This window comes from Meles meles, chromosome 8 (genome assembly GCF_922984935.1).
Source record: "Meles meles chromosome 8, mMelMel3.1 paternal haplotype, whole genome shotgun sequence".
NCBI lineage: Eukaryota > Metazoa > Chordata > Mammalia > Carnivora > Mustelidae > Meles > Meles meles.
This window is the reverse complement of record NC_060073.1, coordinates 35,225,221-35,297,309: the sequence shown is the minus strand read 5'-3', so window position 1 is coordinate 35,297,309 and position 72,089 is coordinate 35,225,221.

Genomic DNA, 72,089 nt, shown 5'->3' with positions numbered 1-72,089 from the left:
TCTATGTCTGTTTTTTTTTCCCCAAGATCATATGGTTTTGGTTACTATGGCTTTGTAATATAGTTTGAAATTGGGAAGTCTGATGCCTCTAGTTTTGTTCTTCTTTCTCAAGATTGTTTTGGCTATTTGGAATCTCCTATAGTTCCATACCAATTTTAGGATTGTTTTTTCTATTTCTGTAAAAAGTGTCAGTAGAATTTTGATAGATGACTATAATTGACAACAATGTATTATATAATTGAAGTTTGCTAACAGAGCAGAGCTTAAATCTTCCTACCAAATATGTATTCATACATATATGAAGAGTTAGCTGTGTAACATGGATGTGTTAATTATCTAGATAGGATGAATCTTTTCATGGTATGTATGTCTATCATCATGATGTTCCCTTCAAACATCTTCACTTCTATTTGTCAACTAATACTGAGATGAAAAGTATTCACAAGTTGGGAATTTCTATTATAACTTGACTTCTTAGCTGTCAGTGTAAATTTAGGACAATTCACTTACTACTTCTTTTCATTAGCTTCTTGATATACCCACTTGTAGTTAATATCCTTTACTTTGATGATTAAATAAGATAACATATATAACAAAGCACTGTCTGTATGAAAACTGATACCATTTATTAAATACCTTTCCCATACCAGGCATCTTATGACACTCTTCTGTCCTGTAAAAAAAAAAAAATCCTACACTCCTTTTGTCTCATTTCCTTAAGAGTCTGATAGAGACAAGAACACATATGATAATTTATTGTCGAGAAAGTATATATGTGAAATTATCTGTCTTAAGTCATATATTTGTATTTGAAAGGGGACCTACAAGTCTTTCTTAATGGATACCTATTGAACAGAATTGAGTTGACATATTCAGGTCACAGTACATTACCATCAATTGTTGTAAGGCATTATTTATTATTATTTATTATTTTTCTTTATTGTTTGTTATTCTTATATGAGTCACTCAACATCCACTTACTTTCCCTATTCCTCATAGATACCCATCTCAATCCAATGGGTGTATTGTATTTCCTTCCAATTGATCTTCCATATGTTTATTTGGATATATGTCCTTGAAAAACATCTTTTGTTGTTTCATTAATAATATTTTTAAAACACAAACATTGTGGTGTATTATAGATTTAATTTCTGATTATTTCTTTTATTTATTTCTTTTTTAATTTATTTATTTTCAGCGTAACAGTATTCATTGTTTTTGCACCACACCCAGTGCTCCATGCAATACGTGCCCTCCCTATTACCCACCACCTGGTTCCCCAACCTCCCACCCCCGCCCCTTCAAAACCCTCTGGTTGTTTTTCAGAGTCCATAGTCTTTCATGGTTCATCTCCCCTTCCAATTTCCCTCAGCTCCCTTCTCCTCTCCATCTCCCCATGTCCTCCATGTTCTTTGTTATGCTCCACAAATAAGTGAAACCATATGATACTTGACTCTCTCTGCTTGACTTATTTCGCTCAGCATAATCTCTTCCAGTCCCATCCATGTTGCTACAAAAGTTGGGTATTCATCCTTTCTGGTGGAGGCATAATACTCCATTATTTCTTTTTAAAATTTGAAACTAGTACTTAAATATATCTATTTTTGTTGATATAGTGAAATATATAACAGGTTTCTTCTACTATCTCCTACTATTTATACCACTTTGCTTTTGCAAAAAAACAAAAACAAAAACAAAAACTTATATTGGTACATGTTTTCACTAAATGAAAGAAATCTGAAGAGGATTTTGCCCTTATGAGATGATAATTGCTTCTTTGCTTTATGATATTTTGGCTTGCAAAAGATTTCATAGGAACATTCTACTTTCAGATAGTGGGAGAAACCTGCATCAGTTCTGAAGACTACATGAAGCAATATCCCACTTTATTCATTCATTCCCCTTCTTGGTAGACACACAGACAAAGTCAAACTCTTTGACTGTTATAAATAGTGCAGCAATGAATATACACTATAGTAGACTATGGCTGTTCATCAATATTAATTGACCTTCTTATGGAGGATTATTCTTCTCTACAATTTTGAGTTTAGACTTAGTTATATATGTTACAGTGATTGATGAATTGTGAGCAGAAGTGACACATGCCACTTCCAGTTGGAAACATGTGCAGCATGTGCTTTGCCTTTATCTCTATGACTGGCAATGTTCCAGATAATTCTAGCTCTGTCAGCCTGGGTTCTAGAGTCAGAGTGATTACTATCATCAGAGCCATCATGCCACAGAGTATACAAACAGCACAAATGAAAAATAAACTTCGCTGTTATAATCCAAAATTTGGGAAATGTTTTGTTACTGCAACAAACCTATTCTATTCTGGGGGCGCCTGGGTGGCTCAGTTGGTTAAAGCCTCTGCCTTCGGCTCAGGTCATGATCCCAGGGTCCTGGGATCGAGCCCCGCATCAGGCTCTCTGTTCTGTGGGGAGCCTGCTTCTTCCTCTCTCTCTGTCTGCCTCTCTGCCTAGTTGTGATTTCTCTCTGTCAAATAAATAAAATATTAAAAAAAAAAAAAACAAAACAAACAAACAAAAAAAACCTATTCTATTCTGACTGAAATAGAGACGGATGTCATGATTAGATGAGATGATAAAAGTGTTTCTCTTGAGGGAATGTTGAGGGTATTTTTGTAGAATGGAGAATGAACCCAATATTTACAACCACAGAGCTGAACTCTTATGGTCATTAGGACTGTTCAAAATATCAGTTTTATTAGTCTAAATATAGGGTAGAATTATATTGTTATGTCTGTTCATGGACTTGGTGTAAAATTTTATCTGGCCTATATACTCAGAAGCTGAATTGCTAAATTATAACCTACGTAGCTTTTCATAGTGGACATACCCTACAGCAAAGTGAGAATCCTTCTCATTTGTGACGTTCTCAGAAACACTTTACATATCCATCTTTCTAACTTGTACCAGTCTTTTGGTTAAGAAGTGGTATATCATTACTGCTTTCAAGATTCTTCTAAGTGCTGGTAAGATTGAGTGCCTATTCAGTTAATCCTTTATTACCATGTTCTATGAACTCTATAGATTCAATTTTTGACCATTTAAGCATTGTCTCTCTTGTGGTTTTCATGCTGATTTTCTGGAGTTCTTTGTATTTTTTGGATGTTAATCTCTTGTCAGATTTTGATATTGCAAATATCTTCTCTCAGTCTGTCACCCATCTGTTAACTTTGAAAATGATGTTCATTAAACAGAAATCTTTAATTTTTATGTAATTTCATCAGTTTTTCTGCTGATTGCCTGTAATTTGTAGTCTTTTTAAAGAAATCCTTCCTTAATCCTACAGCAACAAAAATAATCTCCTACTTCAACTTCTATAATTTTATAATTTTGCCTTTGTCATTTAGGTATTTAATTGATTTGGAGTTTAATTTTTATGTAATGTTTGAAGTGGAAAATATGACTTATTTTTTCTTGACACCATTTTCTAAATAATTCATATTTTCTCCGCAGATCTTTGATGCCATCTCTATCATATAGTAGATTCTTTTAGTAAGGGATCTGTGTCTAGGTTTTCTATCACATGCCATTGTTCTAATTTGTTAATTCTCTACCAGGACCACACTGTGATTACTATGACTTACCAATTATTCATTTATTCATGGATGTTTATTCTTCATTAAAAATTTTAGAATAAATCTGTTGCATTTCTCAGTGTTATTCAGATTGGAACTACATTAAATTTACTTATCACTTGGGGGACTTAACATGTTTACAGTGCTATTATCTCCACAAATGAAATTTATTTCTCTATATATTCAAGTTTTTGGAGGGGGGAAGCAAGAGAAGTCATTTAAAAAATTTAAATATTTTTCTCCACAGAAGACTTGAGTGCTTTTATTAGTTTAATTCCTAGAGATGTTTGTTTTTTTTTTTTATTATTATTTGGTGCTTATTACTGACAAAGATGGATGTTACTGATTTGGAGGAATTGATTTTGTATCTGGCTACTTTGGTCAAATCTTATTAGTTCTAATGGTTTGCCTTTTGATTTTATTGGCTTTTCTGTACATATATTATTTGTTAAGTCTTTAAAAATGGTATCATCTTTGTATCCTCCTTTCTAATTCCTGTCCTACTCCACCCCTGCTATTTAATTCTGTTAGTCAAGACCTCTAGTACCATGTTAAACAACTGAAATGATAGTACATACTCTTCTTCTCCCAGCCTCAAAAGATATAAATTTAAAATTTTACAATATGATTGATGTTTGGTCTAGTTTGGCAGACTATTATTATTATCATTATTTTTTTTACCAAGTTAGCAGTTTTTTTTCCTATTTCTTGTTTTCTAGGAGGTTTTTTTTTAATTAAAATAAAATGCATTACTTTTATCAAATGTTTTCTGTATCTATTAAAGTGACCATAAGAATTATCTTCTTAAGTGCATAGTAAATTACATTCCTTGTTGATATTTAACCATATAGTAAATTAAATACTTGGTTGATATTTAGCCATCCAAGAATTTCTGAAATGAATGCTGCTTGCCTTATTTTTTTATTTTGAACTATGCTGTTGAATTTAGTTAGCTAATCCAGATTTCATATTCATATTTATAAATAAGGTTGACCCAAATTTTCTATTTATTATAACTTACTCTGGTTTAAATATAGAGGTTATACTATAGCCTTTCAAAATGAGTTGGATAACTTTTATTACTTTTATGTTTTCTGCAATAACTTAAGTTCGGTAGTTTATCTGTTTCTTTAAAGTTTGCTTAACTCACCCACACAACTCTCTTGGTCTAAAATGTTTTGGGGGGGATTGCGGAAGAAGAAGTTTTAAAAATTATTGTTATCATAATTTCTTTAATGAGTTTGGTATATTCAAGAGTTCTGTTTCTTCATATGCCTATTTTGACATTTTGTATCTTTTCCAGGACATTTAGTAATTTCATTTATATTTTTAAATGTAATTCAGTATGGTTGTTCAGTTGTTCATAGTGTTTTACATAATTTAAAAAATCTCTGTCATTTTTTATAGTTAGTTCTTTTTAAAAATTTATTTATTTTCATCTTTGCTCCCACAAATTTATCAGGTTTTTTTTTTTTTCTGTTTTATTATTCTTTTAAAGAACCCATTCTTGGTTTAGTTAACAATATCTTTTTCCTCCTTTTATTCTTAATTTCATTGATTTCTAACTTCCTTTTATCTCTTTGGGTTTACTCTTTTGCAATTTTTTTTCCCTAGCTCTTGTGTTGAATATTTGGATCATTTGTCTTTAATAAAAACTGGTTTACTGAACAGTCTGATTTCTGCAGGATATAAACATGAAGAAGTTTTATTGTTATTTTCTCTATTGCTTCCTTCAAACATTCTCCACTGTGTCCCCTTTCCTATCCTTCAATAACATCTATGGCAGCTCCCATTGTTTCTTGGTCACTTTCACATATAAAAAAGTCCAGTCTTTAGTTTAGAGTAGTTTAAAAATTCAGTTTCACTTTCATCTAGTGTTCACCTTCTTGGTAACCTTTCAGGCCACAGCCTGGGTGCAGAGGAGTATCAGTTGCTTTTTCACTTCTCCCTCTTTACTATTTTTAGTTTCTTTGGTATTGGCATAGGGAGGGAAAGATTAGAGAAAAAGAAACCAAAACAAAAGCTTTTCACTTATTTTTTAAAGGATTTTATTCATTCAGTTGGGCACTTGGGTTGGCTCAGTTGGTTAAGAGTCTGCCTCCCAAGGTCCTGAGATCAAGCCCCATATAGGGCTCCCTGCTCAGTGAGGAGTCTGCTTCTCCCTTTCCCCCTTCTCCCCTGCTCCTGAGCTCTCTTTCATACACATTCTGTCTCTAAATGAATGAATAAAAATTAAAAAAAAGATTTTATTCATTCACTGAGAGAAAGCAAGCAAGTAGGGGGGAGGAGCAGAAGGAGACAGAGAGAATCTCCAACGGACTTCGCACTGAGCACAGAGCCCCAGATGGAGTTCCATCCCTCAACTTCCAGATGGTGACTTGAACTAAAATTAGGAATTTGTTGTTCAACCAACTTAGCCACCTAGGTACCTCAGAAGTTTTTAGTTATATGATGTTGTTTTAACATTCTACTGGCTGGTGGTTTCTTATAGGAAGTAAGGGCCTTAAATGTTGGCTCTCTCATGAGATATCTCTATATAATCTTTCAGAAGCTCTGCAAGATTTTTCCCAATGCGCTGGGTCCTGGTTGGGGATACTTGGTCTGCTATGGAATGTTTTGACACTTTCCATCTTACCTCTCAGAAATACGCCTTATAACATCTTGCTGGACAATACCTTACTTTGGTTAGTAGCCCTTTTGAGCTCAGAAAAGGGCTCAGCTACTTTCCATAGTGTCCAAACTTTCCATAGTGTCCAGTAGTTTATGGGACCCTTATACATGTTCATTTGAAAGTGTTCTTCATTGTGGCTCCCTCTCAATATCATGGACTGCCCGCCCACTCTCCCCTTTTTAAAGATGTTATTTATTTATTTTAGGAGAGGGAGAATGAGAGAGAGCATGAGTAGGGCAGAAGGAGAGGGAGAAGCAGACTCCCCACTGAGCAGGGAGCCCTACATTGGTCTTGATTTCAGGACCCTGGGATCATGACCCAAGCCAAAGGCAGATACTTAACCAACTGAGCCACCCAGTCATCCCATGAACTGTTTTTGTTTGTTTGTTTGTTTCCTTTCTGTCATATTTCTTCTTTCTTTTTTTTTCCATTTTATTTATTTTTTCAGCATAACAGTATTCATTCTTTTTGCACAACACCCAGTGCTCCATGCAAAACGTGCCCTCCCCATTACCCACCACCTGTTCCCCCAACCTCCCACCCCTGACCCTTCAAAACCCTCAGGTTGTTTTTCAGAGTCCATAGTCTCTTATGGTTCGCCTCCCCTCCCCAATGTCCATTAAAATATTTAAAGTTATCTATTTTCCTCTAGGTGCTGCTTTAGCTACATTCCACAAATATTGACATGTTATACTTTTATTGCCATTCTGTCCAAATTGTTTTAAATTTCCTTCATGATTTCTTTCTTTCTTTCTTTCTTTCTTTCTTTCTTTCTTTCTTTCTTTTAGAAGGAGAGAGAGCATTATGCAAGTGGGGGCAGAGGGAGGGGTGGAGGGAGAAGGAGAGAGAGAGAATTCCAAGCAGACTCCATGCCCAGCATGAAGCCCCACACTGGGTGGCTTGATCCTGCGACCCTGAGACCATGACCTGACTCAAAACCCTGAATAAGACACTTAAACAAATTGAGCCACCCAAGCACCCCATTCATGATTTCTTCTTTATCAAACAGTATGTTAGTAGTGTTTAGCTGTTATAAATATTTTAAAGTAAATTTTTTTTTTTTTTTTAAGATTTTATTTATTTATTTGACAGAGAGAGAGATCACAAGTAGGCAGAGAGGCAGGCAGAGAGAGAGGAGGAAGCAGGCTCCCTGCAGAGCAGAGAGCCCGATGCGGGGCTCGATCCCAGAACCCTGAGATCATGACCTGAGCCGAAGGCAGCGGCTTAATCCACTGAGCCACCCAGGCGCCCTTAAAGTAAATTTTTAATTAATTTTCAATTTCATCATATTTTAGTAATTCACAGGAATACAATCTGTGTGATGTTGTGTCTAGATATCATAACATAAGTGACTGATATATATATATATATATATATATATATATATATATATATATATATATATAATCTGTCTGTCAGGCACCACAGGAGGGCACAGGGGAAGATCTGGCTCAGGGAATATTTGTATATGGTGCTGACTCTATGCCTATAACAAAAGGGCATAATAAACCAGAAAGCTATAATTCAAACTTTCTCCACATGGAAGGATGGGAAATCTGAAACTGATAGGGAAAGCAAGGCTAGAGGATATGGAAAGAAAGCTTCATTGCCAACTCCTCTCACCATATTAATCTTTACTTTTCATGGGGGCAGATATTGGGTATATTCAATGTTCAAGGCACTACAGTAGGTCTTTGGGAGATTCTGATTGACTCTGTAATCGGGGCCTGTGGCAGAAACTGGCTAGATGTTCACTAACAAACTTCTACTTCTTTCTGTTCACACTACTAACTTACCTTCTTAGCTCACCTGTACTTTGGTGAAGATATACAACCACTGGTCATGAATGGAAAGTGAGAAGTGATGTGTCACCCCTAGAATAAGGCTGTCAAGAGTATAGTTTCTCTATGCTCTCTCCTCTTTCTTCCAGTGAGATTCAGAGGATCAAGTAGAAGATTCCAAGGCCCCAAGAGATGATACTGCCACCAGAGGGAAGGAACAGCTTGAATCCAAATGACTGAGAAGAGCAGAGTCTCCTTACCCACCTCCCTTCTTCTGCCCTATCCCTACCAAGTTACACTGGATTGTGGTATATCACACACACACATACACACACACACACACACACACCCCTTCATTTTGTTAAGCCACTGAGATTATAGGATTATTTAGCACAACAGCTATCGTTTACCCTGCCTAATACAAGAAACTTATGGACTGTTAGAAAAAATAAGACAAACATGGAAAACTGCAGTAGAAATTGGAAACTTAAATGTACCATGTGAGAGATGAAGAAGAGTTTCAGCTCCTTTGGGATAATCAAAGAAGATTATATTGGAGGAGATGATAGCTGAGCCGGGTTTTAAAAATTTAGATAGGGTATACATAATTAGAAATGGGAGAAGCAGAAGAGTGAGCAATTATTTCAGAGATGGAAGTAAAAGAATAAAAGAATATTTTGAGGTTTGAATAAGTCATGTATCCCATGTAAGTCTGAGTGGAGAGAAAAGGGGAGGAAGGTGGAAAGAGTTGTAAAGGTAGAATTCTGAATTCTAATCAAAACAGTCAGAATTTTATTCTGTAGGGGTTTCTTTGTCTGTTCTTAGAATAGAGAAGAAAGAGAAAATAGTTTGAAAGGATGCTTAAGATGATTGATTTGGATATTGAGCTCAATAATGTACCAGTGTTACAATAAAACCCTAACCATAGCAATGTGTAATGATAGAGTAGAAGTAACAGGGAAAAGGTTGTACAGATGAGGTTGGAGAAGTGGTAGAAGCCAGACCATGGTCCTATATTCAGGAAGGCAGATTTTCTTCTAAGTTCTATGTGACGGCATCAGGAGTTTTCCTGCAGAAGGATGTTATGATTTGATTTGTACGTTTAAATGAGCATGACTGCTGTGTGGGGAATGGACAATAATGGGTAAAAGTGGAAGCAGGGCACCAATTAGGAGGTGATGGCTGAAGTGCAGCAAGTCTTTCCAAAACATTCGGAATCCTAGTTTTAGTATATTCACTTAGGGAGAGTAATACATTAGCAGGTCAAGGCACGCAGTTAAAAAGGAAATATATTTTCATAATTCCTCAGAGTAGAAGTAAAGAAACAGAAAACTGAACAAATAAATGAATATATAAATAATCACAACAGTAATAGCAGAAAAATTAACCTTAATAGTCTTTTCTAGTCACAGAATATCTCAGAAAAGCTGACTCGGATCACCCTGTTTAACCCAACCACCACTTGCCCCACATTATTTTTCTTTATAGCATATATTTCCATCTAAGATTCAATAATCTACTTTTTGGATTCATTTATTGTTAGTCCCTCAAACCCTTTCAACATAAGAAAGCAGGGGACTAATTTTTTTTTTCCCACCATTTTTTTCTCCTGTATCTAAGGTTGTGCTTGGGAGAGAGAAGATAGCATTTGTTAAATGAATGAATGGATGGATGGATGAATAACAACTGCCCATTCACACTAATGCATTTTCCTGGACAAAATATGCTGTTATGTTGAAAATCTTGAAGGCTTAGGAAAGCTAAGGAGCCACATGTGAGAGTCATTCTTAAATAAAGGAACCCAGCATAGAATAATAGTGGGGAAAGCATGAGATTTTGAATCACAAAGGAGTGTACTCAGAGCCTGGTTTATTCTGTTTCTAGTTTTCAAATCCTGGGTGTGTGAATCATCTCTCTGAATCTTATTCCTCATCTATAAAATGGTATAGTTACTCTTACCATAATCTAATGTATGTAAAGCACAGTACCTGGCTAATACCTCTAATCCCAATTTTTAAAAATCTTTAATTCAGTAAATGTTTAAGGTTTTCTAGAATTCTTTTCTAGAATTCACATTTCATATCCTGAAAATTTGGCTGAGATTAACTTCTACATCTGCCTTTGTTTCCTCCATGCCCCACCCAATTAAAATAAATAATTGCATCCTTTTCCCCTTTGCTTTTCTTGAATCTTGCTTCCTACTACTACACCACACTGAGCCAGTGAAAACTTGTTTAACTGCACAGCGTTGCCTAGCAATGTCATGCTTCTCTCATGGTCTGACTCTGGGATACGGTAACTGGACTCCTGCTACTAATTCTTCCATCTTCATATCGCCGTATATCCAGTCTTTTAATAACTATTAGAAGGGACATTTTGCTTTTATTAGCTGAAGGTCTTCTTACAGAAGAGTCGCCATTGTTATTCATCCTGATAGAATTAAGCCGAACTGTTTCTCTTTTCTCCAAATCATTCAGGTTCTGTGTTTAAAAGGTCAATTACATTTATTTCAAATTGGTAAGACAAACATTTCCTGTGCATCCTGAAAATAAAATGGCCCAATAAACAGTTCCTTGAGAACTTTTAATTTTTTAATTTTAAATATGTATACGGCACTGATAAGTTTCCTGCCCAACCTTAGGACTGTGTTGAAAGTGGTATTGAGCATACACTGGTGTCTGAAATGGAATCCATACCCCAGGAATCTGACACCAGGAATGGTGTAGGTGAGGTGACCTGGCTCTGTTATTGTATCCTTCAGCACTAAATGACCATCTCGGCCACACTATGAGTTTGCAAGTATTAAACAGAAAAAGTAACACCCACTCACAGTGCTACATCGTGGAACAGTGGAGGTGAGCCAGATGTAATAAGTATAATTGAAAAGAGAAGTCATTTCAAATCACTAATCTGTAGATGACAAGGCAATCTTAAAGCACCAAGCAATGGTCCACATGTTTTTAGAATCCTTAGGGCAAGAATATTCAAATGTTATAAAAGAATTTAGAGTTTCCTACTGTGTAGAAATAAGATGGCTATCTTTCCAGCAGCTTTAGCAATGGCCTCAGAGGTCTGTTACATACAGTGTGAGGAATCAGACCTAGTCCTGCCCAATGACATACATTTAAACACTACATTATATTGCATGGGTTATAAACTCAGATGTCTACTGGGCTAGTCAGGTAGTTGGGTAAAATGGGAGAGACTGTGCCTGTTTAGAAGGCCAGTCACTACTTAGTGCTAAAAGTATACAGCCTGCAGGAATGCGGGTCCAGTGATGTCAGATCACCTGATTGCTTTAGGAGAGTCTGATTATCTGAATTTTACAGTGAAATGCCTTGATTGTTTACATGTTGACAGTTTAGTAAAAACAATGCAGTCAAACATGTCTTTGATACAGATGCAGCAAAGGGTCCAGCAGTCTATGACTTCTGTGCAGTCTCTGCTATTTGTGGACATAGGGCTGGATCCAGTACCCATTATTCATAGGGTCCCACAGGCTCTTTAGGGAAAGCACAAGGATGTTCTGGGTGAGGAACTACAGGTCAAAGTTCATCTAACAAAACTAACTCTCAAATGAAGAAAATACAAATACTTCCTTTTTGTAGCTACTCCTATCTCACAGGAAGACACGAAGCAGTTCCCAGAGAAGAGAATTAGAAAGAGGAAGGAGGAAGAAGTGGCCAGGGATAGGGGAGGGAGTAAAAAAGATGTGTCGGCGGTAGCCTCTGGTTGGGTTCCACTCTCTTGTTCTGCCAGGAAGGATGACCCACTGCTTATCACAAAGCAAAGTTAAATTCTGTAGTGGCCTTATCAGCCTGGAAATCTACAACTCCTTTAAATTTACCCTATGGCCTTGGGCTTCAAGTTTTGGAAACTTGTTACCACTCTAAAGGGAAAACATAACCTAATGTCAGCGATATTCATTTCTCTTTTCTCTGTCTCCGCTGAAATCTGGTCCCTGTTTGGCTATTGCATTCCCCAATTTCCTCTGAGAGAAGGAGACAGGGAGGCTTTTGCTATAAGCAGGGAGGTCCTGGGAGGTGTTGCATTTGGTAGAAGAGATACATCCCTGAACTGGAATCCATTGTTGGAATACTTTCTGTTCCATAAATGGAGTCAAAATCTGAGCCTAGCTAAGTCATTTTTTTTTTTCTGGTGAAGGCAGTGAAAAATGTATCCTTGAAGCAGTCTCCCTGAGTATCCCATTCTTTTAGCCTTGAGGTACTGTCAGGCCCAGGAATCCATCTTGGGTTTTATTCTTACTTTCAAATGATGTTTGATGAATGTTTACGAAGTAAAAAGGTATAATCCTTCCCAAGGTATTTATAATTTCAAAGGTTTAAAAATGAGAGTAACTGGCTTCAGAACCCAAAGAATGAAGCTACAATTCCTGGAACCGGGATTTATTTAGTAGAGACAGGAGCAGGCATCCCTGGAGATGATCCAGGCAGTATGGAAAAGCCACAGTAGTAAAAAGTCATCTGGGAACAACCATTCCACATCAGCAAGCTCAAACCCACTGTCTGGATCAAGAATGGAGACTGTGGACTAAGAAACAAACTGAGGGTTTTGAAGGGGAGGGTGGTGGGGAGTTAGGAGGTTAACTGAGCCTGTTGGTGGGTATTAAGAAGGGCACATATTATAAATAAAAAGGGGGAAAAAAAAAAAAAGAAGGGCACATATTGCATGGAGCACTGGGTGTGGTGCATAAACAATGAATCTTGGAACACTGAAAAAAAAATATCATTGTATGACCATAGGGGCACTTATGTGGCCCAGTTGGCTGAGCATCCAACTCTTGATTTGGCTCAGGTCATGATCTCATGTCCTGGGATCAAGCCCCCCATTGAGCCCTGTACTGAACCCAATGCTCAGCAGGGAGAATACTTGAGGATTTCTCTCTCCCTCTCCCTCTGTCCCTGCCCCCCACTTGTGTGCATGCTCTCTTTCTCCCTCAAATAAATAAATCTTAAAAAAAGAGAATATCATTTTATGATATTTAGGGCTGGATGATGTTTTAAGGGTAGGAAGGTGTGCTATACAGGGCACAAGAACCAGCTCAAGGCTGATGTGAGGCTAAACCTCTGAACTGTTTAAGTTGCCTGGACCATTGCAAACTGCAGGTGTGGTAGGCAGAATCATGACTCCCTGAGATAACCATGCCCTAACACACCAGACCTGTGACTGTGTTAACTTGCATAGCAAAAGGCACTCTGATCTTGAGACAGGGAGATTATCTTAGATTCTCCAGTCAGACCCAATGTAATCTCATGGGTCCTTATGAGAAGAAAACAAGAGTATCAGAGAGATTAGAAGGTGCTATATTGCTGGCCTTGAGGATGAAGGTAAGCGTCATTAGCTGATCAATTTAGGCAACCTTAAGACACAGAAAATGGTAAGAACACCCATTGTCTCCTACAGCATCCAGAAAAAGGGTAGCCTTGCCAAAAATTTGACTTTAGCCCATTGGGACATATTTTGGACTGCTGACCTGGAGAACTTAAGATAATACTTTTGTGTTGTTTTAAACCACTGCATTTAAGATAATTTATTACAGTAGCAATAGGAAACTAACGCAATGGGCAAACATGTTTTGTTTTAAAAAAAATTAAAAAAATTTGCCCACTTAAAAAATCCCATTTTATATGAAATATCTGTATTTCTGATATCTTCAAAAACAAACTGGAAGCTTTGGCAAAGCTGGTCTTGTGTTTGTTCTGGAAGAGTCTGTTGGAGCTGCATTGTGCTGCAGCCTTCCCATGAGCATAGATTCTCAGGTTGACCACAGTTTCCACTACCCCTACTATCATAGTTATTGTAATATCTTTCCATTTTTTTATGCCATGTGTCCCTCTGGGCATCTGAATTTAAGCTCCTTGCCCAGGTTATTGTAGGTCATTTTCTCTGACAAGCATCAAGATCGACTTTAGAGGTGGGAGTTAGGCTGAATTTGCAAGTTGGTATGAAGTAAGCCCAGTTATCTATGTTGAAGAAATGGAGGAGATAGGACCCTAAATGATCAGAATGTGGTCTGTACTGGGAAACAGGAATCTTGCTTAGCTTCTTTTTTTTTTTTTAAAGATTTTATTCATTTATTTGGCAGAGAGAGATCACAAGTAGGCAGAGAGGCAGGCAGAGAGAGAGAGAGAGGGAGAAGCAGGCTCCCTGCTGAGCAGAGAGCCCGATGTGGGACTCGATCCCAGGACCCTGAGATCATGACCTGAGCCGAAGGCAGCAGCTTAACCCACTGAGCCACCCAGGCGCCCCTCTTGCTTAATTTCTTAAAAAAACCTCTTGTTGGGCAGGCACCCTCCTTTTCAGGTGCACCTTGTCAGTAGTTCATCAAGCTTAGCGAGCTGATATCACAGAGCCAGTCTGGCCTGTTGAAGAATCCCACACAACCCAGTCTCTGTGGGGTTTTGCTCATGATTGTCCACTGAAAGAAGTAGAGGACACAATCCTGGATGTCAGCAGCTGTGATGACGGGTATGTGGAGACTTTGTGGTGATGGACACAGGTGCAGTGAGGAGTGGATGCCAGCGGTCAGAGTCGCTCTTGTTGTGGAATGCAGAGCACATCACATTACCAGAGGGCCATGCTTACTATAGATGAGTAACTTGGTATAGAACTAACAGCCTTAAATGGCATTGTTTTCCTATTACTCAGCATGGTAATATGTTGTGAGCATTTGCTCTGCTCTGCCTAGCATAATGGTGTCATGGTGAGTTTCCCAGGATTTTATTGGCACTGATGTGAAATAGCTGTTTTTTTTTTCTTTCTCTCCAACACTATAATTTTCCATGTTCTGATCCTGCAATCATAGCACCATTTGGGTTAACTCAATTGCTTTGTCGCTTTGGTAAAGACAGCCCACACATAATGGCAATTTAAAAAATCATACAATTTTAATAATTGAGTGACTAAGACCCAAAGTGTCTGATACAGGAAGCTCATAATATTTTGTAATACAATTTTGAAAAGATAATAGAGGATAGAGAAATGAGTCTGACAAGGAAATGACAACACTTTCTTAAAGCACTGCTATTAAGTGGGCATGACAAGCCCAGCTGGTTACCTACAACATTTAGCAGAGTGAGCCTCTTCTGAGTTGCTGCCAGGGGCAACTTGTGTGCAGTGAGGGTAGTATGGTGATGAGTTCATTTTCTTTTCTCTTTCCTGCTCTGCTGCCTTTTCTCCCAAGAATCATTTTAGTACTCCTCCCAAAAGACCTGGTGGACTAAGGGACACTAGAACCTGTTTCCATTTTAAGCTTTCTCTTTAATTTTTCCTGCTTCACGCAGAGATTTTCAAGTTGTTTTATTTTTCCCCCAAAGCCCTAGAATTCTTTCTTTAAGAGAAACATTTCGGGGCACCTGGGTGGCTCAGTGGGTTAAATCCTCTGCCTTCGGCTCAGGTCATGATCCCAGGGTCCTGGGATCAAGCCCCGCATCTGGCTCTCTGCTCAGCAGGGAGCCTGCTTCCTCCTCTCTCTCTGCCTGCCTCTCTGCCTACTTGAGATCTCTGTCTGTCAAATAAATAAATAAAAATCTTAAAAAAAATAAAAGAGAAACATTTCGTGGAATTTGAATATGTGATACATATACAAGCAGTACACTCTTGTAAAAGCAGTACACTCTTGATTGAAGAGTTGGGGAGACAGGATGAGTGAGACCTTCCAATCCAGGCTCTCCCTTTACTCCATCATTCACAGGGACGCAGAGAAAAATGTTTGAAATGCATTGGGTTGGAGCTTGCTAAGAACTCCTGAAGATGCTTTGAAATGGTATTTCCAAGGTTTGCTTCAAGTCAAGGCTAATTTCTAATTCAACTGCATGGGTCAATTGATGGGATCTGTGACCAAAGGAGCAAGACTCACACAAAGCGAAGGTCAAGCAAAGCTTTATTTTGCGCCAGCACCGAGAATCAAACTGACCGACCGGCCAGGCCATCTCTTACGGAGAGAGCGACCCCACCCAACTTCACAGACTAGCTTTTATAGAGCAAAGACCATGTGGTTGAGCCTGGCCTATGAGATTGTCTTCACCTGGCCTGACTCGTCCTTGCATTCTGGGTTCTGTTATCTCCACCTGACCCGACCCGTCCTTTTATTTGGGCTCTGTTATCTCCACCTGACCTGACCTGTTCTTGTATTTGGGCTCTGTTATCAGGGACTGGTCGACCACATTTTACTGGTTTCCCAGACTTGCTTTTAAGTAAGTTCCTCGGGGGGGGGGGGGGGGGGGGGGTGCAGTTTAAGTTTTACTGCACAAACAACAAAATGGCTGTTAAACCAAGATGGAGTCGCTCTGGCTAAGTAGGCCCCTACATCAATAATCTGTGATTTGAACACGTGTCTATGAATTAGGCTGGGGGGGGCTTATTCAGATTAAGAAAACATTTATTTTTTTAACACTTATTTACTTATTTATCTTATTTATTTATCAAGGTTTTGTTTGTTTGATAAACTTGAAGGAAGGGTTAGAACTTGAAGGTTCCCCCTGTGGTCTGTAACCATTGTAACATATAAAGCAATTCCCTTCAGACTTGGAAGAAGTGCTGGTGAAAAGTCCAGTGTCCTGGGCACTTGGTTTTCCCTCTAATATTGCTTTCTCATCCCTCGAGGTTTATATGAAACAGTTTTTACTCTTGTTGGATCATGCAGAGATTCTGGAAGGTTAATTTTTAGCTATCCTTCCACAGAGCAGCACACATTTCAGGTGCTTCTTTCTTAAGTAACCAGAAAGTGTAAAATGGTACCCGGGTCATATGCCTTCAGTCTCAGCTCTGCTGCTCTCCCATGGAGCCACAGGAGCTCTGAGAGGCCAATTGAATTTCTAATGACACATGTTATTCTTTTTTGGTTTCTCATATGTCAGATTAAAATATAACTAAGCTGTTGAAGGAGATTCAAAAAGCCCCAGGCAAGAGTCTTGACTTTGATAAAGAAGCTGTTAACACACAGAGACAAATTGAAGTCCATCCCAGGTCATTGGTCATCAGGTAGATAGTGCAGATTTATCTGATGTCAGAACCAAATTTCAGTTTGCCTAACATTTCTGCTGTATTCACAGGATGCTGTAGCACTGTATAGAGAGCTTAGATGAAGTCTCCTTGGAAGTGAGAGCTCACTGTAAAATTAAAGAAAACAGCCTATGTTTTATTCTTGATCCAAGGATCAAACTCAGAAAGTAACCTTAAGGCAATTTCAGCCCTTCAGGGGCTCAGTTGTTCACCAGGGAAAATCACTTCAGCTGTGTAGGTTGCTTTAGAGAAAAATGGTGTTAATAGAGGATTGCCTTTCTTACTTCAATGCTGTGGATAGTGAGTGGCCAATTTACTCAGATCTAAGCTTAGACAGGTGGTTTTGGATGCCCAGCCCCACTCAAAGTCATAAAAAGTAGATCAGAGAAGATCTCTTTAGAAAATGTTCCTAGCTAAATTGTTTAGTTATTATTACCAGACATTTAGGCACACAGTAGAGAGGAGAAATTTCCTATTCTGCAAGCCTAAGTCTATCTCTCTCTCTTTTCATTTGCCCTCTAATTCCCTTTTTAAACTGACTGTGTCAGGGATGCCTGGGTGGCTCCGTCAGTTAAGCATCTGCCTTTGGTTCAGGTCATGATCCCAGGGTCCTGGGATTAAGTCCCACATTGGGCTCCTTGCTCAGTGGGGAGCCTGCTTCTGCCTCTGCCTGCTGTTCTCCCTGATTGTGCTTGCTCTCTCTCTCTGACAAATTCATTAAAAAACAAACAAACAAACAAAAAAACCCCTGTGTCACATCAGCCTGCAAATATTCCTAAACCATTGTCTTTTTTTGAACCTCTGAAATAATGCTCCATATTGGCTCTCTTTATGTACTTAAATGGTTACTTTCTTATAGAGATTGGAGTCAACTTTAGAATATTCCTCTATTTAGAATATTATGTCCCATTTCTAACCTTCTATAATAGAATTCCCAAGGACTGCTGTCTCTCTTTAGAAGAGAATTCTACTTCCATGCTTCAGTGATAGCAGACTTGACTTGTAAATTGATTTGTCTGATGAAATGTGAATGAAGGTTCCTTAAGTCACTTCTCTGTAGCAGCTTTATGAACCATTCCATGGTTCTGTCAATTATTATTTTTTTAACTTATTTTTTAAATTTATTTTTTCAGTGTTCCAAGATTTATTGCTTATGTGCCACACCCAGTGCTCCATGCAATACGTGCCCTTCTTAATACCCACCACCAGGCTCACCCATCCCCCCACCCCTCACCCCTCTGAAATCCTCAGTTTGTTTCTCAAAGTCCAAAGTTTCTCATGGTTTGTCTCTCCCTCCAGTTTCTCCCCAATTCACTTTTCCTTTCCTTCTCCTAATGTTCTCCAAGTTATTCCTTATGCTCCACAAGTAAGTGAAACCATATAATAATTTACTTTCTCTGCTTGATTATTTCACTCAGCATAATCTCCTCCAGACCCACCCATGTTGATACAAAATTGGGTATTCATCCCTTCTGATGGAGGCATAATACTCCATTGTATATATGTACCACATCTTCTTTATCCATTCGTCTGTTGAAGGGCATCTTGACTCTTTTCACAGTTTGGCAATTGTGGACATTGCTGCTATGAACATTGGGGTGCATATGGCCCTTCTTTTCACTACATATGTATCTTTGTGGTAAATACCCAGTAGTGCAATTGCAGGTCATAGCGTAACTCTATTTTTAATTTTTTGAGGAATCTCCACACTATTATCCAAAGTGGCTACACCAACTTGCATTCCCATCAACAGTATAAGAGGGTTCCCCATTCTCTACATCCTCTCCAACATTTGTTGTTTCCTGTCTTGTAATCTTTGCCATTCTGACTGGTGTAAGGTAGTATCTCAATTATTCTTTTTTCTCTGTCTTCAGACAGATAAGTTCAAATAGGACATGTTCTATCAAACTAGTTGCAGAATTAAAAAAAAAAAGAATATCTAGCTAAGCCACAATGGACTTGTAATACAAGAAGAAAAAGAAATTGTAGTTGAGATTTTGGGATTGTTTGATATCACAGGATATCCTAATATAATCTGACTAATGTACTTGTTCATCTTTCAAAGCCTGATTCAGTGTTATCTCTTCCATGAAACCTCTTATCTGTAATATGACAACCATGGATTTGAATCTTAGATTTACTATTTTATAAGTAATAACACTGAGAAAGTCATTTAATCTTTCTGAAGTTTAGAAAGATTCCCTACATTTTACCTGGAAAATAAGGAAAATGCCAATATCTCGAGGATTGTCACAAGGCTTAAGATAATTTATGTGAAGTTCTTAGCATTCAGTAATTTTTAACTATTATTTATCTTTAATTTTCCATGTATCATTCTTACTGACTGGGTACACTGCCTTGCATTTTGGAAATGCTTGATAACTGTTGAGTAAATAACTGAATAAAGAGATGTCTATTTATGTCTATATTCTTTTGCTTTCTCCTTAAGAGTTGAGAGTAGAAATACTGGAAGGTTACCCTGTAATCTGCTGTGGACCAGACCAGACAGCTGAACTGGAAAAGAGCATAGTTTGTTTTTTTTTTTTAATTTTTTTTTTAAAGATTTTATTTTATTTATTTGACAGACAGAGATCACAAGCAGGCAGAGAAGCAGGCAGAGAGAGAGAGAGGAGGAAGCAGGCTCCCCGCTAAGCAGAGAGCCCGACGCGGGGCTCGATCCCAGGACCCCGGGATCATGACCTGAGCCGAAGGCAGAGGCTTTAACCCACTGAGCCACCCAGGCGCCCCAAAGAGCATAGTTTTAATTTGCAAGTCACCATGAATTATTGAAGATTCAGAGAAGAAGTTAGAAAAGGTTTCCTCCTCTCTGTTGGAAGAATTTACTTGAGATTCTCTTCTAGGTTGTATGAGGCATAAACCTATACACTTAAAAAAAAAACATACACTTTTGCTTAGTTGACTTCTGCCACTCTTTGTCAGATAATTCTATATGTATGAGCTAAACAATAGTTAGAAGTCATATTCTTATTATTATCATATAAAAAGATAGTTGTAAAATAATAAAATGTAAGGATGGATTTTATTGCTCCTTAAATTCTTTTATAAAATGTGCTCATTTTATATACAGAACATTCACACTGCTTTTATACTTATCCTTTAGGGTAATTTCCTTTTTATATTCAGAATTAATCCTTTTTAAAAATGGCTCCCCAATGTCTTCTATTTGTAATAGTTGCTCACTCATCTGTGCATTTGTATGCCTTTCTGTAATTCTGGTTTCTAAGCACAGGGAATTTTTGTCTCCAATGATACCAACTGTAGGGCAGATAATACAAATCAACTTTTTAGTGATTATCTCCTCAGTACTATCACTGTAGACAACACAGTTTAGGAGATAGAAAGAATATGAAAGAGATTTGTAATTAAGAATCTAGTCACTTGGGGTACCTGAGTGGCTCAGTCAGGTAAGTGTCTGCCTTTGGCTGGGTCATGATTCCAGGGTCCTAGACGGAATCCCAGTAGGCCTCCCTGCTTAGTGGGGAGTCTGCTTCTCCCTCTCCCTCTGACCTTCCCTGGAACCATGTCCCCTCATTCATGTGCTGTCTCTCAAATAAATAAATAAAATTTTTAAAAAAGAAAGAAAGAGAAGCTAGTCACCGAAGTCTAGATAAGTATTGTTTTCCTGCAATTAGATAGGAAGTTTGGAGCCTCAGACAACTGAGGTAGAGAAAGATAGAAATCACTCCACACATGATTTGTTGATTTCCTGGTTATGATTTTGCTCAAGTTATGAGTCTTTTTCCTGCAACAATACTATTAAGTAGTATATGAAAGCCAAGTTCTATCTTTTGTGGCAAAGAATATGAGTGTGGGAGAAGTTAATGAAATGGTCTGAGTAGCTACTATAGAGCCACGTACTGTATGTTTAATGACTGTCAGAGACAAGAAATCAAGACCAGTTGTTCTACAACTTGATAGGAGAAGCACAGACACAAGTTTAAGCTACAGAATGAGCACAGAGGAGTGAGATTTAACAAGTCATAGAAGGCTTTGTGTAGGAGTTCTGTTTAAGCTGGGCCTGGAAGAACTAGTCATTATATGGCAAAAGGACAATGGGAAAGAGCCCTGATATCAGAAGGCATGTGGGATAAAAGTGACATGTATTTTGAAAACTACATTAGAACTACATTTGAGTGTGAGGGATTCAGTTGGGAGAAAACTGGAAATGGTCTCTCTGCATGGACTGGAAAGGATTTTGTAGTTATCAAGGTGGCAGTTTTGACTGGTAGGAGGGTATAAAGAGATAATGAAAGCCAGTGTTCCAGGTAGGAGGTTGGGAGAAATGGAGAGAGTGATTGAAGTGTAGGCTGAAGATAATGAATACATATGGCCTTGAGTTGGGAGATTCTGGGGTTTAGCTGAGTCTTCAGAGAGCAACCACAAGCTCATTTTTTTCTAGTCTGGCCCCAGTGGTATATGTATTTAGATTTATAAGCCCCTTGAAGACAGGCCCAGTAACTGATCTGATTAATTTTCAAGGACTACTATGTAACTGGACTTATACTTAATGAAGCTTGGGAAAGGAAAAAATACAATTGATCTTATTATTTTCTTTTCTTTTTTGTTTGTTTGTTTCATTCATTCAATGCTACCTATCAAACAGCCTTGTCAATTTTACCCCCTCATGCTTTGTTTCACACTAACAATAACTAACATTCACAGAGTGTCAATTATGGGTCAGGCTCTATTTTAAATGCTGTATATATGTTACTCCATAATACATAAACAATGAAGAAGGTAGTGCTACCTGTGTGTTATCTTAAAAATACTATAAGGAAGCCGATGAGGCATATGGGTTTTCTCATAAAAGTCCTATGAGTGAGATCATAGAGATAAAATCTGAGTCACGTCAAACAACTTTCCCAACTGGAGAAAGTGGAATTTGAACCCAAGCCATCTGAATCTGAATTGTTGATGTTTTACCAACATGCTCTTATAGATTCTCAAAGACAGCAAGCAGTTTACTTTATGATCACCCTCCTAAACTTATGGTTCTTGGCAATGTGTTGGACCATTTCTGAAGAGACATGGCAGTGTGAGTGGAAGGAACACTTGCTTTGGAGTCAGAATGGACTCTAGATGTGATAACTGTGTCACCTCTGGTAAGAGACTTCATTGTAACTTTTCAATAGCTCTTCATTTGTAAAATGAAAATGGAAATTTACACATTACAGGGTTGATGTGAAGATTATGACTAATCCAGGTAAATTTTTTTTGGAATATAGTAAATTCTTGATAAACATTAGCCATTAGAAGTAGTTGTTTTTGTAAATCAGGAGAGCACCTGTTTCTTTTACATTCTTAGGCTTGGATACTTTTGAAAACAGATTAGGTACTAAATAAAGCCTCGCTTGGGGGAAGACATCCTAGAACAATATGTTACTATTAGTCATTTTTCTCTAATGTGTACACAGCCTCTTTAGTGATGATTTGCACTTGCACAGCATTTTCTATTAACTAGAATAAATTTTAGTAATATTAATGAGGTTAGTAAATACCTGTACTCTGGTTGGATTATGTTTTCCATTAAAGTTGGTTGGGTTAAAATATCTTAATAATTTAAAGGGAAAAAAATGAAACTAGAATATTCATATTCCACCATGACTATTTTTTTTAGAAGGTCCACTATTTGAAAGTACCATTACCTTTTCCTTCTCATGACAATTTGCAAATGAAGTCCATTGCTGACATCAAAGGCAATGATGTTATGAATTATTTGTGTATTCAGTTTGTACCAGCTTGTTGTTTATCTGTTGAAAATCCCCTAGATCTGGTTAGCAACAGAAGACATGTATTTAGGTCTTGGTACAACTTAAAATAAACTCTGTTGCAAAAAGCAAGTCACACTATTGACATGAACCAATGGCCTAATATATTATGATGCAAAAGAAGCCACTGATATTTGTTAGTAGCATAGGAGCCAGCACTCTGGCTTTCCAGTATTTCATTTTACAACCTAAACACACATAATTTTGTTCCAAAGAGTAAAGTAATCTATTTATATAATGTGAGCAATTTTTTTTTTTAATTCAAGCAACAGATAATGAGACAGCCACTAATCCCATGTGGCAAATCCTACTCAGAGTACTTTTTCTCCTCTTGCAGCCAATCTGTTATTTGTTATTGTATTTTTTATTGAGTATTCTTTTAAAAAATTGGGTAGAGACCTCCTTGACTTTTGGTCTGCAAGGCAGAGAAATGCTGTACTATTTGTTATTCCTCGAGATCACCATATGTAGAACAGATTATCCAAAGCTGTTTCTCCTCTCTTTTGACCATTTTTTCCTCTCACTATCTTAAAACATAGGTGGTCTCCCTGAGGCTTTCCCACTAGCCATTTTTTGCTCATTGCCTTGTCTCCTTGAACTTCAATTTTTCATCTGCATTATGAGAAAGAGGCTAGAGGTAATATTTTAAAAGATTTTTCCAGCTCTAAATTACATATATATATGTATATATTATATACATATATATATATTATAAATATATATATATATTTTATATATATTATAAATAACATATATTTTGTCATAGTACACTAAATTATTAACAATTCCATTTTACTCAATAAATATTTTTTGAGCTAAAGTCAATCAAGAATTATATTGAATTTCTGTGGGCAAAGCAATGGTCTATGCTACTGTATTAGTTTCCTATTGATGCTGTAACAAGTTACCACAAACATAGGGGCTTAGTATGAATTCATTATCTTTAAATTCTGCAGGTTAATGGGTCTTACTAGGATAAAATCAAGGCAATGGCAAGTATGTGCTCTTTCTGGAGGCTCTAGGGAAGAAATAATTCCCTTGCATTTTATAGATTCCAGAGGCTACCCCATTCCTTGGATCATGGCCCCCTTTCCCCATTTTTTTTAAGTTTTTAATTTAAGTTAGTTGACATACAGTGTTCTATTAGTTCCAGGTATACAATATAGTGATTCAACATGTCCCTACATCACCCGGTGCTCAGCACAAGCACACTCCTAATTCCCAGCACCTATTTCATCAATCTCTCCACTCACCTCCTGTCTGGTAACCATCAGTTTGTTCTCTATAATTAAAGAGTCTGTTTCTTGGTTTGTCTCTCTCTCCTTTTTTCCCTTTGCTCATTTTTTTTGTTGTTGTTTGTTTGTTTGTTTCTTAAACTCAACATATGAGTGAAATCATATGGCATTTGTCTTTCTTTGACTGACAGAATTTTACTCTCTGGATCCATCCATGTTGTTGCAAATGGCAAAATTTATTTTTATGGCTGAATAATATTTCATTGTATATATACACCACATCTTCTTTATCCAATGATCAGTCAGTGGACAGCTGGTCTGCTTCCATCTCTTGGCTGTTGTAAATAATGCTGCTATAAACATGGTGGTGCATGTATTCCTTTGAATTACTTCTTTGTATTCTTGGGTAAATACGCAGTAATGTAATTGCTGGATTGTAGGGTAGTTCTATTTATTTTTTAAGAAACCTCCATTCTGTTTTCCACAATGGCTATACCAGTTTGCATTCCCACCAACATGCACAAGGGTTCCTTTTTCTTTCCTTTTGGATGTCTTCTTTGGAGAAATATCTGTCTTCTGCCCATTTTAAAATTAAAAATTTTTTTTTTGGCTGGTGAATTATGTAAAGTTGTTTATATATTTTGGATACCAATACCTTATCGAATATGTCATTTACAAATATCTTCTCCCACTCTGTAGGTTGCTTTTTAGTTTTGTTGATTGTTTCTTTTGCTGTGCAGAAGCTTTTTCTTCTGATGTAGTACCATTAGCTTATCTTTGCTTTTGTTTCCCTTGCCTCAGGAGATATATCTAGAAAAAAGTTACTGAGAGATTATACTTGTGTTCTCTTCTAAAAAGCTCTTATAGATTTTTATGGTTTCAAGTCTCTCATTTAGGTCTTTGATTCATTTTGAATTTATTTTTGTGTATAGTATAAGAAAGTGACCCAGTGACTTCTTTTTTTGCATGTTGCTATTTGGTTTTCCCAACACTATTGAGGAGACTGTCCTTCTCCCATTGGATATTCTTATCTGCTTTGTTGAAAATTAATTAACCATAGAGTTGTGGATTTATTTCTCGGGTCTCCACTCTGTTCTATTGATCTATGTGTCTATTTTTGTGCCAGTACCATATGTTTTGATTACTACAGCTTTGTAATAAAACTTGAAGTCCAGAGTTGTGATGCCTCCAGCTTTGCTTTTCTTTTGCAAGATTGCTTGGGTTATTCAGGGTCTTTTGTGGTTATATGCAAATTTTAAGATTCTTTGTTCTACCTCTGTGAAAAATGCTGGTGGTATTTTGATAGGGATTGCATTAAATATGTAGATTTCTTTGGGTAGTATAAACATTTTAATAATATTTGTTCTTCCAATCCATGAGCATGATATGTCTTTCCATTTCTGTGTGTTGTTTTCAATTCCTTTCATCAGTGCTTTATAGTTTTCAGTTCTTTGGTTTCATCAGTGCTTTATAGTTTTCAGTTCCAAGGTATCTTATTGTTTATGGTGTAATTATAGATGGAATTATTTTCTTAATTTCTCTTTCTGTTGTTTCATTATTGGTGCATAGAAAGTCAACAGAATTCTGCACATTGATTTTGTATCCTACGACTTTACTGAATTTGTGTATCAGTTATACAGTTTTTTTGATGGAGTCTTTTGGGTTTTCTAGATATAGAGTCATGTTATCTGCAAATAGTGAACGTTTTACTTCTTTACAAATTTTTGTGATTTTTTTTTCTTTTTGTTGTCTAATTGCTATGGCTAGGACTTTCAGTACTATTTTGAAGAAAAGTGGAGAGAGTTGGCATCCTTGTCTTGTTCCTGATATTAGGGGGAAGGCTCTGTTTTCCCCCATTGAGGATGATATAAGGTGGGGGTTTTTCTTATATGGCATTTATTAGGTTGAGGTATATTCCCTCTAAACCTAGTCTGTTGAGAGTTTTTTTTATCATGAATGAATAATGTACTTTGCCAAATGCTTTTCTGTATCTTTTAAAATGATCATATACCTCATATCCTTTCTCTTATTAATGTGATGTATGACATTGACTGATTTGCAAACATCATCTCACCCTTGCAACCCTGGAACAAATCCCACTTGATTTTGGTGAATGATTTTTTTAAATGTATCATTGAATTTGGTTTGCTAGTACTTTACTGAGGATTTTTGCATCTATGTTCATCAGGATATTGGTCTGCAGTTCCTTTTTTTTAGTCATGTCTTTATCTGCTTTGGAATCAAGATAATGCTGGTCTCATAGAATGAATTGGAAGTTTCCCTTTTTCTATTTTTTTTTGGACTAGTTGGAGAAGAATAGATATTAACTCTTCTTTAAATATTTGGTAGAATTTGCCTATGAAACTATCTGGTGCTGGACTTTGTTTTGGGGGAGTCTTTTTGATTACTGATTTAATTTATTTGCTGGTCACCAGTCTGTTCAAGTTTTTTATTTCTTCCTGTTTCAGTTTCAGTAGTTTATATGTTTCTAGGAGTTTATTTTTTCTATGTGTTGTCATATAATTTTTCAAAATAATCTCTTACAATTGTTTGTATTTCTATGATGCTGGTTTTATTTTTCATCTCTTATTTCTTTTCCCCTTTCTCTTATTTTCTAGATAAATCTCACTAGAGGTTTATCAATTTTGCTAAACTCTTCAAATCACTAGCTCTTGGTTTCACTGATCTGTTCTATTGTTTTTTGTTTTGTTTTGTTTTTTTCTAGTCTATATCATTTATTTCTTTTCTAATCTTTATTATTTCCTTCTTTCTGCTTGTTTTAGGTTTTGTTTGTTTGTGTTTTTCTAGCTTCTTTAGGTGTAAAGTTAGGTTGTTTTATCTGACATTTTTCTTGTTCCTTGAGAGGGTCTCTACTGCTATAAACTTCCCTCCTAGAACCACTTTTGCTATATCCCAAAGGTTTTGAACTATTGTGTTTTCATTTTCATTCGTTTCCATGTATTTTTAAATTTCTTCTTTGCTTTCCTGTTTGATCCACTCATTGTTTAGTAGCATGCTGTTTGTTGCATGTATTTGTTGTCTTTCCAGAATTTTTTCTTATGGTTTACTTCTAGTTTCATAGTGTTGCGGTCAAAAAAGATGTGTGATATGACTTCTATCTTCTTGAATTTGTTGAGGCTGGTTTTGTGGGCTAATATGTGATCTATTCTGGAGAATGTTCCATGTGCATTTGTGAAGAATGTGTATTCTGCTGTCTTAGAATGGAATGTTCTGAATATATTTGTTAAATCCATCTGTTCCATCTGTCATCAAAACTATTGTTTCCTTGTTGATTTTCTGTTTAGATGATCTGTCCATTGATGTTTAAGTAGGATGTTAAAGTCTCCTACTGTTGTTGTTACTGTTATTGATTTATTCCTTTACATTTGTTATTAACTTTTTCTGTATTTTGGTGCTTGTATGTTAGGTGCACAAATATTTAAAATTGTTATATCTTATTGTCCTTTTTTTGGTCTCTTGTTATAGTCTTTGTTTTAAAGTCAATTTTGTCTGATGTAAGTGTGGCTACTCCAGCATTCTTTTAACATCCATTAACATGATGGATGTTTCTCCATCCCTTCCCTTTCAATCTGCAGATGTCATTAGGTCTCAAATGAGTCTCTGGTAGGCAGCCTATAGGTGGGCTTTGTTTTCTTCTATCTATTCTGTCACTCTATGCCATTTGATTGAAGCTTTCAGCTCATTTACATTTAAAGTAGTTATTGATATATATGTATTTATTGTCATTTTGTTATTTGTTCTGTGATTGTTTCTGAAGATTTTTCTCTGATTCTTGTCTTTCATTCATGTTTTGCTGATTTTATTTAGTAATACATTTGGATTTATTTTTATTATTGGAATGCTTATTAGTGGTTTTTGGTATATGGTTACTATTAGGTTGGTATATGACCTCTGCTGCATACAGAAGTCTATATTAAGTTGATGGTCATTTGAGTTTGAATCTATTCTTTATTCCTCTCCTCCCCATGTTTTAGATATATGTTATTACATTTTATATCTCCTTTTTAGTGAGTTTCTTCATGGATTTTTTACAGAAATACTCATTTTTACTGCTTTTCTGTTTTCTTTGTACTGTCACTTTTGGTCTTTCATTTCCACTCAGAGTCTCCTTTATATTTCTTGCAGGGCTAATTTAGTGGTCATGAACGCCTTTAGTTTATGTCAGGGAAACTATTTGTTATTCTATTCTGAATGATGACCTTGCTAGATGAAATATTCTTGGATGCAGATTTTCCCATTCAGCATTTTGAATGTATCATGCCATTTTCTTCTGTCCTTCAAAACTTCTGTTGAACAATCTCCTGCTAGCTTTATGGGTTTTCTTTTGTAAGTCACTGACTTCTTTTGCTACTTAAAAAATGTTTTTTAATTGGTATGTTTTGCCAATTTAATTACAATATATTTTGGTGTGGGTCTGTTTTGTTGATTTTGATGAAAGTACTTATGCCTCCTGGATCTGGACATGTTTCCCTAGATTAGGGATGTTTTCATCTATTATTCCTTCAAATAAATTTTCTGCTCCTTTGCCCTCTCTTCTTCTGGGGCTCCTGTTATATTAATGTTAATAAGTTTGATGAAATCACTGAGTTCCCATAATCTAGTCTCATGTTGCATAATTCTTTTTTATCTCTTTTGTTCAGCTGATTATTTTCCATTATTCTGTTTTCTAGGTCACAAATTAATTCCTCTGCTTCTATTAAGCATGTTTCTCATTTCATTTATTGAGACCTTTATCTCTGTTATGTTATTCCTTATCTCTGTGTTAAGGGTCTCACTCATGTCTTCCACTATTTTCTCAAGTCCCATGACTCTCCTTATGATCATTGTTTCAAATTCTCTATCAGGCTTGTTAGTAGTATCTGTTTTGCTTAGATCTCTGGTCATCGATCTTGTTCTATTCTTTCTTTTAGAATAAATTTCTCTGTCTCCTCATTTTGTCTGCCTTTCTATGCCTGTGTGTGTGTGTGTGTGTGTGTTTGTGTGTGTGTGTGTGTGTGTGTGTGTAGAAAGTCAGCTATGTCTTCTGTTCCTGAAAGTAGTGAGTTAATAAAGAAGTAGTCCTGGAGTGTCCTGCAGTACAGTGTCCCCTCTTCACCAGAACCTGAACTTCAGGAGAATATCCTATGTGTGTTACTTATGCCCTGCTGTTGTATCTGAGTCACTTTTCCTTTAAGTGCCATTGTCTGCACTGACTCTGTGCCAGTTATGGGCTGTGCTTGCTCTCTGTGGTGTTAGTGGACCCACCCAGGCAGGCCACCTCTAATACCCCAAGCTTGGCAGGGAACTTGGGAGTGGGGTAATGGCATTAGCAAAATTTGCACTGGGTCACTAGTTATATGTCAAATTATCCAAAGCACTGTGTTCTCTGGGGTTGCACACTGGCGCAGCCAGGGATATGAGGTTAGGCATATTGTGTGGTGATAGCTGGGTATAGTGGCTGGCCATGGTATGGTAGCTGGGTGGGACAAATGCACAGTTTAAATAAAATTTTCCCTGAGCCCAGGGCCAAAGCTGGCAGGCTTAGAGTGGGTGAGACCTCAGAATTCATGGGCATGGTGCCTGCTAGCTGGTTAGGTATAAGTGTTTGCATCATTGCTTCCTGCAGGTGGTTCTGTGTTTATGCTGGGAGTGAGGGAGGAAAATGTGCCTTCTAGCTCCCTTGTTTTTGGAGAAGTTCCCCAACATGCTCTGAAATCAGTATGAACAGATCTGTCTCTCATTTGCCCCCAGCATTGTGTATAAACTGCCATTTTTATGTTTGCCTTTCTGTGCACGCTGTTTCTTTAAGGGCAGTGACCCAGCTGTTACTCACCTTCTCAGCTCACCTTGTGCTGAGTCAGCTGAGTTTTAAAATTCCAGGCTCCAAGTCCCACTGCTTTTATAATTGCATGGAATTCAGCCCCTTTGATTTTCAAAGCCAAATGTTATGGGGATTAGTCTTCCCTGTCTGAGCTTCCTCCATATACACAGCTCCCTCCCTTCTGTGGACAGCCTCCCTCCACCTTTTTGACCTTCCTAACCTTTCAGATACAGGTTCTCTGTATGTAGTTGTGGAGTTTTTTCTGCCAGTCTTCAGATCACTTTTTGGTTTATTGACTCGAATATGGATGATACTTAGTTTTAAATGTGGATTGAGTGAGCTCAGGGTCCTCTTACTCCACCATCTTCCCAACCTTCCACCTCTCTTTTTCCATTTTTCAAAGCCAAAAACATTGCATCTTTATTCATGACTCTTCTCTAGTGACATCTTTCTCTGATTCTTTTTTCTGCCTCCCTTTTCTACTTTTCTACTTTTAAGTAATTACCTTGTAATTACATGGTATCACTCAGATGAACCAGGGTAAACTTTTTCTTCCTATTAGAGAGAGGTAGAGAGAGAAAGGGTAAGAGGAGTTGGGGAAGTGGTGGAGGGAAAGGGAGAGATAGAATCCTGAACAGGCTCCACACTCAGGGCAGAGTCCAGTGTAGGGCTTGATCTTAGCCCTGCAATCATGACCTGAGCCAAAAATCAAGTCAGAGGCTTAACCAATGGAGCCATCTAGGGAACAGTAACCAGAATAATCTTTTTTATTTTAAGTTTAGCTGATAAGCAAACTTAATTTTCCTTTGCCATATAACCTAATATATTCACAGGTTTCAGAGATAAGAGTGTGACTAGCTTAAGGGTATGACATTATTCTACCACACCTATATATGCACTTAATTATGAAATAATTTCTTAAAACAACTATTATGTACCAGGAACCCTGTGAGGCACTAAGAATATACTAGAGAACAAAAAATGGACATGGTATCTGACATCTTGGAATTTACTTGTGGGTGATATGACATTAATCAGATTATCTCAGATTCAAGTATTAAATTCCAACTATAGTAAGGAAGGAGTGATACGTGAGAACGTATAAAAAGGCTCAGTGGCCTAGTAAAACATGTGAGGAAAGTAGGTAGTGATCATTGAGTTAAGATCTAAAAGAGTAGTTGGAATCTACCAAGCAGAGAGGAGAGGGAAGAGGGATCCAGGGAGAGGGAACTGAACATATGAAAACATCCTCAAAGCCAATAAGAGAGATGAGACTATAGAATAATCATGAAAGAAATTGAAGAAAACACAATGAAATGGAAAAATTCCATCCTTATGGATTGGAAGAAAAAATATTGTGAAAATATGTATGCTACCTGGAGAAATTTACACATTTAATGCAATCCCTATTAAAATATCATCAACTTTTTCAAGGAAATGGAACAAATAATTCTAAAATTTATATGGAGCCAGAAAAGACCCTGGATAGCTAGAAGAATGTTGAAAAAGAGAACCAAACCCAGTGGCGTCACAATACCAGACTTCAAGCTCTATTACAAAGCTGTAATCATCAAGACAGTATGGCACTAGCACAAAAACAAGCACATAGATCAATGGAACAGAATAGAGAGCCCAGAAATAGACCCTCAACTCTATGGCCAACTAATCTTCAACAAAGCAGGAAAGAATGTCCAGTGGAAAACAGACAGTCTCTTCAACAAATGGTGTTGGGAAAATTGGACAGCCATATTTAGAAGAATGAAACTGGACCATTTCCTTAAACCACACACACAAAAATAGACTCAAAATGGATGAAAGACCTCAACGTGAGACAGGAATCCATCAAAATCCTTGAGGAGAACCCGGTCAGCAACCTCTCTGACCTCAGCTGCAGCAACTTCTTCCTAGAAACATCACCAAAAGCAAGGGAAGCAAGGGCAAAAATGAACTATTGGGACTTCATCATGATAGAAAGCTTTTCACAGCAAACAGTCAATAAAATGAAAAGACAACTGACAGAATGGGAGAAGATATTTAGACATGGTATATCAGATAAAGGGCTTGTATACAAAAATCTATAAAGAAGTTATCAAACTCAACACCCAAAGAACAAATAATCCAATCAAGAAATGGGCAGAAGATAAGAACAGACATTTTGGCAAAGAAGACAACCAAATGGCCAACAGACAGAGGAAAAAGTACTCAAGATCACTCAGCATTAGGGAAATACAAATCAAAACCACGGTGAGATACCACCTCACACCAGTCAGAATGGCTAACGTTAACAAGTCAGGAAAGGACAGGTGTTGGCGAGGATGCGGAGAAAAGGAAACTGTCCTACACTGTTGGTGGGAATGCAAGCTCGTGCATCCATTCTGGAAAACAGTATGGAGGTTCCTCAAAAAGTTGAAAATAGAGCTACCCTATGACCCTGCAATTGCACTACTGGATATTTATCCTAAAGTTAAAAATGTAGTGATCCTAAGTGGAACGCAAATGTTTATAGCAGCAATATCCATAATAGCCAAACTATGGAAGGAGCCTAGATGTCCATCAACAGATGAATGGAGAAAGATGTGGTATACAATGGAATATTAAGCAGCCTTAAAAAAAACCCCAAAATCTTGCTATTTGCAATGACAAGTTTGGAACTAGAGGTTATTATGCTAAGCAAAATAAGTCAGAGAAAGACAATTATCATATGATCTCACTGATATGAGGAGTTTGAGAAACAAGACAGAAGATCATAAGGGAAGGGAGAGGAAAATGAAACAAGATGAAACCAGAGAGGGAGACAAACCATAAGAGATTCTTAATCTTGGGAAACAAACTGAGGGTTGCTAGAGTGGAGGGAAGTGGGAGGGATGGGGTGGCTGGGTGGTTAAAATTGGGGAGGGTATGTGCTATGGTGAGTGCTGATAAATCACAGACTTGTACCCCTAAAACAAATAATACATTATGTATTAATTTTAAAAATAAATATAAATAAAATTTAGGTAGAATTCATCTTTCGGTGGGGGTAGTGGGGAGAGACTGAGATGAGGCCATTGTGGCTGGAGATCCAGCAGAAGGGTTCCATGATGTCTTATGAGTCAAAACTAGAGAGGTAGGAGGGACCCAGGTTATGTTCTATATCTCTATTGGTTACACCCAGAAAACTTTGTTTACACGAATGACATTTAAAAGCCATACAATAATTTAGGTAGTGCTGTAACCTGACCAAATCAGATTTTCAGAAGTTGATTTTGAGGATAGAAGACCTATCACCTGTGTTCAAGAAACTTTCAGTCTGTTTAATAGAAGTTATAAAAACAGACGTGAAAATGTAAATAGTATGAGAATTAAATAGCCAAACAAGAAAATCATGTTTTTAGATGGTACAGATAAGAGTTTTTAATTTAGAGGATGAAAATCACATAGAATGATCTAAACAGTATTTCTGGAAAAATATGGACTGAAGAGAACCCTGGATATACTTCAATATTAATACTTTAAAAGATACTGTTTTAATATCCTTTATTTTCTATTGATGTGTAACAAATTACCACACACTCTGTGGCCTAAAGCAGCATGCGTTTATTGTCTCACAGGTTTTTAGGTCAGAAGTCCAGTATCCAGCAACCTGTCTGGATTCTCTGCTCAGAGTCTCAAAGGCTGAAATCAAAGTGTTAGCAAGATTGTTTTCCTTTCTGAAGCTTTGGGGCACAATCTTCTGGCAAGTTCATCCAAATTGTTGCCATAATACAGATGTTTTTGTTGTTGTATGTCTGGGGTCGTGTTTTCCTTGCCATGTAGCCCTCTCCATCTTCAAGCCTGCAAAAGCAAACTCTTATACACTGAAGCTCTCTGACTGCTCTTTCTGCTTCCCTCTTCTGCTTTTGTGTATTCATGTGATTACATTGGGTCCACTAGATAATCCAGGATAATCTCCTTATTTTCAGGTCAACCAATTAAACTTAATCACATCAGCAAGTTTCCTTTTGCCAGATATGGCAACATATTCAAAGTGCCAGAATTAGAACATAGAATATTCTTGGAGTCCCTAACTCTCCCGGCCATAGACACAGAAGTAGACAGAATGGGAAATTTCAAAGGACATACCTTTGAATTTACCTTATGAGGAGGTAAGTTTAAGTACAATAATTAATGTGTTTTGGGGGGTGTGTGAGTGTGATATTACCATAAATGCCTGCAAGACCCAGGAACATATACTTGTTTTAAGCAAAACATCAAGATCCTTAGTTAATTGCAGAGCACATGACCAACAACAAGGCTTTGAAATTAAATTTTTTAAAACAAAGTCTAACAAGCAATAAGAGACCCTTAATCTCACAAAACAAACTGAGGGGTGCTGGAGGGAGGGGGGAGAGGGGAGGGAGAGTGTGGTTGGGTTATGGACATTGGGGTGAGTGCTATGAAGTGTAAACCTGGCTATTCACAGACCTGTATCCCTGGGGCTAATAATACATTACATATGAATAAAAATTTTTAAAAAAATCTGAGCTGGCCAAACAAAATATATTTGTGAATAAGATCTGGCCCAATGGCTGCTAGATATGAGTCTTGAAATTGATTCTCCATGAGCTAGTAAAAAAAATCATATAGAAAAGTGACACTTAAAATTTGAGGCTCTCAGACCTAGAACTATTTCTTTTGTCATCACTAGCATTTGAAAAAAATTAATTTCTGCCTACTTCTTGAATCATGTGTTCCAGGATAACACTCTCTTTAGTTCTCTTTCACTTCAATGTCCTTTGTGCCTATTCTTCCCCAGCTCCAGGTGTTGGGGTGCCTCAGGCTTGCTCCTCTGACCTCTTCTTGGTTCATATCTAGTTGATTACGCAAGTCCTTGGCTATAAACATACCTTTAGGGTTATGACTCCCAAATTTATGTTTTCAGCCCTGACTTCTCCCCTGAATTTGTCACTTCTATTCAACCACCTTTTGGGCATCTATACTTCCATTTCTAATAGCCACCTGCATCTAAATGTTAAAGCTGAACTCTTGTTTTTCCCTCTAAAAACTGCCCTCTCTCAATCTCCTCATCTCAGTACATTGCTACCCAATTTTTTTTTTGTCTGTTCAGCCTCCAAACCATGGTTCAATCCATATTGTCTTTCTTTCTTTCACACTATATATCTATTATACATCTAATCTATTAAGCAATCTCTCTGGGTCTTTGAAATGTATCTAGGATCTGGCCATCTCTCACCACTCCCAATGCTATCACTCTGGAGATGATCCAAAACCATGTATTCCCTTGATATTGTACAGCCCTTTGTTTATACCCTTTCTCTCCTATTTGTTATCCACACTTCAGCCAGGGTGATTATATTTTAAATATAAAACAACTCAGGTTATATTCCTCCTATCTTAAGATACTCTAGTTGTTTCCCATGTTAACCAGAATAACTGTCAGTGTCCTTCTTCACCTATCATCTGGCTCTGCCTGTATACCTTACCTCATCTCCCACCTCTTTCCATTTTCCTTGTTACTTCAATCATTCCTACCACCCTGTTGTTTCTTGAATCAAACATGCAGACTCCATCATCTGCCTTTCTACTTGTTTTACTCTGTAGCTTCATTTGGTTGTCTATTCAAATGTCAGGTAATCAAGAGACCTCCCTTGACTACCTTCAGCACCCGCATACCACCACAACTGACTGTATCTTTCACTTTGTTTATTTTTTAAAGAACATTTATAAATGATGGTATTTATTTACATATTTATTGATCTAGTGACTGTTTTTCTTCACTAGATTGTAAGATCAAGGATTGCTACAATTTTATCTGTTTTGTTGACTGAAGTACTCAGCACTTGGAACAGGAATACACATGTATTTGTTAAAAGGACTTAAAATACGAGATTTGTCTTTCAGAGAATTTTATGAAGTCTAAGCTAGGCTTTGAATAAAGAGAAGAATGGGTAGATAGAGGAAAACAATAGGGCATTTCTAGAGGGAAGACAGTTCCAATAAGGGAACAACCTAGAGGTCAGCAAGACCCAGATCTTATAAATAACTACTACTACTAATAGTAGTAGTATTAGTATTACTAATAGTAATAGTAATAACACTTCTTTATAATACTTTCAATATTTATTGAATGTTAATAAACATTTCACTGTTTTCTCTTTGTTCATAGATTTATACCCCAATCCATGCTTTGTCTCATTTATCTCTCACATGCCTTCTCCCCACCTCTGTCTGTTTTCCAGCTTATTGCTTCACTATTTTAAACAATTTAATTTCTATAGTAATACTATTAGACAGTTGGTATTACAGTTTTACTACTAAATGTTGATTTGTACAATTGAAGGTTTAACATGAAAAGACCACCTTACCCTGACAACCAGCAACCATACAGGTTACTGATCTTGGAACACACATCAGAGTATGCAATCAGAAATTAACAATGAGTAATCTATAGAACTGTTGAATCAATATGTTGTGCACCTGAAACTAACATAGCATTATATGTCAATTATACTTTAATAATTAAAAATGAAAAGAAATTGACTATGATATGGCTCTTATATAAAATCCTAAATATGACTAAAGAGTTGTGCATTAAAGTAATTATTGCAACATAGTATATAAGTGAAAAAGCAGTGTTAAGTCATTCTTCTTCCACATATAAGTAGATTCAGGAAAATGAGACAGACCCTCTCCCCACCAATGCACACTTCTTATTCTAAAGAATGTTTTTATCTGTTCAAGAATTTAGATAAGTAATTGCTCGAGATCCCATTAAAACCCTAACTCACTATATTAATCTAAAAGAATCTCAAAGCTTAGAGTCATATAAGCCTAGGCTCCAATCTTGGCACTGCCATTTAGAAATAGAGAAATTGAAGGTACTTCTATTATAGAATTCTCAGATTCTACTCAGTAAAATGGACTTCATAACCACACCATATGACAGGGGACTTATGAGGAGATTATTGCTCCCTCCTTATGAGATTGGACCCCTTTGACTGTTTCTTGTTTCCTAGAGATGGCCGGCATCATCATATTTCCAGTCATGTATTCTCAAACCTCATCCTTAAGCGCTGTCACTTTCCCCATTTTCCCTGTCCCCGGATTCTGCCAATGTCGCCACCTACCTATCAGAGCTATTTACCTCTCTTCATCTTTTCCCTTAGTGTCTCTTACACTCTCCTTACTATAGACCCTCAGCTCTTGCCCAGGTTACTATAATAGCCTTGAAAGGAGAATTCACACCAGCACCTTTGCCTTCTTTTTCTCTATTTCTATGTTACAGTGAAAATAATGTGCTTATAATGAAAATCCTGATCACATTCCCTTCTTCTAAACTCCCCAAACTCTTAAACTTTCAGTTTTTTCTTTGTTCATAGATTTATACCTAAATCCATACTTGTCTCACCTTGCCTATCTCTTGTCATGCATTCTTCTTCCTCTCTCTGTTTTCCAACTCACAAGATTTCTTTTTTTTAAAGATTTTATTTATTTGATGTATATATAGAGATCACAAGTAGATAGAGAGGCAAGCAGAGAGATGGGGGGAAGCAGGCTCCCTGCTGAGCACAGAGCCTGATGTGGGGCTCGATCCCAGGACCCCGAGATCATGACCTGAGCCGAAGGCAGAGGCTTAACCCACTGAGCCACCCAGGTGCCCCTCCAACTCACAAGATTCCTTTTAATTCTTCGAACATCCCATGCTCTTCAGCACCTCAGAGCTTTTGTGTTTCCTTTGATCAGAATGCTTTTCCCTTTGCTCATTCTTCTTTCATTTACTGACCTTCATGATTCAGCCTTTCTTTACCTCATAGCCTATGTCAGATTCATTTTTAATGTGTTTTCTGAGCATCTTGTTATTGTCCCTTTGTAGTTATGTTAATTTGTAATTATATATTATTGTTCTGATCATTCAATTAACTCACTTAGTGGAATCTATGCTCTGGAATCTAGACAGCCATTCTATCCTCAGTTCTTAGCACTGTGTATTGTAGATAGTACCTATTCCGGTAATACTTACAGAATGAATAAGTTAAAAAAATACAAAGTCTGTCATATAGTAGGCTCTCAATAATGGTAGTTATTACCATTTTATCTTCTAGCTGTTTTAGTTGTAAAATTACTTCAGAATATTCCCCGAAGAATATTCAAATGGGTTCTACCATTTTTTAAGAACAGACTGCAAATGTCCCCTCAGCTAGCTAAAAAACTGTCCTGTTGTATAGAGTTATTTAACATTTAAGTCTGCATTTAAAATGAAAGAATAAATGCCAAACAGAATGATTTCTATTTTTATATAGTATATTTAAAAATAATGTCTCTGGTAATTAGCTAAGAGAATCCATTCTTTTCTTAAGGCCACTCCCAGTGTATAAAAATAATACTGTTGTCAGCATAGTGGAGGATTCTTGGTTTCCTTTGGTAAGTGGGCAAACAGCCCATTCTTCTATTCTAACAGCTGAATCGTGTTCATGAGACATGAATACAAAAAGAAGGGGGTTATGACCCAACTCTCTCTTCCAATTAAGTATAATTGAAATTTCATCTGTGTAACTACTCTGATTTTTGACTCAGTGTAGGTCTGAGTCTACTCTGTCTTTCCAAATTTATCTCTTCCTACTTCCTTTTTAATACTGTGTTCCATTCAAACAGAGCTGCTTGCTGTTTTTTATCTATGCCCCAGAACTACCCACTTTTGTCCTTTTACTAATGTCTTCTTTGCTACTATGTCCTCTGTCTATCTCTGCCAGTATAATCTTACCAGCACCATAGGGCCCACTCAAAGGCAATCTCTTCGCTGATTTCCCACCTGGAAATGAATCTCAACTTTTCAGGTCTCCCTATACTTAAAAAAATAAAATTATGCAGTGGTATTTATCATTTTATTTTTTCTAACCTTACAATGTCTTCATTTCTTTTCTCTTCTGCCAGATTTTAAATTCTTGTGGGAAGAATTCATATCTGATGCAATCATATGGCATCTTAATTGTATGCTGATGACCTTAAATATTTACTAAATGAATAAATTAGTAAGTATGTATTTAAATGGAAGGAAGGGATATAAAGACTTTAATAAAACACTGTTAACCTAGAGGACCCTAGGAATTATATTAATAGCATATATCTATATCCTTAGGTTATACCAATCTCTAAAAGGAAAAGCCAAAGAAAGGTCAACAAATCATGAGAAGCCTTACCTTACCCTTAATCATTTTCTTGAGATATGAGCTTTAATTTTACTTGACCCTCATATAACACATTAGAAAGAAAAAGTCTTATAAGTTGTTCAATGGAAACAAGTAAGATAACATCTATAATATTGAAGAGTTGGATATAACTGGATACAGCTACTCTATTCTTAGAAATCACCTAAGGAGTTAACCAGTTTGTGTAAATAATGGGCACCATCATGGAAAAGGTATTTGGATCAAGGATGGCAAAAAGCAGGTATATACGATGTATTCCTCTATTCATTGGGCAGACTAGACTTCACTAATGAAACATGACATTTTTTTCCTGCTAATGGGTGTGGTCTTAGAACTTCTCTGAACCTAGCACTCCAGGCAGTCACTACCAACTGATGTGAGTTGACATTTGAGAGAAAACCCACTTTATATACCTCACACTTAAACGATCCTAAATGATGGAGGAATTTTCCAAAGGTGTTCTGTTCTAGTTTTGTTTGTTTTAGTTTCAGGTGACGGATAAAACATGTTAAGTTGTGTGAAACTTCTGGAACCCAGGTGAAAGATATGTATGGATTATTATAGATGGGAGGGCAAAACATTTTCTACAGTCATCACAAGATACTTGCTTTTCTATGATGTCTCCTGCAAAAGCCATATTGTATACAGCAGTGCCCTTTAAACTGTCTTCATTAGTGGATCTGATAGATATCAGATCCTCCCAAGCATTTGAATTTAATACTCTTTTTTTTCCTCTGAAAATAATTAGTTGCTTGGGAAAGGTTTGAATTTCACAACTGTGTGAGTGTGACCTTATTTGAATTCTATGAAAATGTTGTGTCATAAACTTTTCCAGGAAACCAAAAATAGTCTAGCACTCATTTTGGAACCAGGAAATTTGGATGGCTTGGACCAAGAATAGTATAGGGAGCTTTCACTGATATCAGTTACTTATTGGTATGTGGAGCTAGAGCAGTGGTCCTCACCCAGGTCAAATTTTGTCCCTAATCTCCTCCTAGGGGACATTTGTCGGTGTCTGAAGATGTTTTGTGTTGTCATACTGGGAAGGGAGGTGCCACTGGCATTAATGGGCCAAGGATAAATACACAGTACAGCATAGTCCTTACAACAAAGAATCATCTGGCCCAAAATGTCAATAGTGACATTTTTTGAGAAACTCTGTTTTAGAGAGAGCCTCTCCAGAATGTTAGCTCACTGAGGTCAAGGATCTGCTTTTCTTAGAGTCTACATTATAGGTTGATATTTATGTCTGGTTCTGGGACCTGGCAGCCACTGGATCCAAAACAAGCAAGAAAACAAACCAACCAACCCAGCAAACAATAGAGAAGAGATTGACATATATCAAGTAACAACACTATGTCTTTAAAGTATATCTCTCTTTATTCTTATAATCATTCCATGAATAAACATTATGTTTTTACTCATTTTATAGATGGGGACACTGATGCTCAGAGAGCATAACTTTTGGCAGGATCATTAAGATATGAAGAGCAGAGTTAAATAGAACCTGTTTGCTTTATTACAAAGTCTCAATTATTATCAGCTTCTTTATCTAATTTTTTTTAATTGGGGCTCTGACTAGCTATAGGTGCATTCCCTTATCCAGGTACTTCCTCTTCCCTATTTAAAAGAATAGATATAAAACATGTAGAGAAGATGGTAAGTGACAAAATAAATTGAAGATAAATTTCAGTTATTATTATGATTATTTTATGTAGGCTCCATGCCCTGTGTGAAGCCCAATGTGGGACTTGAACTCACAACCCTGAGATCAAGACCTGAGTTGAAATCAAGAATCAGACACTCAATCAACTGAGCCACCCAGGTGCCCCTCAATTTTTTTTTTTTTATAGTAAAGCAGCTAGAAAATTATTCTTCTGAGCTAATGTATTTAAAATAAATTTTAAAAAATGTTCTAGGCAGCTATTGTAATAAAGTTGGTTTCTTATCAAGAGAAACATTTGTAAGGTGCTTCCAGGAAGTTCTGTAAACAGCCTCCCCATGTCCATTTCCATACCCCAAAACACACACATATATGCACATTCCTCAAAGTAGGTTTGAGACATTTACTACCAATGACTTGTGAATTGCTTTTCTATACTCACAAGGAACATGCGAATAATAATTCTTCCTTCCAGGATTATTGAAAGGATTTAATACATTTATAGGAATAAGAGTGTAGAACAGTGTCACACATTGTAAGTACTTGGTGGTGATTTCTTTCCCAGGTATTCAGAGAGGACAAGTGTCCTGGGTTTCTAGTAGCTGTGCTTTAGTGTCCCATGTCAAGAGAACTTTGTTGATTCTTCATTTTCCCATCATCTTAGTGTATTTCCAAGGATCCTTTTCAAATTAGTTTATTGCAACCAGTGAGTTGTACAAAATCACTCTCTCATATCCACTCAATCACTTGGACATCACCCTTAAGTTGACTTCAGCACAGTCTGAAGCTGCATGTTAACATGATTTTCTTCCTCAGGACCTATCAATCATTAGGGAAAACAGAATGGAACATAAACTCTGGTGATCCTCTGTAATAAACATAACTCTAAAAGAATCTGGGTGTATATGTGTTTGTTTTTTAAACAAACCTAAGGACCAAAAATTGTGATATATATAATAAAAGATGCCCTATGGCTCTTCAACATACCCGATTCTCCAAATTCCTTAAATAAACTGATTGTGTCCCCATGATCACAAGCAGAGCTGATCCTATTATGCCTTTGTAAAAGTTCTTTTATAAATTAAAATTGTATTTGTTCAAAGAGATGTCTTATTTTTTACAAAGGAGATATTCTGTGGATCACACTAGGGAAAATGTGTCCATATTAAACTTGGCTCTTATTTTAACAGAAGTGGGAAACGTGTTGCCATTTTTCCCCCTTGACTTCATGGTCTTCTTTGCTTGAACAATGCAATCAATGCTGAGAACTCCACTCTCAAACTGGATATCAGAGCTCAAGAAATCCAGAAAAAATTTTTCTGTTTTTAAAAGTCATTTTGATAACTGATCAGCGTGATATTTTCTTTGTTGACTAAATGCTTAATTTCACATATTTTGGTATTCGCATAAAAAGTAAATTGAGCTAAAATGTATTCCCAACCCGTTTGCTTTATATAATGAATAATTTTATTTTCTGCCAATCAGGAAGATTATCTTCTAAGGTAAAACTGGTGATTAACCTTGAAGAATTCAAATTTATATAAATCAATAGATAATTTTTGAGAAAGGGCAAAAGTGGCCATCAAACAGATTCTGGTTTATTCAGGAAAAAATAATTTTGTAGTTGTTACCTGTTTCCCCTACCCCAAAATATTCTACTCCATTCTGTTTTTTGAGATTTGATCCTTGTTCTCAAACTACTTATAAATTGCAGCTACATATAGTACTTTTTAGATTTGCCAAGTTGTGACTCCCTAAAAGTTGACTTGGAAATATCTAGTGTCACAGGTATTAACAGAATGACCATAGCACACATGTGACTTTTTATCAGGGAGAGGTGCATAGTGGGAAAACCAAGTGATGTTTTATTTCAGGACTTAGGGTAGTGGAAAATGTGGTGGCAGGATATATTACACTTAAACTTCCTAGCCTTTTAAATTGCTCTCACTTTGGCAAGAACAAACAAAGGAAATTACAATAAATTCAACCAGTCACACAAAGAATCTAATAGAGGAAATGCGTGTATGTATTCTAGAAACTGAAACCTCCAGGGTTGATTAGTAATGAAATGTCTATGGAATTAAAATAACATCAGAAAGTTTTTTTAGAATGACTGTCAAAAGTACACTGTCCTTCTGAAGATTCTGCTTCGCCCCTGCAAAGAATTTCCAACATATTCTAGAACAAGAGGAAAGTTCGTATTTGCAAAAGTACAGCTAAAAGAATGGATAGGAGTAAGAGAGAAAGCTTTGTCTTTCATTCTCTCTTCATTGTGGCCATGATAAAAACTCCAGGGCCTCCTGCCCATGACCTTAGTCCTTTGGAGAGGGCCAGTGGGGTGCAGGCCCAGCTCGAGCTTGCCTTTAGTCAGTGATGTGTGAATAGCTCTCAGTCCCTTAATGACGTGAGCGCAGGCTCCAAAGGGAGCGGGTGACTCAGAGCGCAGGAGGCACGGAGATTGCCTGAGCAGCCATTAGCACGTCATTGGTAATCCCAGCGACACCTTTCACATCCGCGGTATTTGTCTCCATGCTCTCCGCGGAAGGCTGCGCGAATGTTTTATTTAAGGGCTCTGGGCTGCCTTCTGCCTGACGGATTGCTTGTCTGCAGGGCTTACTAACACTTGCAGATCTTCCAAGAGGAGAGGGGTGGGGGTGCAGAATTCCTAGTATAGTTACAGGCCATTTCTGTGAAGGCAGACATGATGTTTCTGCACTTTGGAAACTGCATGGCAAATTAAAACTGCAGCCCTAGTCCTTTCGCTTCATGACAGAAGAAGCAAAGTCTCAGCTGTTATTGTGCACAGCAAAATCTGTATAATTCCGTGAATATCTGTTTAGCATCTAGGGGAGTGGTATAAAATAGTGTTTAAGATCAGTGCTGTATGATAGAGCCTCATCTGAATGCCAGCTCTATTGCTTTCTATTTCTGTGAACTTAACGTGAGTTACTTATACTCTCTGAGCACGGATTTCTTTATCTGCAAAATGAAAATAACAGTGACCTTCTCATAGGATTGTTGTAAAGATTAAATGATGGGAAGTATGTATATGTCAGCACCTGGCAAATAATAAGCATGGAATATGTGGTAGCTATTTTATTTCTACTTCTTACCGGACACTTGGCTAGGTGCTGGGATATAGGGATCCATAAAATGCAGTTCATCCTTGGAGGAAATCAGTGTAGGGAGAGAGAGGCAAAGAAACAAACAACTGTAATGCAGTGTGATAAGTCTACATTAGCACAGTGGTTCTAGAATTTTAATGTGCATAAAGGTCACCTGGGGCATCTTGTAGAAATGAAGATTTTGATTCAGTGGGTCTGGAGTGGAACCTTAGAGTCTGAATTCCTTACAAGCACCTAGGGTTTATGATGATTTTGTGATTTTTGGTACAAGGACCCTAGTTTCAGGGGCGAGAACCTAGCGCAATGTATAAGCTTCACTGTGAGCAAATAAAAGGGGAACAGATTCTGACTGTTTATCTCTGAGTTTCTGCCTGTGGATGTTTGGAACTCTGCATTTTTTTCCTCCATTTTTTTCCATTCCCCCTGCTAGCCCCCCCCCCCCCCCATACCAAAATGCTAAGCACAGGAAGGAAGAATTCGATGGGAGGGATGCTTCATCAGGGACAGCTTTTAAAACAGGTTAACCTTGAGCCAGATCTTCAAAACAGTGGTAGACATGGGTGGTCACCTAGAAAGGTGGAAGACAAAGGAGTAGGGAAGAATGTCTGTCCTGCCAAGTGCATGAAATTGTTGGTTTAATATATTTCAAGAGCCAGCGAATATGCAACAGGAGTTAAATATAGTTATTGAACATTTGCCACATTTATGAACTTCAAAAATGTTGAGAGAACATTTTTATTTTTTCCTTCTCACACGGGAGGCTTTGGAAATGTGTACAATTAGCTCGGATTATCAACCCCAGTGGGTGGGGAGTTCCATGTGCGCCTCCCACGATTTCTTACGAGTGTAACTCCTGCAAGCAGCACCAAGCAAACACAGCTCTGGCTGCTTTCCTTTTGACAACTGAAGTTTCATTCCAAATCAAACCTAGATGTAGTCCTTGGGCTTGATTGTAGAACATTTGAATAGTTAGGTTAGCATCCAACTGGTCTGCAAATCTGTTTGGGGATCTGACACTTTCTAGCACAGCTTCTCTGTATCGTCTCTATGTCTCCTATTCCTTCACACCTTAGAACTTTGCTCACCCTGATTTTCCAGCTTAGGGACTCTTCCAGCTCCCCTCACCCAGCTGAATTTTAAAATCGAGCTTATGATTCATTGTTCTAGTCAACGCGATCTTCATCCCACACTGAATACTTCTTTTCTTTTCAACCAGATTGTCCAGCTACAACTGTTAAGACTTTAAGGTCTTTGTATGGTTCAGTCAGTGTGTATCTTTCAGAGGACTTTGTTCCTAGCTATCTACATTGTAGGGACCACAGACCTACAAGCTCACAGTGATTATAAGCCTTTGCTTTGCAATTGAATGTCCTGGATTAGAATCCTAGTCTTCCTGGGTGTGGTGCATAAACAATGAATCTTGAAACATGGAAAAAAATTTAAAAAATTAAAAAAAAAGAATCCTAGTCTTCCTATTCAATAGCTGTCTAACCTTAGGTAAAGCACGTTAATAACAACACAACCATAGTAAGAGTGTTAATAATGAACATTTTCTGAGTTCTTACTTACTCTATACCAGGCCATTGTGTAAATGTTTTTATATATATTGTCTTATTCAAGCATTATAACAGTCTTATGAGGTTGATACTATAGTCCTTGATTAAGGTCTTCATTTTATCTGTAAACTGTATTATTTATAGTAATAGCTATTTCCACAGTAGCTACCTCTTCTGAAAAAAGATTTTTCAGAGTGTGACATGTGACACTCATGAGTCACACACACACACACACACACACACACATATATGTATATATACTAAACTTATATATTTGGACAGCCTAAGGCACCTCAACGTCATCATCTTGAAATATTTGCTCCTATTTTTTTCCTTCCTTGTCTACTAATATTACCCCCTGCCTACTCACACGAGCCGTTGATCAAAGATGCATCCTAGGGCGCCTGGGTGGCTCAGTGCGTTAAAGCCTCTGCCTTCGGCTCAGGTCATGATCCCAGGGTCCTGGGATCAAGCCCCGCATCGGGCTCTCTGCTCAGTGGGGAGTCGGCTTCCTCCTCTCTCTCTCTCTCTCTCTGCCTGCCTCTCTGTCTACTTGTGATCTCTGTCAAATAAATAAATAAATAAATAAATAAATAAATCTTTAAAAAAATGCATCCTAGACTCATCTTATTCCCATAAGCATCTACTTGGTGCCACATACTGTTCTAAGCACTTTATCATATCAACTATATGAGACGTATACCCTTATAATCCATACTTTACATTTTAATGAAATCTTAATAGTCATATAACCTTGTAAGGTAAGTTATACACTTCTCATGTACTTTGTAACTTCAAGTTTGGATAGCCTGCTGTATCTACCATTGTCTCCACTGTCTCTGCTATTGGGGTATACTGTTGAGGCAGACAGGGTACTTGTCGTAGCCTGGTGACATCCTCGTCTCCCCACACTTGTAGACAAGACTTAGATAGGCACTGACCTCTTACTGCCTACTCATCATATGGGAACGTCCTATGATTATTTCTTTATATATGCTGATATTCTTAGTCTTGCCATAGATATGGGAGTCATTCTTTCTGATCATAGGGTAGTTCTATTTTCAACTTAATCTCACAAAACAAACTGGGGGTTGCTGGGGGGAGGTGGGATTGGGAGAGGGGGAGGGGGCTATGGACATTGGGGAGGGGAGGCGAACCATAAGAGACTATGGACTCTGAAAAACAACCTGAGGGTTTTGAAGGGTCAGGGGTGGGAGGTTGGGGGAACAGGTGGTGGGTAATAGGGAGGGCACGTTTTGCATGGAGCACTGGGTGTTGTGCAAAAACAATGAATACTGTTACGCTGAAAAAAATAAATAAAATGGAAAAAAATAAAAGTTCATTTTGAATATCTCACCCCATTTCAAAATATGTGGCTTTCATTGCTTAATGCCTAGAGAGCAATTTTATTTCCTCTCCTTTCAAAAACAATGGACATTCTTATAAACTGTATGCTGCCAAGTTTCCTCACAACTGTATACCTTTATATATGGGGGTCTCACTATGTGACAGACACTAAGTTATCAAGACCTAACTCTGCCTCCTTCAATGATGCATTCTTCAGTTTTGCTGAGCTCAGTTGGGTAACATGATTTTATGTGTGCACTCTGTACCTATTTCTACAATGATATATCTCATAATGTGTCTGCTACTCATACTTTTAATTATATTCTAATGTCTGTATTTTCTATGCAAATCTGGCTTAGAGTCTTCATGAGGTTGCCATCAAGATGTCAGGTGGGGCTGCAGTCATCTCAAGGTTTCAGTGGGTCTGAAAGATCTGATTCCAGGGTAGCTCAATCACATACCTAGCCTATTACTGTTAGTTGTTGGCAAGAAGCCAGAGTATCTTGCTGTGTGGCCCTAACCAAAGGGCTGCTTGAATATCTTTACCAAACAGCAGCTGGCTTCTGGCAAGTGATCCAAGAAGGTAAGATAAAAATGAAAATGTCCTTCAAGATCCATCTTTGAGTGTCACAAACCATCATTTCCATGATATCCTATTGGTTTCACAGATAAGTGTGACAGGGTGTGAATGCCAGGAGGTAAGGATCCTTAGGGCCATCTTGGAGGCTTATCACAGCCTGTTCTTGCATTTATCTATCCTGTTGATCACAAGCACAGAGCCCAGTGCTTGTCCAATAGTAGAGGTACTATAAATACTAGTTGCATTGAACAAAGAAAGGAAGGAAGATGAAGAGGAAAGGGGAAAAAAGGAAGCGGGAAGGAAAGAGAGAAAGAAAGGAATAGGAAGAAAAGAAGAAATTGTAATTATTTCTTTACTTCTGTCTTTGACTATACTAATAGCTGCTTGAGAATAGGAACTGAGATGTTTTTAAGAAATCTCTCTAGCTGAAGCAGTTTACTCTTAGGACAGAGTAGAATCTTAATTAATGTTAGTTGATTGAATGATTGAATATATGAGTGATGAATGTCTGAACGAACGCTGAATTAAAGTGAATTCATCCTGTTTTCTCACTCTGAGCAAGAACTGTATCATTTCCTTCTTTTCCTCATTATGCCTATTATGGAGCTGAGATCACTTTAAGCCACTGAAAAATTCTTTTTGAATTAATGCATGAATAACTGAGCAGGTCATAGAGATCACTGCCTAATGAAACTTCATAAATATATTTTTATGTAGTTTGTTTGGTTCAGGAGCATTATGTATCAGGACAGAAGCTCAGTTTCTCTCCCTACTCTACATTTCAGTGTAAACTGCAAAATAGCAGTGGCTGATATGTCATTGAAGATGCTGTTTTGTGAAGGTGAAGGTTAGAGAGAGTCTCTGCTGTTTGCAAGGTAAATGTGGTTCCCTTAAGGAATCTACAACTGATTCTCTAATATATACAATGGAATATTATTTAACCACAAGAAAGGAGGAAATCTTGCCATTTGTGACAACATGGATGGAACTTGAGGGTATTATGTTAAGTGAGATAAGCCAGACAGAAAAACACAAATACTGTATGGTCTCACTTTTATGTAGAATTTTAGAAAGCCATACTGAGAAACAGAGAGTGGATGGTGGTTACCAGGGAATAGGAGGTGAGGGGATGGAGAGATGTTGTTTAAGAGTACAAACTTTTGGGGTGCCTGGTTGGCTCAGTGGGTTAAAGCCTCTGCCTTCGGCTCAGGTCGTGATCCCAGGGTCCTGGGATCGAGCCCCGCGTCGGGTTCTCTGCTCCGCAGAGAGCCTGCTTCCTCCTCTCTTTCTGCCTGCCTCTCTGCCTAGTTGTGATTTCTCTCTGTCAAATAAATAAAATATTTAAAAAAAAAGAGTACAAACTTTTAACTAGAAGATAAATCATTTCTAGAGACCTAAGGCACAGCATGGTGATTATAGTCAACGATAATGTATTATAAACTTCAAAGTTGCTAGGAAACTAGATCTTAATTGCCTTACTACAAAAAGGAAATGGTAGTTGTGCGATGTGATATAGTTATCAGCTAATACTATGGTGATGATCACATTGCAATACATATAATAACAATAAATATATCAATAAGTTACACACCTTAAACTTATACAATGTTATATGTCAGTTATATCTCAATAAAAATGTAAGCCTCAGAGCTTACTGGTATTACTATTTGAGATACTTAAATAGTATCTTAGGTCTTTAAGTATATTTCTTACTGAGAAAATTATGGTGTTTTATTTTTGTGTAGCACAGAAGGGTTCACAGAATATTTTTATACTCATTTTCTCATTTAATCTTTCCAGTAAAATCACGGGATGGGTAATATTCCTGTTTTTAAGATTAAGAAGCTGAATTTTGGCTAGGCTGTGATTGCCCAAAGTCACATTATTTTGGATGTGGCAGACCTAGACTTGGAACTAAAGTCACTATATTGGAATTCTCAATATTTCCCTCCTGAACAGGAAAATTACAGTGCATGTGTATGTGTGTGTTTATATATCCTTTCTTTTTATATTCTGAAAACTCTCAGCAGTTTCCATTTTTATTTTGAAAATGTGGTCCCACCCTTCATCATCCATAGCCTTATTGTAGGGAATGATCAATATAGCAGACAACAGTAGTAAATCTAGGAGGTGGACAGTTTCTGTAATAAAAGGTCTGGAGATAGATGCAAACCTCTCACCTGGAGGCCAGTGGCTGCCTTTGGAAGCAAACTGCCATAGGCAGGTGGGAGGTGGAGTTAAGACAGGAGACACTCTACCTCAAGACTGATTAAAAGATAGGATTCTGGGCCTGGTGGCTTGAAAAAACAATAACAGCCAAAGAGATACATTCATATAACTTAAGAACAAGGGAGCACATTGTGTGGTCATAGGAAAATTACCCATAAATAAAATGCTGGAATTACAGCCAAGCCTCAAGAGATCTGGAAAATCATCAGCCATCCGCTCTCTCTGCCCTTGCTTTGTTTCTGGAATCACTTTCTCTAGACAGATTTTTCATCCTCTCTCCCAGCAGATTGATCTTTTCTACTCATTTATTACAATTGGTTTGCATTTCCCCTAACCGGCAGTTTTTGCTCTGTATGACCTCTCTGCCTGGTTTGCTACAAAGTATAGTAAGCTTGTAGCATCTAGATTCCAAATGCATAGAAGAGGAAATGTAATTGGCCAGTCTTGGGCAAGTGTTTGCCCCTGGTTCAATCAGCCATGATGATGAAGTAAGATAATATGGGATGAATATCAATAGATCAAGGTTGTAGCCCAGATAGAACTCTAAGAAAGAAGTGTGTTTCAGGAAAATTAATAAAATTACTAGTTCATCTAAGACCCTATGAAGCCAAGGGTAAGAAGAGTAAAACTAGGACACATTTGAAGGGCACTATATGTAAGATTAAAGCATGATCATTAGCAGGATAACGTAAAGTTGAACTTCTAAGCCATTCATCCAGAGATTCTTAGGATGGCTGTAAGTAAGGCTAGCATTACCGCCACGAGTTTGTGGTACAAGGGAGTACCAGGGGAGGGGTAAGTTGTTGTTAGCTGAGAAGAGCCAAGTGCCACAGGGGCAGATTGTTAGATTTTTTGAAGCCACTGCAGCCAATTCCTTATCTGGGTTAAGTCTTTTCTAAAATTAAAATTTATTCTCTCTCAGTAGGCCCAACAGGTTGATCTGGCTTCCTCAACAAAAATAGCAGTGTAAAATCTCCAGGCAGCTGCTGGAGCAATACTTGTCATTGAGGAAGGCAGAAAACCAGCATCTAATGTGCCTATCTGCTAGGTACTTTCCCTATGTTATTTAATTCTCCCACAGCAATCCTCTGAAGTAGTCATCCACATCACTCCCATTTTACAAAGGAGGAAACAGGTTAAATAATAAACAAGCAGCTCTCTACCGCTCAAGCTGCCAGCCAGTCTAAGGTCTTGGTAGTTTCAATTCTTTTCTTCTCTTTTCTTTCCCTCTCTTCTTTCTTCCCTCCTTTTTCCATCTACTTTTCTCTTCCCTTCCTTTCCCTTTGGAAATTTTGGATCAGGTCTTGTGCCTCCGTGACTTTTTAAGACTCCATTTCCACAGTGGGTATGATTAGTCTGATCTGTTAGTGCTTGATACTTTGCCTTAACATATCCCATTGATATTACTGATGTTGGACCCTGAGGTCCCACGCAGAGACCCAGGACTGTATGTTTCTAGCTACTACCTGTCTCTACATGGCTGCTTATCCTAGGGTATTTGAGAGCCCTTTTAGTTTCAAGCACCATTATGCTGAGTGCTGTCCATTGCTAACACCATCAGAACCATTATTTACTACTCTCATATTATGTAACCCTTTTATTTCTTGGTAGTCAATGGTTAGGATTTCTTTTTCAAACTAGAAAAGCCCAAAGCATTCCTCATTATTAACAAAAGGGTCTCAATTCTCGCACTTTCCCTCTAGTCAGGTTTTGCTCCAAATGGGATTACAGGGAGAGCAATTGTGATGATAAATCTGTCCAGCTCTTCTGTAACTCAATCAGCTGGACACTAACAAAGAGAATTGTATGGGCTTTAGGGAAGAGCCAGGATAGCAATTAAGGGTCTGGCCTTTAAAGGAGGTATTAGAAATATTTAAGCCTTTGCATTTAGGCCTGGTGGCAGAGCAAAAAGGTCATCATCACAATTACTATCCTGATGAGTAGTTTCTTATATGCTATTGTAGTCTATGTGACATTGGGATCAGAGGCCATATTGGTACTTTGTCTTATATGCTTTCTGTGAGGTGTTTTTGTTTTTTGTTTTTTGTTTTGTTTTTTTTTTTTTTACATTGAGGTATGATTGACATGCTAAATATGTACATACCTAATGTATACAACTTGATGAGTTTGGAAAATATGTACACCTACAAAACCATCACCACCATCAAGGACATAAAGATATCCATCACCTCTCAAACTTTCTTCCTATCTCCTTATCATTATTATCATGACTTTTGTGTGTGTAGGATAAGTATACTTAACATAGATCTATCCTCTTGGCAAATTTTAAGTATACAATACTGTATTGTTAGCTATAGGCACTGTGCTGTACAGTAGATCTCCAGAGCTTATTTATCTTACAAAACTGAAAGTTTTTTTTTCCAAAAGGAGCAGAGAAGAGAAAGAGAGAGAGAGAGAGAGAAAGCTTAGTTAAGGAAGTAATGACAGAAAACTCCCCAAAGCTGGGGAGGGAAATGAACATGTGGATCTATGACACCCAAAGAGCTTCAAATAGACTGAACATAAAGACATCTTCACTAGAACACAGTATAATCAAACTGTCAAAACTCAAAGACAAGAGAAGATTTTGAAACTGGGAACGGAAAAGTAACTAGTTACATAGAAAGGAATTGACATAAGACTATCAGTGAAGTTCTCAATAGAAACTTTATTGGCTAGGAGAGAATGGAATGATATATTCAAAATGCTGAAAAAGAAAAACTGCCAACCAAGAATGTTGAACTTTGGAAAGCTGTCCTTGAGAAATGGAGAAAGACTTCCTGAGACAACCAAAACCTGAGGGATTTCATCATTACTGGACCTGCCTTATAAGAACTACTGAAAGGAGTTCTTAAAGCTGAAATGAAAGGACTTTAATTAGCAACATGAAAATATAAGAAAGTATAAAACTCACTTTAAAAATAAATATATACCACATCTTCTTTATCCATTCATCTGTTGATGGACATCTAGGTTCTTTCCATAGTTTGGCTATTGTAGACATTGCTGCTATAAACATTCGGGTACACGTGCCCCTTCAGATCACTGTGTTTGTATCTTTAGGGTAAATACCCAGTAGTGCAATTGCTGGGTCATAGGGGAGTTCTATTTTCAACATTTTGAGGAACCTCCATGCTGTTTTCCAGAGTGGTTGCACCAGCTTGCATTCCCACCAACAGTGGAGGAGGGTCCCCCTTTCTCCACATCCTCGCCAGCATCTGTCATTTCCTGACTTGTTAATTTTAGCCATTCTGACTGGTGTGAGGTGATATCTCATTGTGGTTTTGATTTGTATTTCTCTTCAAAACCCTCAGGTTGTTTTTCAGAGTCCATAGTCTCTTATGGTTTGCCTCCCCTTCCAATTTTTTTTTTTATAAACATATAATGTATTTTTATCCCCAGGGGTACAGGTCTGTGAATCACCAGGTTTACACACTTCACAGCACTCACGATAGCACATACCCTCCCCAATGTCCATAACCCCCTCCCCTCTCCCAACCCCACCTCCCCCCAGCAACCCCCAGTTTGTTCTGTGAGATTAAGAGTCATTTATGGTTTGTCTCCCTCCCAATCCCATCTTGTCTCATTTATTCTTCTCCTATCCCCCTAACCCCCCACATTGCATCTCCATATCCTCATATCAGGGAAATCATATGATAGTTGTCTTTTTCCGATTGACTTATTTCACTAAGCATGATACCCTCTAGTTCCATCCATGTCGTCACAAATGGCAAGATTTCATTTCTTTTGATGGCTGCATAGTATTCCATTGTGTATATATACCAGGGTTTTGAAGGATCAGGGGTGGAAGGTTGGGGGAACAGGTGGTGGGTAATAGGGAGGGCACGTATTGCATGGAGCACTGGGTGTTGTGCAAAAACAATGAATATTGTTACGCTGAAAAAAATAAATAAAATGAAAAAAAATATATAGTCAGATTCACAAAATTTTAGAACGACAGAATGTTGGTCACTTTTAACCCTGTGAATTTGTCTTTGCTTTCCCCTTAATATCTCTCTTTTTTTCCCCCATTTTATTTATTTTTTCAGCGTAACAATATTCATTCTTTTTGCACAACACCCAGTGCTCCATGCAAAACGTGCCCTCCCCATTACCCACCACCTGTTCCCCCAACCTCCCACCCCTGACCCTTCAAAACCCTCAGGTTGTTTTTCAGAGTCCATAGTCTCTTATGGTTCGCCTCCCCTTCCAAATTTTTTTTTTAATAAACATATAATGTATTTTTATCCCCAGGGGTACAGGTCTGTGAATCGCCAGGTTTACACACTTCACAGCACTCACGATAGCACTTACCCTCCTCAATGTCCATAGCCCCCTCCCCCTCTCCCAATCCCACCTCCCCCCAGCAACCCCCAGTTTGTTTTGTGAGATTAAGAGTCATTTATGGTTTGTCTCCCTCCCAATCCCATCTTGTTTCATTTATTCTTCTCCTATCTCCCTACCCCCCCATGTTGCTTCTCCATGTCCTCATATCAGGGAGATCATATGATAGTTGTCTTTCTCCGATTGACTTATTTCACTAAGCATGATACGCTCTAGTTCCATCCACGTCGTCGCAAATGGCATGATTTCATTTCTTTTGATGGCTGCATAGTATTCCATTGTGTATATATACCACATCTTCTTTATCCATTCATCTGTTGATGGACATCTAGGTTCTTTCCATAGTTTGGCTATTATAGACATTGCTGCTATAAACATTTTTTTTTAAATTGAAATATAGTTGACACACAATGTTACATTAGTTTCAAGTAGTGTTTCAAATTCAGTATAGGTTGTGCTATGCTCACCACAAGAGTAGCTTCCATCTGGCACCATACAATGCTATTACAATATCATTGACTATATCCCCTATGCTGTGCCTTTTATTCCCATGACTTATACATTCCATCACTGGAAGCTTGTATCTCCCACTCCCCTTCACGCATTTTGTCCACCCCCACCCCCTCTATCACCTTTAAAAAATAATAAAAATATTATATCTTGTTAGGAAAGGGAGATAACAAATAGAATTCCCTCCTTATCTGACACCAATCTTGCACACCTGTCCTCTGTTTCACTAACATCTCTGTAACATAAATGAAATGTTAGTTTTTCCATTCCTCGTTGTATATAAATTTGCAGTAATATTTGACACTCTAATCCACTGTTTTTTTTTTTATTGTCTTTTTATCTTACTCTTCTTACTTTTCCCTTCTACTTCTTTGGGTTCTTTTTCAGGATCTTTGGGGTGAGTCTCATCTTATATTTGAACTTCACATAGCCTTTAATGCTATGTGGCTTTTAATATATTCCAGGCATTCGTCTCAGCACCTTGTGCTTATTATCTCAATAAATCCTTGTAACACCTGATGAGAAGTTATCCTTGCTTAATAGATAAGAAAACTGACACACAGATAATTTAAGTAACTCTCGGAGCTGATGATTTGAACCTAGGAAACAAAATTCCAGAATCCCTATTCTTGACAACCACTCTAGACTGTTTCTGTTTATTGGAATTCTTCAGAATCTTATTCTTAAAACTTCTTACTTTCTCTGTGCTTCTTTTCTAGCCAGTCACAGCAGCTGTCATGGGTTACAATACCATCAAAAGACTAATAATCCTCCACATTGTATTGATAGCTCCTCTGTCCCTTCTTACCTCTAGACACTTGCATTTAGCAGTTTACTAGATATTAATACTGAATATCCAAGAGACCTAAAATGAAACATGAATATATTCTTAGACTCCTTGTACATCTCCTTCAGACCACTTGTCACAATTGCAATTAAATAATTAGCTTTGTGATCATTTACTCTATCTTTTCTCTTAGAGTGAATTCTTGTTGAAGGCAGGAAATCTAACTTTCTTCATCATGGTGGCCACAATTCTTTGCACAATGCCCAACACATTGTAGTTGCTCAAAATACTTTTTTTTTTTTTTAAAGATTTTATTGTTTATTTGACAGAGATCACAAGTAGGCAGAGAGGCAGGCAGAGAGAGGGAAGCAGGCTCCCTGCGGAGCAGAGAGCCCGATGTAGGGCTCGATCCCAGGACCCTGAGACCATGACCTGAGCTGAAGGCAGAGGCTTAACCCACTGAGCCACCCAGGCGCCCTCAAAATACTTTTTGAATGAAGGAGTAATAGAAGGGAATAGAAGGGATAGTAAAGGAATTTTTAAAGGGGAACAAAAGAAGTAATATTTATTTATTTATTTATTTTTTCAATGTTCCAAGATTCATTGTTTAAGTCCTACTACACTTTCCATTTCAATGTGCAATTCTAATGTCAATCACTGGAATACATTTTAAATAAATTATATTCCCAGGAAGTTAAAAATGTAATATTCTGTTCTTTTCCCCTAACATATTTAAATAGTTGCCATAGATATTTTATCATGTTAGTGTTACATGTGTTAAATAACAATTGGACAAATATTTCCTCTCAGCATTGTTATTACAAGCATATTTGCACTAAACATTTTTATGCACATAGCTATATTATTGTTGTGAAATATTTCTTTAAGATAAATTCTTAGAAGTGTTCCAAGTTTAAATGACATGAACACTGTTATAGTTCCTGCCATGTATTATAAAATTACTATACAAAATTGTTGCACTGACACCACCAGAAGCAATAGAAAAGGGTTTCATCAGCATTAGAAATAGTAACTCAGATTATGCATGCAAATTTAGGGGAACTGCAGATATGAAGAAAAATGTTTTTCATGAATGAGAGGATCTTGCTCCTGGTAGTTAATCCTGGTCCAATTGTGTTGTCTTTCTGTCCATTTAAAAAAATATTTTATATGGGCGCCTGGGTGGCTCAGTGGGTTAAGCCGCTGCCTTCAGCTCGGGTCGTGATCTCAGGGTCCTGGGATCGAGTTCCACATCGGGCTCTCTGCTCGGCAGGGAGCCTGCTTCCTCCTCTCTCTCTGCCTGCCTCTCTGCCTGCTTGTGATCTCTCTCTGTCAAATAAATAAATAAAATCTTAAAAAAAATATTTTATATATATGTATGGGTGTGTGTGTGTGTATGTATGTATATATATACATATATATACATATATATGTATGTATGTGTATACATATATATACATATATATGTGTGTGTGTGTATATATATATATATATACATACACATACATACTATATATATATCCACACACATACATGTATTTTATTGTGGTAAAAAGCACAACATAAAATTTACCATTAAAAATTTAAAATACATAAGCATTGGCATTAAGTAATTCACAATGTTGTATAACCAACATTACTATTTAGTTCCAGAACTTTCTCATCATCCCAAATAGAAATCCTGTACCCATTAAACAGTCACTCCTCATTCCTCCTTTCTTCTGGGTGTTGGCAGCTAATTTGCTTTATGTCTCTATAGATTTGCCTGTCTTGGATATTTCACATAAATGGAATCAGGTGTTCAAACAAAATTTGTACTTGAATATTCATAACAGCTCTATTTGTAATACTCGAAAAATGGAAGCAAACCAAATTAATGTCCATCAACAGACAGGTGGATTTAAAAAATGTGATATACCTGTAAAGTGGATTACTATTCAGCCACAAAAAGAAATGAAGTACTGATATATGCTACAATGTGAATGAACCTTGAAATCATCATGCTAAGTGAAAGAAACCAGATACCCATCTCTTTTTGTTCTTCACTAAACAATTTAAACAGTGTAGATCAATGGAAACAGCTTAGGAGGATGAAGTGCATTTGAAAGGAGCAAAAAATACAGCAAAAGGTCAATCTAAAACACTCATTTATTGGGACTGACTTTATGCTAATTGAATTCAACAAGCACTAATTGAGCACCAAGTGGGAATCAGGTGTTGCTCTACATGCTAAGGCTACAAAATGAATCAAAACAGCCCCTGGCTCAAAGCAGTTCATACCCTAGTAGAGATATAAACATGTAAATAAATCTTTAATAGTGTATTATGCAGAAGTCTGTATTCTGTGCTATGAGAACCCAGATAAGAAAAACTAACTCTATCCAGAAAGGTCAAGGAAAGAGAAAAAAAGGAAATACAATTTTTGTTTAGTCCAGAGTTATGAATACGGGTTGTTAGGCAGGAAATTTGGGTGCAAGTTTAAGGGGACAAGGAAGCATAAAAAGGGAACATATCTTCAACTTTCCCCTTTCTTTTATGTTGACTCAGATCTCTTCCCTCACCCCACAATTGGCTGATGATTCTAATCATCAGCATTGACAAATAGTGAAAATAATTTTGGTTTTATCTTAATAAAAAAGATTTTCTAAATAATAAGGTTTTATAAAATCAGGCAAGATTGGAGCTTTGTGCTTGCTCAATGACATGAATAATTTTTCAAAGCGAATAATGTCAATATTAACTGACATAAAAAATAGGTGTGTTCAATGCAATCTTTTTTTCTGTTCATTTTCATTGGTTGTAAGAAGAAATGGAGTATGGGTTTTGTGATCTTATAGGAACAATCTTCACTAATTGTTAGAACTATAATCATTTTTAATATCAAATGTGTATGTCTGGGCCTTACAATGAATGAAAGACTGAGTCTACAGTCTGTGACTCAGAGTTCACATAGTATGGAATGAACATCATAAATATGCAGCCTCCCTCCTATTCCATGACAGGCATCTCTAGTTGATAATGTCATCCTTTGATGATGGCCCTGGACATGCCTCTGAATGCCTTTTCACATAGTCAGCCATGTCATGATGAATCAGAGGCAACTGATAAAATTCCATTTGTTTTATCTGTTGGAGAGGAGATTATTAGATTTGGGAGTGAGAAGTTGTGGGTCTGGGGCCTAGTTACTTCTTCACCAAGTTAGGCAACCTCTCTGAACCTCAGTTTCTTCAGCAGGAAAATCTACATTTAGCTACTTTAAAGGTTGTTATTGGAGGATTACATAAGGTCAGATGTCTTAGAGGGCGCAACTCTAAGAACTTCAGTGCTCAGTAAATAAGTTTAGTGAGATAGGATCCCTGTGACTTGCCTAAATCCCTCTGAGTCTTGGTTCCATTTATCTATTCTATTGAAAAGAGAAGTGAAAGCTGCTTCTAGCATTGGCAGTATTGCTGCCATTTTTCCATTTACTCAAAAAAGAAAACTGAGAGCTATCTTCTACTTCCCTCTCTTTTGGCCTTTGTTGTTAAAATCTGTTAATTTATTTAGGAGCAACTCTATTTTTCACTTTCCTCTGAGCTGACCTAGCTCCACCCCAACACCAGTGACGATTCATCACTGTATGCCTGTGTATTTTCATTAGCTTTCTGTCTTCTCTGACTGTTCCAGGGCTTTTAAACTTTGCACTATTACATTTTTTTTTTGCACCATTACATTTTGGACTAGAGGACTCTTCATTGTCAGGGACGTTGTAGGATATTTAACAGCCTCTCTGACCTCTACCTACTAGATGCCAGTAGTACTCCTTCAGCTGTGACAACCAAATATGTCTCCAGACATTGCCAAATACCCCCTGATGGGGGAAAGGGGAAGGCAAATTGTCCTCAGCTGAGAACCACTGCTCTAATCTTACCTTTTTAAACTATTTCACCCATGCTAGGAGATTAGTTACCTACAGATAGTGTTTTTGCTGTATTTCCTCAATTCAAGTTGTCTTTCTATGAGCCTCTTCTTTTTAAACTCTAATGTGTCTATGAAAATATTTTTAAAATATAAATTCCAGGGGCGCCTGGGTGGCTCAGTGGGTTAAGCCTCTGCCTTCAGCTCCATTCATGATCCCAAGGTCCTGGGATCGAGCCCCATATTGGGCTCTCTGCTCAGCGGGGAGCCTGCTTCCCCCTCTCTCTGCCTGCCTCTCTACCTACTTATGATCTCTGTCTGTCAAATAAAATAAAATAAAATAAAATCTAATCTTTAATAAAAAAATACAAATTCTGCTTAGTAGGTCTGGGATTCTGCCTTTCCAGCGAAGTCGCAGGTGAAGTTAATACTGCTAGTCCACCCACAAAGCACTTCAGTAGCAGTGCTTTGGAAGATATCAGTTAAGTGATTCAACATCTGTTGAGAGTTCATTAAAGACAGTACCTGCTTTAGAGGAGCCCACAGACCAGCAGAAATGAGAGAAATAAGTAAATAAGTGTAGGAAAATTTGATGTTTTTTATACTAAGACTATGGATATAATGATATAATGATCTATGTGTGAGAAAGTTTATTCTGCTTGGGGTGATAGGTAAGTGAAAGGTAAAGAAGAAATAAGTAATAATCAAAGAAAGCTTTGATGAGTAGTGATCTTTTATTTGGGCCTAGAGAAAATGTAGGTGGTCTTCCAGGTGGAGAGGAAAGAAAAGTACCTAGCCAGGAAGTAGGGTCAGCATGAGCAAAAACAGAGTAATACAAATGCTTAGGGTGTTGAAGAAACTTTATTCAGTGTGGGTAGAATTCAGGCCGACATTGAAGAGGGTCTCAGTATGCCACATTCATTTTTAGGAAATGCCTTGTCTCACATACTAAGTATTTGGCATATTTTTTGTACCAAGAGGGATGGATGCTTTGAAGATTTTTAAGCAGGATAACAACATGATCAGAGGTATGTATTTGAAAGATCATGCTACAGGGAATATGGATGGGAGGTACAATGAAGACCATCCAAGAATCAAGCCATATTTCTAGGGGTGAGGATCTTGACTAGGATGAGAACAGTGGAAGCCATGGTGAGCTGGAGATATTTCATACCAGCCCCGAGAGTTGATTGTAGACATCTCTTTCCAACTCAATGTGTCATGCTGGAGGCTTGAAATTGGCCATAGTGGGAACTTTTATACCACTAAAATTGGCAAATTCCAGAAATGTTCCCCTGAGAGGTGGTTGTTAAACATTTGTCAGCACATCACTGAGTGGAAGAGACTGAGGTAGACAGGTGACAGAGACACTTGGAAGTGATTCATTGGATGTGTTAGAATGAAGGACAAGAATGCATCACAGAGGACATGCCCTCATTTGGACAATTGAATAGATTTTTAAAAAGATTTTATTTATTTATAAGAGAGATGGAGAGAGAGCGCAAGCAGGAAGAGCAGCAGGCAGAGGGAGAGAGAGAAGCAGGCTCCCCGGTGAGCGGGAAGCCTGATGCAGGGCTTGATCCCAGGATCCTGGGATCATGTAGCGAATATTCACTGAAGGCCCACTATGTGCCTAGCACTGTTCCAAATACCTGCCCCCATGGAGCTTACATTCTACTGAGATGGTGTCATTAACTGAGACAGGGAAGACAAGGTCAGAGCAGAGAGGCTGGCAAATACTTCTTTTAGTTTGGGAACAGGAATGGTATCCAGGGGGAGTTTTTAAGTCATAATCATGCAGCCATATTCTGTGCTATACTTTCTAAAGCATTTCACCTACAATTCTAATTAAATGTTTATAGTAACTTTGTAGGGCAGATGGGAGAGGTATTTATTGCCAGATGGGAAAATCTGAGCCTCAGATATTCAAAGAGATTTGCTCAAAGCCACTGAGCAAGTTAGTGTCAGTCAGGATTTGAGTCCCAGGCTTCTGACAAGGAGCCCAGTCCTTTCTCCCTAGTCTACAGTTTGGTGGATGATCAGTGCAGTTGACATGATGAAGCAGTAATGAAAACCTTTCCTTGCATTCCATGTCACTTTCACCCTCAAAGTGCTTCCCCAACTGTGATCTCAGTTACTCCTCACAGCCCTAGGTGCTACTCCATGGTGTTCATTTGGGTTTGTTGCGAGGTGCAGATTAGTTGAAGAGTCACAGGATCTCTGCTTCCAACTGCAAGCCCTGGTTGCTCTGATCATGCTCATAGAGGTTTTGTCTGTTGCTGCTGTCAGAGAACAAGCATCTCTTCATTCTTGTTTCTGCTTCTGCTCCTAACTCCTCTACCCAACTCATTTCTGTCTCCAAATGACATCTGATACCTCAGGAGTAATAATAATAATCATAATCATAAAGGAAAACAAAGTAAAAAGCAACAGTAGTAGAAGATATATTTTTGAATGCCAAGTGCAATATCCATAAAAATATCTTAATGTACCAGACAGATTTAAAAATTATATTATACTTTAAATTTTAAATTTAAATATTAAGTTTATGCTATTATGCTATAATATTTAAAAGGGGAAGTATAAAGTGTAATGAAATAGATTCAGGAAATGGAGGCTCCAACTGTTCAAGGATCAGGAGTTAATAAAACCAAATACTTCTGTCTAGGATTAGTAAATGCCTATCTACAGGATCGACAGAACAGGAACTATTTCCCAAGTGGCATATCACACTAACTTTTCAAAGTGCAGCTATTTTCACATAACTAGCTTTCCCTTTTTCTTTTGTAAAAGCGTTTTTGTGTGCACATGAGTATATGTCTGAATATATATTTATATATGAGACTATATATATAGATATGAGTGTATCTAAAGCAGCTACAGTAGTGTTGCTTGGCTGAGTGGGAGGTGATACAGGACTGTGCTATTAGTGAGCGGGAGGTAGGAGGTGGCTATGGCTGATGGGCAGGAGTGTGAGGTAATTGCAGGGTAATACTGTCTGCAGGTATTTTTAGATGACACCAGAATGGGAAGATGTTGGTTGGTGGTGATGGTCTTTCTTCTTCTAGAGCAGTGATGAAACATGCATAATAAGAACATAAGGATTGCCAATTTAGAGCAGACCTTTTGTCCATCTAGCCTAGAACTATTGACGATGGAGGCACCAACAGCTGTGTTGTGGGAGAGTAGGTTTTAAATCTTTCTTGGCATCCACCATTAATGTTAGGGACCTTGCTCTTGAAATCCTGGGTTTCCCTTAATAAGTCACTGTAGATGTGTCATCTTTTAATCTGTTTCAGTCTTTTAAGTAAATTTTGGCCTGGGCTATTTCTTGGGAAAAAAATGGTTCTTGGTTTGGTAAGTTTGCTATCCACTGTGTGGAGTAAAATGTCTTTATCCTCAACTTACTTGTTTTTTATAAGTTTTAAGGGGGCACATTAGTTATAGTGTTCCAGAATTCAAGTACATTTTATAAAATTTATAGCTTATCATCTTGTTTTTCCCAGGAGAAATAAAACAGCTATAATCAGATAAGATTATGAAGATGAAAACTATGAAGTTCCTATAAATTGTAAAGTTTTTACAACTTTTACTGTTGTTTTTAACTCATGTCCAAATTCTAGGAGCCTTAGTCCACCTAACACCCAAAGATTTTCCATGTCTTGGTCTTTTTGTCAAATAGCTACCTGGTTATGTGAAACCTTTTGAAGTATAAATACTACTTTCAATAGGAGACATTCTTTGGGAGCTACACCCTAAGATAATTAAAAATATTAGTTGGTCAGACGAATCTTAACTTTTTCAAACCACATCTGCCATTCCTCTCAGAGAAGGGAAAGACCAAGTCTCTTTCATCTGGAAAGCTGGTATCTGACATGGGGTTTTTAAGTCCTTTCCTATTTCCTTTTAGTCTGAGAATACTTCAAAGTGTTCTAGAGAAATTTTAAACAAATATCCATATTAGAATAGCACTTTAAAAAGCAAGTTACTCATAAATATTTGTTAAAGGACACTTAAATTGATTGGTTATGTGTTGATACACTTTTAAGATTCTAGTATTGCTTCTTTTTGCATACAATATTCTTATAACTTTGTTTTCCAAGCAAAATTATAGTTTGTGTGTGGACATGTGTGAGTATGTGTGCATGCATATATATAGTTATAGTTTTCTTTTAGAACTTTTTTTTGGCCCTATGTGTCTTTTACTGTTTCCCATCTCAGTAAATGGCACCTCTCTCCAAAGATTTACTCATATACAAAACCTAGGAATCTTACCCCTTCACATCCTATCACTTCCCAGTCCTGTATAGTCCATCCACTTTTCTCCACCTGCACTCCCACAACTTCAGTTGAAACTGTAACAATCCCTTGCAGGAGCTCTAGCAATACTTCCAGCTGGATCTCCTTGTAGTCACTCTAAGCTGCTCTCTTTTCCCACTGTGTCATCAAACACTGCTGTCCCCTCTCCCTGGAAAGTGCATCTTTTCACCTCCCTGATGCATGACCTGGAACCCCTGGGCACATGCACATCCCTGCATTCTTCACCTAGCTAACTACTACTCGCTGTTTTAGACTTTCCCTCAAAAGGAACTTCTCAAGGAGGCCTGTCCTGTCACTCAGTTCTCCAGAAACGCAGTCTAAGTAATGTCTTGTAGGTCTCATCTGCTAATAGCCTCTTTCTAATTTTCTATGAAAGCACTCAGCACAATTCTAAATACATCGCTTTTCTTTGCCGCTTTTATATGTCTTTTCTACTAGACCATAGGCTCAGTGAGGGCAAAGAACTCATCTGTCTGGCTCACTTCTGTATCCTTAACACTTAAGGTTGGTCCTCATACATTATAGTCACCCATGTAATAAATTTTTATTGCATTAATGGTTGTTCTATAAATCTTACAGTGACCTCTTCTAATGCAATCTATTTTTAACATTATTATCAGGTCACTCAGTAGTATAAAGCTAATCACATGGTTTCTCTTCCAAATAAATACTGATGTCACATGCCTCAGATCACATCACCAGTAAATTTGTGGGAAAATAATTATAATATCCCTGGATTATACCTTGAAAATCTCCATCATCCAAAATAACTTTGTTTAAAGATTTCTTAGATATTCACAAGGACTTTCATATTATCAGGGAGAATGTTCATAAATATTCCCAAGCCATTTGACCTTGTTAATCCTACTATTTGCCTTGTCAAAAGAGAAAAAAAAATCAGTTGGTTTGTCTACCTAATGGTCTTGAAGCAACATGCATGAATCAATCCTTAATCAATCCTCTAGCATTATAACACTGGAGTATCTAGGCTCCATGTGTCTGATATCCATACTCCCTCCTAAGAAGACTAGATCCTTTGACACTGGTAAAGTGGTTTTGTTATTCATAGCAAGGAAAGGCCTTAAAGAGCAGTTTTTCAGTAACTATTGTCCCTTCAAGCTTCACATATTTAGAGTTGTCTTTTGGAGTTAAGCCCTCCTGGTAGACCTAGCAGCATAAATGAGTGTATATATAGAAAGAAGAATCTAAATTTAGGCCAAAAAATTCCCAACTGTGCCTTCACCTCTGAAAGTCTACTGGTGGAATAAGTAATCACCCATTTCCTGGCCAGAATTACATCACGAGCACTGAAGGGAGAGTTCATCACATGGCAGAGATTCCCTTTGCTCCTAACTAATGGAAGAGAATTAGAAAATCATGTGTACCCCAAGAGGGTTTACCATCCATTGTGCTATGAGGGGTTCTGACCAATAAAAATATATTATAGAATTACAAAAGTGATGAAGTTCATAAAGGAAAAATGGATAGTTTTAATAACCTTAGGCAATTTTAAGAAAATATTTTGGTGTGTATTATAAGATACAAAACTCTACCTTCTCAATGAGAAGAGCACAATTTTCTTTCTTACAGTAGTCTACAAGGATCTGGCAGGGTCTGGTTTATATCTCAGCAAATTATATTTTCAGGTCCTTCTTCCGTCTTCCCATCTTCTTTCACCTTGTTGACTAAAGTTTGCTGAAGTAAGGCTTTTACCTGGTCCAATACCAAACCTGCCTGTTTCATAAGACAGTGGTACTTGGGTGGATATTTAACTAGGGATGACAAGAAAATACATAGTAAAAGGGATATGTAATTTTAGGGACATAAAATAGAACTCAAAACCTGGTTTTGATTTCTGACTATTCCTTACTAGATACACTAACTTGATCTGTTACCTAACAATTCTGAACCTTTCTTCTTTGTCCCTAAAGGAAGGATGAGGCTGATACTTTCCTAATTACTGATCATAGGGCTATCATAAAAAATAATGTGATAATGGATATAAAAAGTGTTTGATAAACTGAAAAAAAAACCCAAACCTCTATACTTGTTAGTTACCATTGTCTTCAATTAGTAATATAGAATTTTTATACCATTGATGATTACTAGGATATTTGATGAATTTATCACTAGCCAAATGCTCTCCTAAGGTAGCTGACATTTAAATAAACTTGTCAAGTACCTGTGGAAGTAGAGACTTTATATTCTATCCCTTTATTTAGTTAAGCAAAGTATTTGAACTATATTATTTCTACTCTTCTGCAGAAATACCCTAGATACTTTCAGTTTATGATACTCTCTGTTTTTGTAGAGGTTTGATATAAAAATTATCCATTGGTTAACCTTTCTCTGACTTTTTAGAACAGAAGTGAAAGATAGCACCCATACTATTATTATGCAACCTTTCTCTTCCTAGTTTTACATGATAAATTCCTCCTTGATTCTAATTTCAGGAGAAGTTTGACTCTACCTAGATTTAATTCTTACCCATTGACAGAATATAGGACTGCCATAGCTCAATATTTTTGCATTTTTGTCAGATTTTTCAGAATGTTTAGAGCCAAATTTCATTGAATTTGCCAGAATGTTTGCTTAACCTATTAAAAAATGCACAGGAGCATTTTTGTCTTGATATTGTACTTAATTAAGGGGAAACTCTTAAATTTGTTATATTGTGTATTAGCCAGTAAGTTCCTTTAAATCTTTTTGGAATTTATGGGGTAAAAATCTTAAACATATAAATGACTGTATTTAGGACAAGGATGTTACGTGATTCAGGTTTCCTACATCTTAGTGAGTGATCGCATGGTGGTTATTCAATTCTATATCCCTTCAGGACAAGATAAAGACATAGATAAAATTGAACACATTGTGTAGTAAGTTTCTTTACAATAATAAAGCTTTACCACTTTGAAAAAATCCTGTATTTCAGAAGAATATCATGTTTGAGCTTTTTCATATATTTTAATTGCTTCTCTCCCTGCCGCCACTTTAAAAAATCACAATATTCTGTTTTTTATTCTTTACTTCCACAGAAATGTGCAGGTTTGCTTCCCATATCTTCTCAGTTCCAGACAAGGTCTCTGGGCTACACCTTGGCACCTCTAGTGGTTTTTCTGAAATATGGGCACTCTAGGAGACCTGCCATAGGAAGCAAAGCAGGACCATACTTGTCCTACTTGTCCTTTCAAGAGTCAACCTCTTGAGCTGCATTTCTGTGTCTCAATAATAATCTCCCAAGGACAAATTCTTTTGAACACTCCTATTTTAAGTAAGATTAAAAAATAATTTGATCTATCAAATATGCCTTGAGGTTTGTATCTTACCAAGGCCAATCTTGTCAACTTTTTAAATTCTCCTTTCTTGTGTCAAAGGATTCAAGGACCAATTAAGATCCATCTGAAAAATAAGCTGCATCTTGCCTGACACTTAAAAATAATAATAAAAAATTATATCCAAGTTGTTTAAACCTAGGAAGAATTTTTATCTATTTTATTTTATTCATTAAACATTTCAGAGCAAGGTGCTAGACACTTGGGATACAAAAGTGTATCAGACATCATCCCTTCCCTTAAAGAGCTTACTCTATCTAATGACTGCCATAGCCCTTAGTACCTACTTTAAGACCTGCCACATAGTAAGTACCTAAACAATGCTCTTTCCTTTTCATAAAAAGAATTAGACGTTTTGGTTTGTACAAATTTTGGATTAACGTAGCCATAGTCATAAAAAGTATTAGACGTTTTGGTTTGTACAAATTTTGGATTAACATAGCCATAAACATTCCATTTTTTGGATTAACATAGCCATAAACATTCCATTTTATAGAAAAGGAATTGAAATCTACATCCATAAATCTGTTGTCTCAAAATGTGCTATTAGGAGTTCAATAGTTCATTAGAATCTGCATTCAACTTTATTTTTAAATTTTCATTTTAAAAAATTTTAATTAATTAATTAATTAATTTACTGAGAGATAGAGAGAGACTGTAAGAGAGAGAGAGCAAAAGGAGGGGCAGAGAGAGAAGGAGAGAGAGAATCCCAAGCAGGCTTCATGCTCCGCATGGAGCCCTGTGTGGGGCGACCCTGAGATCATGACCTGACCCGAAATCTAGAGTAAGTAATTGAGCCATTCAGTGCCCCTGCATTCAGTTTTAGATGACTACCCTCCACACCAAAAACTACAGTTATACCATCCCATTAGTACAAAGTCAGGTACACTTTATTTTTTTTTTTCCCAGTATAGAGTGGATGGAATAGAAATCATTTTGAATAGAATCATTTTGATTCCAAATCATTTGGAATAGATATCATTTTGATAGTCCATTTTACAACATGGCAGGATTTCCTCCAAAATGCTCAACTGTTACTACACATATTTTCTGAGTGGTCCTGTCTCTATTGATTAGGAATGGGAAGTTGAAGGTAACATTTGAGCATGATTCATTGATAATCTGTATTGTTTCCTCATTCATCCAGTCATAAGGGGAGATGGTATGTCCTTCAGGGCTCAGGGAGGGTGTGCACTAAAGAACATTAATGTGCACAGTGTATTTAGGAGACCAGTCTCACTTTTGTGGAAGACTTCTTTAGAGAAATAATAAGTTAGAATCAAATAGCTGTGAATTTGAAAGATAGCTCAAATATGACATAGTTTTAGAATTTGTATAGACCTTTTTAGATTTTATGCTAAATTTTAGAAAATGTCACTAGTAGAAATAATCAGACAAATAGGGTATTTTCTGTAAATGGTAGAAACATGTTCAGTTAAATTAATTTAGAGAAATAAGCACTTTATTTTGGTTTCATCAGATTAGACTGCATTATTTTTATATTCTCAGACAAAACTAAAGTTCATTAAAATAGCATCCTATAAGGTGTAGCTGATTTCTTGGTTTTGCTCCATCTGGGCACCATAACATTAACTGTAGTAATTAGAAGTCATCCTAGTTATTTTACCCATTTCAGATATAAAGGTAACAATAATACCTTGAGCAGTTTTGAATTAAGGATTTATGAAGACAATAAAATAGGCTATGTATAAGTGAATGTTGGAATGTTGTTGGAATGCAATCCATATCTTTCTGTAGTTATACAGTGAACTGAAATTTACATCAAATAATTATGAAAACCATAAAGTGTTTATCTTCCTCTCAGTGTTCCATACTTGTCTGTTCCTTCCCATCCAGAGCCCTAACTTTAATTTATAGAATAGTTAGATATTTCTATGTATAATTGTTCAAAGATTAGCTGTATTTACTACATCTCTAACTGGTTTGGATAAAAGCATGGATTTAGGTTCATTGCTTGACTTGACCGTTTACTACCCATGTGATGTTGGGGTAGTTATTTAACTTCCAAGCGTCTTCCTATATGAAAACTGGGAATCCTTAGAGCACTTTGCTCACTGTGTGGTTGTGAGGATTTATGGGGACTCAGAACATATTCGGCATTACATAAATTATTATTATTATTATCAGTATTATTATTATCTATAAAAATAATGAGTTTATGCCATGGAAATGCTTTCCCAAATGCCTACCATTTGTTACTTATGACAGTGAAAATGATCTGAGAAGCCCAGGGGCTTCCTCTGCCATGGTTTCACACAGTGGCTATTGCTACTTGGCTATTATATGGACCTCCATTCTTATTTAAGGTCAGCTTGGGGCAATTTAAACCTCTGTATAGTTTATTTATAAAACTATATAGTTCTGTGAAGTTCTATGTTCCTATGGAGAATATCTTTTCCATAGAGAATATCTTGTCCATAGCTTCTCCTTAGAGAAGCTAGACTTGGAGAACTATGTTAGTTATTTTAGGAATTCTCATTCACCTCTATATCGAAAAGAGAGAGCCCTCCATGCAGCTAAGCCTTTAAGTTACTGTTTTATTCAACTAATAGGTTTTAACACCTGTTCTATTGCACATACTCAATTGAGATAATTTACTGGTCCTGCATGCAATAGCCTTCTATTTTGGCATTTGAAGCAGGCTTTCTATTTTATACAGTATATTTCTAGGATAACATGGTGCTTCTCTATTCTCGCTCTACATTCTCAAAGAACTTTTCTTTCATCCACTGAATTTCAAACTGCCTTGGATATATCTTTACTCTTGAATTAAATCTGATTGATTTTTTCAGAGATTCCTAGCATGTATGGGAAGTACACAAGGTAAGGGTGGTGATAACTTATTTAAAAATTTCTAAGAACCCCCCATTTTGTTCCCCCCTCATTTATCCAATATCTCTATAATTTCTGGGATTGACGTAGGTGTTGGTTCACTTTTGTGTATAAGTAAAATATTGTGGCTATGAGGACATGACCTTTCCCTTCTATTAGCTTGGTGCCTTCACGTTAATGTGGAAATGGGACCATTGCGGGAAAGGCCAAGGGTTAGAATGAGCCCCTTTGCCAGTGAATTCACATTATCATAACAAACTAAAAATTCATTCCTGAAAGCAAAGGAGAGAAGCAAATGTACACTTATAGTCAAGCCCCTGTCCTGGGCCCACTGAAATTACTCTGGGCATACAATGTTTAGCTGTCTTTGAGACGGAAGTCTCTTCAGGGATTGCAAAGTCTCCAGGTCAAGGTCTTGAGTTAGAATGGATATAAGGACTGTTATAGGGCCAAGGAATGAAGATCACATTTTGTTTATTCCTTCTGAAGTATTAGATAGACAAAAGCCACACCTGCAAATTTCTTGAAAGTCAAGATTTCTCTTCCTTTTATTCCTGTTGAGAATGACAAGGATCAACATTCTCAAGCTGCTTAGAAGCTCTGTTATGTTATTGTTCTATAACATACTGCCTTGAATTTTCCTGAGGCTACACCTTTGACTTCATATTTAGACTATGTTTTCATGAATGTGTCCTAGATTTGACCTTTGCTGGAAGCCATTTCTTAATTTTAGCACCATAGGCTATCTAGGAAAGCTGAGAAAATTTTTAAAAATATTTTATTTATTTGACAGAGAGAAATCACAACTAGGCAGAGACGCAGGCAGAGAGAGAGGAGGAAACAGGCTCCCTGTGGAGCAGAGAGCCCGATGTGGGGCTCGATCCCAGGACCCTGGGATCATGACCTGAGCCGAAGGCAGAGGCTTTAACCCACTGAGTCACCCAGGTACCCCGAAAGCTGAGAAATTTTAACTCAACAATTCTCTCTCTGTTTTATCAGTATTTTCTTTAGCTTTTCTCTCTCTGCTTGCATTTCTGTATAAAGACCTGAAGAAGAGAGGTGGCACCATCAACACTTCACCTCGAAATCTTCCTAGCTAAATCACCCAATTCATTAGTTCATTTCCTACTTCTCATGTTGTCAAAGAGGACAGTGCTACTAAACTTTCTGCAATTCCATAACAAGATCCTCTTTCCTACAGATGTAGGTAAGGCCTTACCTGCAGCCTGGGCAAAGGCTTCTTCTTAACAGATTCTTCAGACTTTCATTAATACTTTCCTCAAAGTCCTTCTGGCTTCTGCCCTCTGCCCATTTTCAAAGCCACTTTAATCTTTTTTTTTTTTTTAACTAATGTATAATGTATTATTTGCTTCAGGGGTACAGGTCTGTAAATCATCAGTCTTACACAATTCACAGCACTCACCATAGCACATACCCTCTCCAATGTCCATAACCCAGCCACCCTATCCCTCCCCCCAACTCTGATATGAAGAGTCTCTTATGGTTTGTCCCCCTCCCGATCCCATCCTGTTTCATTTTTTCCCCTCCCAATCCCCAAAGACCCCCTGCCCAGCCTCTCAAATTCCTCATATCAGAGAGATAATATGATAATTATCTTTTCTGATTGACTTATTTCACTTATCATGATGCCCTCTAGTTCCATCCATGTCATTGCAAATGGCAAGATTTTGTTTCTTTTGATGACTGCATAGTATTCCGTTGTATATATATACCACATCTTCTTTATCCATTCATCTGTTGATGGACATCTAGGTTCTTTCAATAGTTTGGCTATTGTGGACATGGCTGGTATAAACAGTGGAGTGAGTGAACCTCTTTAGATCACTATGTTTTTATCTATTTAAAAAAATTTTTATTTATTTATTTGACAGAGAGAGACACAGTGAGAGAGGGAACACAAGCAGGGGTAGTGGGAGAGGGAGAAGAAGGCTTCCACCAAGCAAGAAGCCTGATGCAGGGCTTGATCCCAGGACCCTGGGACAATGACCCGAGCCAAAGGCAGACGCTTAATGACTGCACCACCCAGGTGCCCCACGTTTTTATCTTTACGGTAAATACCCAGTAGTGTGATTGCTGGGTCATAGGGTAGCTCTATTTTCAACTTTTTGAGGAACCTCCATGCTGTTTTCAGAGTGGCCACACCAGCTTGCATTCCCACCAACAGTGTAGGAGGGTTCCCCTTTCTCTGCATCCTTGCCAACATCTGTTGTTTTCTTACTTGTTAATTTTAGCCATTCTGACTGGTGTGAGGTGGTATCTCACTGTGGTTTTGATTTGTATTTCCCTGATGCCAAGTGATGTTGAGCACTTTTTCTTGTGTCTGTTGGCCATTTGGATGTCTTTACCAAAATGTCTGTTCATATCTTCTGCCCATTTCTTGATTGGATTATTTGTTCTTTGAGTGTTGAGTTTGAT